At 36.1% G+C, this 72089-nt stretch overlaps 2 pseudogenes; one reads left to right on the forward strand and one right to left on the reverse strand.

Moving 5' to 3' along the window:
- Positions 1 to 17173: 17173 nt before the first annotated feature.
- Positions 17174 to 18746, forward strand: LOC101554209 (integrator complex subunit 4-like; annotated as a pseudogene).
- Positions 18747 to 26367: 7621 nt separating this feature from the next.
- On the reverse strand, positions 26368 to 42789 carry LOC101541602 (zinc finger CCCH domain-containing protein 15-like; annotated as a pseudogene).
- Between the last annotated feature and the right edge of the window lie 29300 nt (positions 42790 to 72089).

Below are 72089 nucleotides of genomic sequence, written 5' to 3' on the forward strand. Positions count from 1 at the left end.
ACAATGGCCACTCAATGCCTCTATTGCAAACCACAACACCCAAAAGGAGAGAGAGAACAAAAGGGAATGCCCTGCCACAGAGGTGGGGTGGGGTAGGGGTGATGGGGTGATTGTGGTGGAGGGATACTGGGATAATTGATGGTGGAAAATGGGCATTGGTGGAGGGATTTGTACTCGATAGTTCTGTGACTGAAACATAAGCATGAAAGTTTATAAGTCTGTAACTGTACCTCATGGTGATTCACTAATTAAAAAAAGCAGTAAATAGGACTTTAATCAGCAGGCTTAACAGTGAGATGACTTATTTCCACTTCATTAGTAAAATGCCTTTTCTAAAAAATATCATTGGCTTTCATCCAGTTTTCCCAGGGATATTAGGCTTCATATCTCAGTTCTGTGAAATCCAACAAATTTCATATAGCACACTTTTTGGCTATTGCAAAATATAAGGCATCCTTGAGTCACCCCGCGGCGGCCCTGACCCCTCCCTCTTCACCAGATTGTTAGGGGCGTATCTACACGTCAGGGGGCGTGGCCTAAAAAGGGGCGTGCCCTCTCTCTGGAGCAGCCTCCGCTTATGCAGCCAGTTATTTTTTCCACTCCATGCATTGTGCTTCGGCCACAATAGATAGAATCTATCCCTCTGAAGAATACCCTGGTCATCTTAGTCACTGTATGTTAATAGGCAACTAGCCTAGCCTAGCCTAATTTCACAAAAACTCTCAGTGAACACATCAAGCTGCACATAGAAGTCCTTTTAAAAAGATCATAGCCCCACGTCTTCTGTTGAGGCCCCTCTCAAGCTAAGGAGATTGCCTGATAGTAAAGCCCATAGCAACATGAAGAAACAGCGAAAATCCCCAGAACCAGGAGAGATGGAAGGGAGGATCTCAGCAAACCCAGCAGCAACTTCCCAGAAATACAACCTCCTCTCAGATAAAGAATTCAGAGAGGAAATCGTGAAGATGGTTGATGAGCTCAAAGCAACTGTGAAACGAACATCCAATAAATTAAGGGAGGATATGGATACAGCATTGCAATGGTGCACCAAGATAATCCAGGAAGAAATGAGAGCAGAAATTTCAAAGCTACGAACAGAAGTCACACAATTAAAAGAATCCGTAGATGAAATAACTCAGTAGGAGCCCTCAACAGTAGAATGACTACAGCTGAAGACAGAATCAGTGAGCTTGAAGACGAGCTGCAGAAAGCACATAGGCAACAACAAATAATGGAAAAAGATCTCAAAATGTCTCTAGAGAGAATTAGAGTCCTAGGGGATGACCTCAAGAGAAACAACATAAGAATCAATGGAGTACCAGAACCACAGGACACCAATCTCAAGGAAAAAGACACAATCAAAGACATCATTGCTAAGAAATTCCCAGAGCTAGAGAATGCGGGCATCCAGATCAAAGAGTCCGAAGGGTGCCAGCTAAAAGGGACCCAAATAAAAAATCCCCAAGACATATTATAGTCAGAATGATGGATGCCATGGATAGAGATACAATACTGCAAGCAGCAAGATCAAAGAAGGAGATCATATACAAAGGAGCACCCCTTAGAACACAGCAGACCTATCATAGGAAACCTTCCAAGCCCGAAGACAATGATGGAATATAGTGAAAAAACTTAATGAAATGAATGCCTCACCAAGAATACTTTACCCGGCTAAACTCTCAGTTAAACTTGAAGGAACCATACACTATTTCACGGAGAAGCAACAGCTCAGGAACTTCATAGACTCAAGACCAAATTTAAAAGAAGGACTCAAAGGGCTACTATAAGACGAGGAAAAAACCTACTAGAACAATAAACCCTACAGAAAAATGGCACAAAATCCCATGACAATAATTTTGCTTAATGTTAATGGTCTAAATGCACCAATCAAGAGGCACAGAGTGGCAAAATGGATTTGGAAACTAAACCCAACTTTCTGCTGCCTACAAGAAACACATCTGAATAGTCAGAACAAACACGGACTCAAAATCAAAGGATGGAAAACAATCCTGCAAGCAAACAGCTCCCTCAAAAAAGAGGGGGTGGCCATACTAGTATCCGACAACATAGATTTCAGGCTGAAGAAGATCAGAAGGGACAACAAAGGTCATTTTCTATTCATCAAGGGATATGTACAACAGGAAGAAATCACACTATTAAACATATACGCACCTAATGAACGACCAGCTAAATACTAAAAGAACTCCTAACAGAATTTAAGGAGGACATAACTAGCACCACGATAGTAGTAGGAGACTTCAACACTGCCTTATCACCTCTGGATAGATTGACAAGAACAACACTCAGCAAGGAAACAATGGCTCTGAAGGAAGAAATGGAAGAGACAGGGCTAATAGACATACAGGGCTATACACTCCAAAGAAGAAAGAATGCCCATTCTTTTCCAGCACTCATGGAACATTTTCAAAATAGACCACGTTCTAGGTCACAAATTATACCTTAATAGAATCGGGAAGATAGAAATTGTATCAACTATCTTCTCAGACCAGGATGCACTGAAGATGGAAGTAAATCACACAGATGCAGAGAACCAAATCAAACACTTGGAAATTAAACAACTCACTATTGAACAATGAGTGGGTCACGAAGGAAATCAAGGAAGAAATAAAAAAATACCTCGAAACAAATGAAAATAAAGACACAAGCTACCAGAACCTATGGGACGCAGCTAAGCTGTGTTAAGGGGAAAATTTATAGCTCTGCAAGCTTTCCTCAGAAAGGAAGAAAGGGCCTATATAGATGGCTTGACTTCGCAGCTCAAGAACTTAGAAGGGGACCAGCAAAAGGAACCCAAACCAGATAGAAAGAAAGAAATAATAAAACTTAGAGCAGAAATTAATGATATGGAAAACTGAAAAAAAATCTGAAAGGTCAATGAAACAAAGAGCTGGTTTTTGAGAAAATAAATAAGATTGATAAACCGCTAGCAAGACTCACAAAGAAAGAGAGAGAGAAAACCCTAATAAACCGAATCAGAAATGAAAAGGGGGACATAACAACAGAAACCAAGGTGATTCAAAAGATTATCAGAGACTATTTGAAAGTCTGTATGCCACAAAACAAGAGAACCTAAAAGAAATGGACAAATTCCTTGATTCCTACAATCTCCCAAGACTGAACCAAGAAGACTTGAAATAACTGAATAGGCCCTTAAATAGCAAGGAAATCGAAACTGTAATCAAAAGTATTTCCAAAAACAAAAGCCCAGGTCCAGACGGATTGACTGGCAAATTCTTCCAAACATTTAAAGAAGACTTGTTGCCAGTTCTCCTCAAGCTTTCCCAGGAAATTGAAAAGACAGGAATCCTCCTGAACAGTTTCTACGAGGCACATATCTCCCTAATACCAGAAGCAAACAAAGGTACTACTAACAAAGAAAACTATAGACCAATATCCCTGATGAACACCGATGCGAAGATCCTCAACAAAATACGGCCAAATAGAATCCAACAACTCATCAAAAAGATCATACACCATGACCACGTGGGGTTCATCCCAGGGATGCAAGTGTGGTTTAACATTCGGAAATCAATCAACATAATCCATCATATCAACAAAAGTAAAGATAACAACCATATGATCATATCAATAGATGCAGAGAAAGCATTTGACAAGATCCAACATCCGTTCATAATAAAAACTCTCACCAAAAATGGGTTTGGGAGGAACTTTCCTCAAAATATTCAAAGCCATCTACCGCAAACCTATGGCAAGCATTATCATCAATGGGGAAAAACTAAGGGCCTTTGCTCTAAGATCAGGGACAAGACAAGGATTCCCGATCTCACCACTTCTCTTTAATATAGTACTGGAAGTACTAGTTATAGCCATTAGGCAAGAAAAAAATATTAAGGGGATTCAGATAGGAAAGGAAGAAATGAAGCTCTCAATATTCGCATATGATATGATACTATATCTAGAGAAGCCTAAAAACTCTAGTAAAAAACTCTTAGAAACAATTGACCTGTACAGTAAAGTCGCAGGCTATAAAATCAATGCCCAAAAATCCATGGCCTTCCTATATGCAAATAATGAGACAGAGGAAAGGGACATGAAAAAAGCAATCCCGTTCACAATTGTGCCCCACAAAATCAAATACCTTGGAATCAGCTTAACTAAAGAAGTAAAGGACCTCTACAAAGAAAACTATAAAACTCTGCTCCATGAAATAAAAGAGGACATGAGGAAATGGAAACATATCCCCTGCTCATGGATAGGGATAATCAATGTTGTCAAAATGGCAATACTCCCCAAAGCATTATACAGATTCAACAAGATCTTTGTAAAAGTACCCATGAAATTCTTCAAAGAAATGGATCAAGAAATCCTGAAATTCATGTGGAAAAAGAAATGCCCACGAATAGCTAAAACAATTCTTGGGAGAAAGATGATAGGAGGCATCACCCTCCCCAACCTTAAACTTTACTACAAAGCAGTAACAGTTAAAACAGCATGATATTGGAACAAATACAGACTTGCAGACCAGTGGATCAGGGTGGAATATCCATACACACAACCTCAAATGTATAATCATCGAATATTTGATAAGGGAACAAGAAATGTGAAGTGGAACAAGGAAAGTCTTTAACAAATGGTGATGGCATAACTGGACAACCACATGCAAAATAATGGACTTAGACCTCGACCTGACACCATACACAAAAGTCAGATCAAAATGGATTAAAGATCTCAACATCAGACCACAATCCATAAGGTACATTGAAAACACGGTTGGCAAAACGCTCCATGATATTGAAGCTACAGATATCTTCAAAGATGACATGCAACTGGCCAACCAAGTTGAAACAGAGATAAACAAATCAGAGTATATTAAACTAAGAAGCTTCTGCACCGCAAAAGATACAGTGAACAAAATACAAAGGCAATCTACAGAATGGGAAAGGATGTTCACCCAATACCCATCTTATAAGGGGTTGATATGAAGGGTATACAAAGCACTGGCTGAACTCTACAAAAAGAAAACATCCAACCCCATCAGAAAATGGGGCAAAGAAATGAACAGAAACTTCCCCAAGGAAGAGATACAAATGGCCAAAAAGGCACATGAAAAAATGCTCTGTATCACTAATCATCAAGGAGATGCAAATCAAAACAACCATGAGATACCACCTCACACCACAGAGAATGGCACACATCCAAAAGAACAAAAGCAAACGCTGTTGGAGAGGATGTGGGGAGAAGGGGACCCTTCTATACTGTTGGTGGGAATGCCGAATGGTCCAGCCCCTTTGGAAAACAATATGGACGCTTCTCAAAAAATTAGAAATTGAGCTTCCATTTGATTCAGCAATACCACTTCTTGGGAATATACCCTGGAGAAACAAAAAAGTATAGTCGAAATGACATCTGCACTTATATGTTCATCGCGGCACTGTTTGCAATAGCCAGAATCTGGAAAAAACCTGAGTGCCTGAAAACAGACGGCTGGTTAAAAAAACTTTGGTATATCTATACAATGGAATACTATGCAGCAGTTAGAATGGATGAAGTCATGAACTTTGCATATAAGTGGATCAACATGGAAAGTATCATGCTAAGTGAAATGAGCCAGAAAGAGAGGGACAGACATAGAAAGATTGCACTCATCTGTGGAATAAAGAACAACAGAGTACGAGACTAATACCTAAGAATGGTAGTATAGAACACCAGGAGGTTGGCTCCATAGCTTCTAAGCTGGCCTCACACGCTGGGGGAAAGTCATCCCAGATAGAGAGGGGAACACCAAGTAATATGTGATTGGAGATCCTGCCCGGGAAGGGAGATGCACTCTGAAAGTAGACTAAAGACTGAACAGGATGACCTCTCAATACCCCTATTTCAAACCACAACACACAAAAGGAAAGAGAGATATCAAATTGGAATGGCCCGCCACAGAGGTGGGGTGGGGTGGGGGGATGGGGATGGGAGGGGTGGGAGGGATACTGGGTTCATTGGTGGTGGAGAATGGACACTGGTGGAGGGATGGGCTCTCAAACATTGTATGAGCGAATAACAAAAACAAAAATGCGTGAATCTGTAACTGTACCCTCACTGTGACTCACTAATTAAAATATAAATGAAAAAAATATAAGGCATCCTTCTCACTTTGGGCCATTTTCTCTTCCCTCTGATTTAAATGTTGTAAAATCTTCCTATCATGAAAAGTGTATTAATGTCTTTGGAATGGAGAAGGGTTATTATGAATAGTAATCATTTATAAAAAATTTAAGAAAAGCAGAACAGCACTCCTGATAAGCAGTTTCTCATGTTGGTTCAATTGTTGTCCAGGTTAGTAGAGAATAGTTTTTTTCTTTATTGGATCATAATAATACAATATGAGAGAGGTCTGACTCAATGAAAAACAATGAACTTACTTGAGGACAAAAACTATCAGATTATCATCTACACTATGAGGGTAAACATATGCAGAATGACTTACCTTAAAGTGGCTAACTTAACTTCCTTAATCTAACTTTCAAGGGGGCACTCAGTGGACAAATCTTTCTAATCTACTCCAGATCAAAAATGGAACTTAATGAGGAAGGAAAAAACAAATCACATGAAAATAAGGTATCAGTCAACTAAATCTAGTCATAACTTAGTGAAAAAAAAAAGAGATTTTCAATTGTATTCCAATTTGTGGGCTGGAGCGATAGCACGTCGGGTAGGGTGTTTGCCTTGCATGCGGCCGACTTGGGTTTGATTACTCTGACCATCTCAGAGAGCCGAGCAAGCTACCGAGAGTATCTTACCCACACGGCAGAGTCTGGCAAGCTACCCCTGTCGTATTCAATATGCCAAAAACAGTAACAACAAGTCTTAGAATGGAGACGTTACTGGTGCCCACTCGAGCAAATCGAAGAGCAACAGGATGACAGTGACAGTGATACTCCAATTTTTACACAAAATTCTAGCATCTGAGATTTTTTATTATATCATAGGAGAAACTTACATACTTTGTATCATTTTATAAAATGGAAGATCTACTTGCCTACTGAGATGAAATTTTCTTTTTAAAGTATGGTTATTAATAAAATATTGTCAAATAATTAGGATCCAAATGAGAAAAAATAACATATTTAGGTATCCTTTAATATTATAAAATCAAATATTAGGCATATGTTTATAAAAAAGGTCTACTAGCAAATATATATCTGTATCACACAAATGTGTTTTGACAAAAATATTTTTAAACGTTTGCTTTACTTGTTAAGAAATTTTTTAAAAGTTACATTTGCATGTATTAAGTTTACTGAATTTAATTATATAAATGCATAAGTCTGAGAAAATATATTCAATTATGTAGATACTATCACTCTCTTGATTTAAATAACATCCACATTCCCGTCATTTCCAAATTTTGTTCTCATTCTTCTCCTTTCATGGTTTCAATCAATGAGTTAGTCATTTGAAGTTTTTTTCTTGTTTTTTTTTTTATAAGAGCCACTTCCAGTGGGACTAAATGGGAACTAGAACCACTTCCCAAGATGCTTGGTTCAGTGTTATAGATAGGTCTGACTGTCTTGGTATTTACCTTGAAATAGTCTCTTACTAAGGACCAACCAGGGCTACACCTGCATCTTATGCAAGCTATTTCCATGCCAACTTTGTCATTTTTAAACAGTCATTCTATATATAACCTTTTGCACCCTGCTACTTTTTGTTTACAAATTTAATGTACTTGTATTTGCAATAGCCCAACAATTACACTTTATAAAATCTATACCAAGGGTCCAAACACTCTATTCAGAAAAGAAAATTTCATTTCTATGTTCTTCACAATTACAATTTGTAAGGGTTACAATTAACCAAAATTGTAAACAACCCAAGTGTCCAAGAAAAGAAAACTGGATAAAGAAATGATGGCTCATATACACAATGAAATGAATACTTTTTGGCTGTAAGAAAAGATTAAATCTTTCATTTTGCTGCTATGTGGATGGAACTGGCATGTATCACATTGAGAGAAGTTAGTCAGAAGGAAAGGGACAGACACAAAATGATCTCTTTCATATGTTGGATATAAATACACATACCAAGGGGATAACATGTCTAAATGCAACAAACTGAGAACTGGTCTTCAGTAGGAAGCTTACCATAGGAGAATACATGAGAAATAGGATGGGGGTAGCACACTAGGATAATAGTGGAGGGAGATGGACACTCTTGTGGAGAGTGTGGTGTTGGAATGTGTTCTGAAACCCCTCCATAAGCAGTATTGTAAAATAGCAAAACAGAGGAGGAAACTGAAGGGATAATACAGCAGGAGGGAGACTGCCTTGCATGTGGCCAACTCAGGTTAAATAGCTAGTACTATATATCTACTGGCAGAACCAGTAGATAGCCCTGAGCACTACCAGGTATGATTTTTAAAAAATTGAGTCAATTTTACTATTATTGTGTATAAGATGAAATTTTTCTTTTGGCTCTGATAATATTTTCTTCTTATCACTAGTATTCACGGAATTAGGCTGGAGCGCTAGCACAGCGGATAGCACGTTTGCCTTGCACGCGGCCTACCTGGGTTCGATTCCTCTGCCCCTCTTGGAGAGCCGGGAAGCTACCACGAGTATCTCGCCCTCACTGCAGAGCCTGGCAAGCTACCCATGGTGTATTTTCTATGCCAAAAACAGTAACAAGTCTCACATTGCAGACATTACTAGTGTCTGCTCGAGTAAATCAATGAGCAATGGGATGACAGTGATATAGTGATTCACCAAATTTATTATAATATTATAAATAATTATATTTACTATAATATGAATGATTTTTCCTTATGTGTCCCTTATTTGTGAGTTGAGTCTCTCAGATTTGTGGATTTACAAAATTGTAGTCAAATTTGAATGTTTTTCAACTATAATTTCTTATAGGACTCAGTTCCATGAATGCTTTAATATTTAATATTGTCTTATTCAATATTACCTAATATTTTTCAGATTTTTTTACCCTTTGAACACCATTTGGAGATTTTTTTATTATCACATCTGATATCTTTTTTTCCTATAATTATGTATCCATTTGGGTATAGATATAGAATTTCATTGATATATAGCTATTTCAGTATTGCTGTGTTTTCCTATTCACAACTTGAAGATCTCCACTATCATCTTGATAATTCCCCTATCTTCTTACAGGAATTGTTTCTTTAACTTATTTATTACAAATTTCACAACTTCTATCACACCTAGGTCACTTTTTTAGAACAAATTTCAATGTTATAAGTTAAACATCCCTAATGCTTTGGATGTTTGACAATTTTTATTACAATTTAATTTTATGTGGTGCTGCAAGATAGACTGGAGTGATAGCACAGTGGGTAGGGCGTTTGCCTTGCACGAGGCCAAACCAGGTTCAATTCCTCCTTTCCTCTCAGAAAGCCCAGCAAGCTACTGAGAGTATCCCACCCACACGACAGAGCCTGGCAAGCTACCCATGGTGTATTCAATATGCCAAAAGCAGTAACAACAAGTCTCATAATGAAGACGTTACTGGTGCCTGCTTTAGCAAATCGATGAACAATAAGACAACAGTGTTGCAGTGTTATTTTGGTGCTGCAAGACATTTGGCATATTTCTCTAAGAAGTTTTTCACATTTTTAACATTTTAAAAAAAAGAATTTTTTAACATTGCTTAGAATTTTAAAATTACTTCACTTGAGTTTTGTAAGATTCAGGGCTGCTTTTTAGTAGATAATGTAACCATAATTGGAAGGCAACATATTTTTTATGCCCTTTGTATACTGGGGTTCATTCTGCTCTGACTTCGGAATACAAAATTCTTCTACTTTTGCATGAGTTTTAGAAATTGATCAGCATGTTGATTTCTGCCAACTCTTTCCTCAGGATGTAGAAATTTCTCTTTGGCTTGTGCAGATAAATAAAGAGACCCCCTGTATCTCTCCAGAGTCTCGCTTTACAGCCCAATCTTTCTTGTACTCAGTCCAACAAATGACATTCATTTTTACTTTTCTAACAAATTCATTTTGTATCACTTCAACTCATTGACTGTGCTAGACTCAAATTGTCTTTTTCCTCTCAATAGTCCGGCCTGAGAATTTCCCTGAACTCTTAAGATGAACCATGATCCTTAACTTAAATCTCATCTAACACTGTTTCACTTGACATAAGGACAAAATATTGCAATTATATTATTTAATGTCAAAAACCATAAAACCAGTGCTCCACAACTTTCAGCCAAGTTTTTCTTTGTATCAGGTTAAACCATAAACCTAATTCTTGAGTTCAATTGAAACATGACTTAATAGAAATTTGTATTCATGCATTCAACTTTTAACCAGCTATTTCTCCATCCAGACACCATTACTATGATTACTCTAAAGAAATCAAGTTCAGGCACTGAATAGTAAGAGTAATGGGAAATTATGAATCAATGGGTTAAATTTGCAATTCAACAACATGAAAACGCTGTAGGGATATATAGCTTTCAACTATATTTCTTGTTGATGAAAGAGACCTCCCCAAGATGTTTAGAACAGTTTTTCCCAGGAAATGGTACGTTGGCAGGTATGTTATTTGGAGCCTATGTCAAGAGAAGTCCTGTTGACTCACATTTTCTTCCTTTTTGTTGAGAACATAACTATAATCATTAGGATGGGAACAAGACAATTTGGTGCTTAGACTTTGTAGTTTTGGGGTCACTGGATCTGTACTTAAACTGTCACCCTAAGAGGTTTTCACCATTAACTATGTATGAGAATAAAATTCTGAACTTAACAGAGAATTGGAATTTTATCAGAAATAATTACTGTATCGGAGACACTAATGAACATTGCAGAAAAAAACACATAATTTTAGAGCAACTTGTCTTTGTCTTTAGTACCCTATTCTTGTCATGTGAGAACTTCTTCTTGTTTCTTGAAGCCTCAGGCCTTTATTACATTTGTTAGACTAGAACATAATTACCTCATTATTCCTCACTTACAATGACATTATTCCTCTTCCTCCACATAGATTCCCATATGTTTGCAATTAAATTTGATATTTTCTCCTACTAATCTGTCTGGTGTTAATTTGATTGCTCAAATAGCTCAATAGCAACAGAGAGGTAGAGGGGAAATTTTCTCTTCTTTCATACAGCAATAACGGATTGTACTCTTAAACTTTGTTAAAAGGGTAGCTGCAATTCACATTTCTTTCCACAACAGAATATTTTAAAAGACCAAATTAAAGAGATCAAGGCAGACCTCTTCTTTCCTTTGAAATATTCCATACACCATTCATTGCATTAAAATGTGAGTTAATTATAGTTCCTCTCTAACACTGTTTGCCCTCATAATAGAATGTCAGGTTCCTAACCTATCATCTGATGCAATATTTTCTGCCATCGTATTTGATATTTTGTAAGTTTTTCTCTCTCTGTACATTGCCACCTTTTACTTTGTGAGTGTGAATCACAATTGCCCCCTTGACAACTTGTGAGACAGACTGTTATTACAAGTTTAACTTTAGCTTATCCCTATGCCCTTTTCTTTTCCCTGACATTTACACTGACAGTTTTGGGAAAAAAAAAACTGTTGTTTTTTTTTCTGAAAAGTTATTCCTATTTAGAATACAAAATGTTCTTAGCTTTTAACTAATTTTTCACAACATATTAAGATAACAATAAGTTTTCAACTGGTGGTTTATTTTAGCAAGTAATAGATGAGAATTTTTTTTTGGACTCTTTATACTTTGTAGCCAGTTGTAATTTGAAAAGATGGCCTCTAAAGTACATTGATGAAAAGTTACAAATTTCTAGGATTATACATGAATATGCATCCCACTATTAAAATCCAAGAGCTACTATCTTATTGATCAACTAAAGAAGGCTAAAGTTTATAGATTTCATTCTTTCATTTATGACTTGATGAGAGTTCAGGCTGATCTTTGCTCGTTTTAAAGACAAGTCCCAATGGTTACTCAAATGTCTGTTATATAATCTCCAACTGTTTGCATTTTTTTTTTGGCTTTCTTTTCATGGTTAATCTCTACCTTTCTAATATTGTGGTCTAAAAATAATTTGTTATTATTTCTATTGTATATATAATATATATTTATTTTTATATAATAAATAATATAAATAATAAAATGACCAATTCTGTCATTTTATTATTTATATTATTCTGATTTATTGTACTTAAATTATGTCCCAACACGTAGTCTGTCCTGATAAATACTCCATGTGCATTGGAGAAGACTGCACATTCATATTTTTTGAGGTAGAGATCCCTGTACATGTTTAATAGGTCTAGCTTTTCCAACTTCTCATTTAAGGCTATTTCCTTATTGATTTTCTGCTGTTACTTCTCCAATAATGAGAGTGCAGCTTCAATTATCCAACTATTGTGGTTTTACTATTAATGTCTCTCCTAAGATCTATGAATTACTGTAAGAATTTTGCTGCCCAGGGTCTTAGAGATAATACAGTTGTAAGATGCTTATCTTGAATAAGGTTTGCACAAGTTCTCTTGTTCGATCCCTGGAACTGCATATTGTCTTCTGAGCAATGCCAAGAATGATCCAGAGCACAGTTAGGTATGCCCCATGTTCCTCACCACTCAAAAATAACAAAAGGACTTTTCTATCCCTTCATTTGACTCATACATGTTGATAAGAGTGAAGTTCTCATGATATATTAATTTAATCAACTTATAATGTCCATCCCTATCTCTCATTATCTTCATAAGTTTAAACTCCATCTGGTCTGATAAAACTACAGCTAATTCTACTTCTCTTTGTTGTTTGTGTTTGTTTTGGGTGTCACACCCAACTTTTCTCAAGGTTTATTCCTGGCTCTACTCACAAAAATCACTCAGGAAGACTCAAGATGCTATAGATCAAACTCATACTGGATGTTTGCAAGTCATGCACCCTACCTGCTGTACTATCTGTCTAGCTCTGTCCCTTCTAAAATGAATTTTATTTCCCTTAGCACTTTTTTCTCAGCCTTTTACTCCGAATGTGTGTTTATCATGAAATCATGAGAGATCACCCTACATTTGTTTCCTGATCTAGCTTCTTTGGGTCTTTTAATTATGTTAATCCAACCTCTTATTATTCACAGAGCTTCCTGATATAAATACAATTATTGCCATTTTCTAAGAATATCAGAGGTGTTTTGCAATTTGTCTTTGTTTTCTTGACTTTCCTTTTTTTTGCTTGTACTTAGGAAAACAAATAACTATCACCACGTTTTTGCATACTGACTGATAAATAAAATTTATCGAAGCAGTAGCAGTAAAGATTTATCCAGGTCTTTTGAGAAATTTGTTAATAGACTTACATACATATTCTACTTACAGTCTTCACTGCAGCTGTGAGACATAAGTAAAATTATTACCTGCACTTATTAACTGTGATCAAATATATTTCCAATATTTTTACACTTTTTAAGTGTAATTATTTAACACAGATATCTTTTTACCAATACCTAATGTATAGTCATTGTCATACCATGTCCATATCAAAATCAGTTTTATTGTAGAATATAAAACATGCCCATATCAGAGTCTAGTTCTTTTCCTTTTGAGAATAATTCAGCTTCCACTAACTACTAACAAAAAGTTAAATACCTATTGATTGATTTGTTATGATCCCAAATACAAACAACAGAGAATTAAAATTAATAGAGATTCTCTCTGTTAAATGGTTTTTAATAAATCTATTGATCCATGTTCAAAGGCATAAATATTGGCTTCAGTGTCATGTCGAGTATTTGTGATTATAGTAGACAGCCATGATCTGTTTCATAAAGAATTGATTCATAATTTATTTTACTTGACTGTAAAGCACAAACAAGACCAGACAGTCATAATAATGAATGCAAGAAGCATCCAGAAATCCTGGGCTCATTTTCTTGCAAATGTCAATTCACATGCATCTAAAACTGAAATATAACAGGCCATAGAATAACCAGATAGGAGAGGGTGCAATAACTCCGTTATTAGTGGGAGACATGATGTTGAATCACAGCTGTAATGGTAGAGGGGATACACACCATCACCTCTGATCATTAACAAACACAATCTGTGGCCTATATATTAAAATTAGAAACATAATGGTGTTTTGTTCTTTGATTTTGGTACTGACTCCCTTTTCCTAACATGTGCTATTTATTATGTTCCAACTTTTGACCTTGTGAAAAATTTAATAACACACACAATTTCTCACATCAAGCCGTAGGCCTGTGTGTTGTCTTTATATTTTTTTTCAAAGATGTTGAAAAGTGATGTAAAAGTTTCATCAGTTACATTCTTAGATTTTTCAAATAAAATGTAGTTTACATAATAATATTAATATACCTTAAGAAACCAATTATTTCTTATGATATAATTTCAGTAGAACACATGCTAAAAATAGATAAAAAGTAACTATAGATCCATAGGAAGAGAATATCTGAGAGAGGTCCATCTTTTCCTCAGTAACAACTTCTACGTGACCCCTATTTTAATAATTCTAGTCACCTTAAAGCTTCAGTATGAAATGCTGAATGACTCTAATTGTTAGAAAGATAATTTCCAAATGTGTTTCCAGAGAACAAATTATTTGTGTGCAATTTATGAGAAACAATCATCTGTAAACCTCTTGCTCAGTGCTTCTTGTTTATAAATTATATGCTTCATTTTATGTTCCTATAAAAGAATATGAGAGAACTTACATGAGAGTCTCAGACTAGATTTTTGAGTCTCTTGGCATTCTTGTATTATATGAATGTCTGTGTCTTCCTATATTTTTCCAAAACATAACAAGACTTTCACAAATGAAATGTAGCCATTCACTAGTGATAATGCTATATTGGGAAGGACCCTCAAGTTCTTGTCTTCAAGCAGTTAATATTGAGAATAAAAGCCAGAGAAAAAGGGGCCAAACTCAGAAAAAGGTTTATTTGAGAGGAAAGGAAGAGAAAGCAAGGTACCTTCTGGATTGTGAGGGGGATTTTTTTAAGCAGGTTTCTGGAGAAGGGCAGAAACATTTTCCATTTAAAACCCTTTTAATGAAGTGGGGGTGAGGTGGATGGAACTTTTCCTTTTGTAAGAGCACATGGGTCGATAAAAGGAGTGGGGGGATGTAAGATGATTATTTTTTGGTCATCCAGTCATCTAAATCATTCATGTTATTAGACACATCTTGGGCCCACCCTCATGACCACTACAGCAATTTGTTAATTTTAGCATCTCTCCTCTTTTAATCTGACTCTGACTCACTCCACCTGTCCCTATGTCATAATGTAATTAAAGCAGCTGAAACTTAAAAAGTTTATGTCATCAAACTCAAATACATATCAGTTGTAAAATCATAAAAATGATTCCAAGCGAGGAAAGAGAGGAAATAGACCATGCTCAAAGTTGGGGGGAAAAACACCATTACTCTTTTTCCTTTCCCCTCCCTTCCCCTCCTTTAACTACCTTTCCCTCTGCTCCCCTCTTCTTTTCTTTGTTTTCTTCTCTATTTTCCTTGCTTCAAATTATCCTTAAAATGCAGATTCCTGGAAAAACTTTTGCCTCTCTTCTCACAGTATTTCATCGGAAATAGTCAGCAAAAAGTATTCAAGTGCTCAAATGCAATGGCAAACATAATAATGATATCTGACAGCTATAACAAAATGAAAGAAGAAGGGGAAAAAGAGAACTTATTGTTTTTCTCTTCATGCACTTCTCGTAATGAGACTCCCTTTTCTGCACATTTTGAGGAGCAGATAACCTTTGCTGGGAGATTCTAGGGGAAGGAAGCAAATATTTTTTATGTCATCCTTTCACTGCTAAATAAGGCACAGATTTCTATTCTCCAAAGGTACATTCTGACATCTCTTTATTTAGAAACCAGGGCACCATTTAACCTAACATTTACTTCCTTGATATTAATGACAACTGCATGAAATTGCTGGTACAAAAATTAAACTTACACTCCCTGCTGCTATTGCTGATATGACAAAACAATATTAATTTAATACCGTGGGCTCTTTCATAACAAAAAATAATATCTAAGAAAAATAAAGTTTTTCTGTGTAATAAAATACCCTGATACCCCAGAGTCTAAGCATGCTCCCCACCATGGAGATGATTAGAGACTTGACATTTTCAGGTTCCCTTTTCCCTGAGAGGGTAATTGGAAAATCTAGATTTTTTTTTATTATTAAAAAGTACATCACATAAAAATTTAATAAATAATTTTAAAACATCAGATATAAAGATCAATTATGAAAGGCATTTCTTTTCATCTGAAAATTTTAATAATAAATATCCAGAGACAAGTAGTACAACTGAGAAACTATATGCTTAAGAATTGTCAATATTCTCTAAAGCAAAAATGTCTTGGAACTAAGAAGAATGCTTCAAAATGACAGATTAGACCAATAATTATTTGAAGGTAGTCTTGTTTTGTGACTTGAGGGGGCAAATAAAAGAAATAAAGAAAAAAAACACATAGTTTTTCTTGTTTGAAAAATCACATTTCTATCTCATTAGGAGTAAAGTTTGTGTTTTAAACTTAGTTTCCTCTTGATTTGAACAAGTTCTGTCAGGTCTTTTCTTTAGTATCTCCTAATCAATTTCCTGCTAAACTTACCTTCTATAAAACTGTTTTATTTCAAGAAGTTATCATTTTTTCCTTGAATTACAATGATAATGTCTCCATTCCATCTACCTCAAATATTTATTTGTGTGTGGTTAATTTTATTTTATATAATACGTTGCTAAGTAAATAAATGGGAATGTGGTGATAATATTAAATGTGAACCAAAAATAGTTTGCAAATAGACTATATTCTGCTGTAGACTTTAGGTTTGGATTGGAGAGGTCTTTCATGAAAGATTACCTGAAACAGAAGTTCCTCAGAATTTAGTGGTAGTTAACAGAGTTATCAACTCTTCTAAGAGTTGTCTGTGTTCACATGACAACGTGATTAGTTAACTCTTTCTCCTATTCCATCATCAACATCCGGCTTCAGTTTATGTTTCCCCGGGCAAAAAAAAAGAGAGAGAATTTCTTCAGAAGTCTTACTCAATTCCTCTCTCAAAGTCAGCTTGAATCTAGGTCAGTTTTTGCCACGTCTCAAGAAAAAGTCTCAGACCTCCTTTATCACTTTTATTTAGATAAGTTACTGAAAGTGTCTCAGCCCTAGCTTTTGCATCTAAAATACTGGTGGAGTCACTGATGATGGCTTCTAAAGCTGCCCTTCATGCCTGGGTAAGCCAGGAGCAAAATGGGAGCCCCACTGAACCCAAACACCCCTTTGTTCATCATCTGCCATATACCGCAAATGACTTTCTCCTGGCACTCAGGGTGTTTTGGCGCCATCCTGATTTTCCACCAAGTGGTATTTATTTAAAGATTCAAATCTTCAATAAAGTACTTGAGGAACATTATATAATGTTATCATGCAATGTCATTTAACAAAAATGAAAATGAAAAAAAGGATTGAAGTAATTCTAATACCCCCATAACTATGTCCCTGGACTCCACACCAGGCTGCTTCACTCGGGGAGCCCCAGAGGAGGGTGGGGGAGAGTCCTCCCTGCCCCAAGGAACCCAGCTCTGGCATCCAAAAACCTTCACCCAACCACCGCCACGCTTAAGGCTGCTCACCATGCACTCAAGCCGATCCTCATGCATGAGTGAAATCCTACAGAACCCAGTTACCAAGGAGAAAACCTGTGTTATCTGCCACCTCGCCCAACCTGGCACCTCACAAGGACCCTTCATTCCAGTTCCTGCAGCAGAGCCTGGTGCGGGTGTACAGCCTGCAGCACTTGGACCCCCAGGGTTCCCAGGAGCTACTAGAGCTCACCATCAGAGATCTACAGAGATTTGGAGAACTTCAGTCTGAATTGGCAGGAGTAGCTGACTTCTCAGCTACTTATCTTTGGTGTCATCTTCTTCTCATCAAGGCCTTGCAGGAGAAGCTCTGGAATGTGACTGCCTCCTTGACTCTGAAACAGAGTGATTTGTTCTCAGCAGCTGCGAAGCAGATCATGGAAGAGACCTACAAGATGGAGTCCATGTACAGTGGTGTGGAGAACAAGCAGGTGGTTATCATATAGCACATAAGGTTGCAGATCAGAGCCTTGCAACTCACAATGACCACTCTGACTACTCGGGGAGTTGACCCTTTATTTGAGATGTGTGAAAGATTTTTTACAGGAAGTGGACTTTTTTTCAGAGGTGCTGTGTTGCTGATCTGTCACAGCTGCAGGACAGCTTTGTGGACAAGCTTCTGGACCTTATGCCTCCACTTGTGACATCCAAGCCTGCAGAAGTGGTCCAGATCCTGCAGGGCAGCTTCCTGCACACAAGGCCTCAGCCACCGTCATTGGGCCTGCATGCAAGTCCAACAACCCTCTGGGATTCACCTCTGGGTTGGTAGTGGCCCTAGATGCTGATGCAACCCTGGAACACGTACAGGACCCTCAGAACACAGTGAAGGTCCAGGTCTTAAATCCTGATGGCCAGACTCAGATAATCCACCCCAAGCCTGCTGATATCCAGAATCCTGGTCCCGGGTGACAACCAGCATCTCACTCAGGTGTATCTCTCCCACATGGCCTGGACAGAGCCGTGCCAGATGGAAGTGAGGCTGCTGCTGGCCTAACGCTCTGATCCACGCACTCCCAAGACCCCTTGGACAGAGCAAAGTGATGTGATGACACAGATGGAAGTCAGCATAGAGGGCACCAAACCCTCCAGCAAGCCAGTGAAGGTTTATATAATGTTCAAACCTGCCAGGCGCTGAGCTCTGTTCCCTGATGTGTGGCATCAAGCACAGGATGCATTATGTTTCTAGAAAATCAAAATCCTCAGGTCCACTCCTTCACCCCCAACCTTCCCTCAATAACACACCATACTGTTCAGCCCAGGCATTTCAAGAAGAAATGAAAAAGAAAAAAATGCACAAAGGTCTTCATGTTAATTACAAAAGGGTGCACAAGTATGAATTTGGGCCTAACCTGGCCCTTCTTTATGAATAAGCCTGCCCTTCTAAATGACTCAAGTAATATTTATCACAGCAATACATGACCTGACTAAAACACATGACCTGAAAATAAATAGTTCCAAAATTTACATGAAAAAGAAAGAGATTGATTCAAGATATTTTCGTTTTAGTTTTAGTATCTTCGATGAAAATTTTAAAATTACAAATACACCCTAAAAAATGAACTATTGGGGCTGGAGTGGTAGTACAGTGGATAGGACAGTCTGTCTTGCATGCATCTGACCTGGATTCAATCATCGGCATCCCCTATGGTCCCTGGAGGACCATCAAGTGTAATTCCTCAGTACAAAACCAGGAGTAACCCCTGAGTATCGCTGGGTGTGACCCCAAAACAAAAACAGAACAAAATAAAACAAAACAAAATGAATAAATTATTCCTGATTATTTCAGAGATTAAAAATTTTTAAATACTGATAGAAACTGAAGTAAAAGTTTTCCTTTAAAAATATCATGCTTTGTTGGGCAACTCCTCGCAGAATGTCTCCAGCCTGAGAACTAAGCCTCGGCCCCGTGCCCGCCCAGGAGGGGAAAAGGTATTTCACTCTCTCTCTCTCTCTCTCTCTCTCTCTCTCTCTCTCTCTCTCTCTCTCTCTCTCTCTCTCTCTCTCTCTCTCTCTCCTCTTTCTCTCCGGGGAGGAAGGGCGCGGTGTCCGCCATATTATGACGACCACAGATTAGGTTTTCAAGCCTGCAATGATCCAATATCTGGAAGAAATCTCCGTGGACTTAGTTTTTAAAGTCGAGAAATTCAAAACTGTGCGGCCGCTACTGCGGCCTCGCGACCTCATTTGTCTTCACAGTAGGTCTGAATCTAGTGGGGTACTCCTAACAATAGTGAGGTTTGTGTTGAAATATTGAGTGTAACCAAAGTAAACAGAAAGTAAAATGAAACTTATCAGTTACAAGGCGGGGGGTGGGGGGCGGGATGGGAGGTAAACTGTTTGGTTTTTTTTTTTTGGTGGTGGTATGTGGGCACTGGTGAAGGGGTGGTTGTTTCAGCATTGTATAACTGAGACCTAAGCCTGAAAGCATTGTTATCTTACACATGGTGATTTAATAAAATAATTTTTTTTTTTTTTTTTTTGCTTTTTTGGGTCACACCTGGCGATGCACAAGGGTCACTCCTGGCTCTGCACTCAGGAATCACCCCTGGCAGTGCTCAGGGGACCATATGGGATGCTGGGAATCGAACCCGGGTCGGCCGCGTGCAAGGCAAATGCCCTACCCGCTGTGCTATCACTCCAGCCCCAATAAAATAAAATTTTTATTAAAAAAATAAAAAAAATAAAAAATATATCATGCTTTGAATACTGATCCTAATAACTTTCACTAATCATAAATCCTAAATATTTTAATTCTACTTTTGAAAAATAAATGTTTTTGTTTTGAATTCAGTTTTGCATTTTTCATGAGTTAATTTTTGTGTAAGATATCAGACTTATATCATGACTATTCTTGACTTTTTTTTTTTTTTTTTTTTGCCCATCATTGTCAGTACCAGCTCTACCGAAATACCGAAAGACTATCAGGCTACGCTTCTTTGTTGAATTGTTTTTTGTTTAGCTTTGTTAAAAATTTATCAGTTGACCATATTTATGTGGGACTATTTTGTGTTTGTTTTCTTCAGTTTATCTATGTGTATATCCTACTATCATAAGTTTATTTGCTACAGTCAAAAAATCATTTTAGAAATAGGCTAACACTTTTCTCATTTTATTGTTTTTATAATTGCTTTAGCTATTCTAAGTCATTCACTGTTTTAAGTAAATTATAATTTAGAATTATATTCCAAGTGACTGTAAGAAACATTACATTCTAAAAACTAGGAATTTTAATGGGAATTCTATTAAACCAATATATAGACTTTGGTAAAACTTAGATTTTCATTATTTGAATCTTAAGTCTATGTAGGCCATTTACCTCTAAATTTAGTTTATTTACTTAGTATTAATTTGTTTTATCTTATTACCATCTTGAATATTTTTGCATAAAAGCTCTATGTATATTTGATTAAATTAAGTATTTCAGTTATTATGTTTGGTATTATATTACTAATCTCAATATTTCTATGTTCATTTCTACTAAGAAATATTCTTGTATGTTAATCCTGAACTTTTTGACCAGGTTAATATCATTTATTAGTTCTAAGCGTTTTGTTGTTAATTGTTTAGTTCTATCTATGTAGACAATATTGTTATCTGTATAAAATTTTGTTTCTTCACAATAAAAGTATTTTTATTCTCTTTGGTTGCAATAAGACATTGAGTACAATGATGGCGAGGAACAACAAGAGGACAGTTTTTTTTTCTTGCTGTCATTTTTAGTTAGAAGGCATCCAGTTTGTCACAATGAAGAATAATGTTACTGTAAATTTTATTGTAGATGCTCTTAACCATATTAAGAATGCAACCCTCTATTTTAGTTCATAAAAATTTTATCATGGATATATGCAGTCTTATGTCAAATGACTTTTCTAGGTTAATTATCATTATCATATTTTTTTTATTTTTCACCTGTTGATATTGTGATTCAGTGATTTATGTTTGCATGTTTAATAAGTCTCAGATACATAGAATCAAGTCCACTTGGTCATAATGTGTAGCTCTTTTAATACATCTTTTGGCTCAAAATATTAGTATTTTGTTGAAGATTTATGTTTAGTGTGGCCTTGAAAGATCCAGACATACAATTGTCTTTTATCAGTTTTCTTTTTCTTTCTGATTTTACTATGAAAGAACCTTGCGCTCACAGAACACATTAAGAATGATTTCTGTTGTTATTTTATAAACATTTGGGGTAGAATTGATAATAAAATCTCCTTCTTAAATGTTTAATGAGACTCACCATTAAATTACCTCATGTTTTCTGTATTGCAGTTATTAATTCCTAAATAAATTTTATTTAATAGATATGCCTATTTAAATTTTTTTTCATTTTGTTTCTGTTTTATCCTGTATTTTTCAAGGAATTGCATGTACTTACTTGATAAAAGTAATGTGCAAGTATTAATGTAGTTTAGAATATTCATTTGTTTTTATGCTTATAAAATTAAGCACTCATAAACAACTTCAACAATGGTAATTTGTGTCTTTTTTTTTCTAGACTGTATAGAGACTAATTACAATTTTTAACTTGTAAAAAATGCTGCAGTCTTTTGAAATCCTGAGGATTTGAATCAGAAATAGAACTGCTGCATTGCAGGTATGAAACTGCACGTACCCCACATATAAAGCACAATACGAGAGGCACTGCCATTTGTGATTCTTGACACCACATGAAAGTGTGACATCCAGTGAAACAACACAAATTAAAATATGTGAGCACTGAAACCAAGTGGAACTCTGCTGATCTCAACAATAAAAGGAAAGGCAGTCAAAACTAAGAAAGTGACTATCAACTGAGTGCAGCTTTGGGGGCTGCAGAGACAGTATCAGAGTAAGGTATTTGCCTTACATGCAGTCAACTCTGGATTGGTCCACAGCACCACATTTGGTTTCCTAAGAACCACCAGGTGTGATTCAAAACATGTGCTCTCTTCCCCCAAATTCACTGATTATAGTTTTCTTATATGCAATTTAATTGATCTATGCTCCTTATTGTAGCTCCTATTTCTTTCTTTAGTAGCATTTTGTATATGTACTGCCAAAGCGAGCACATATTTAGTAGCATTTTGCTTTTATCACCTTTCTCTTCTTTTCCAGGGGGAAACTTGGATTGTTGATATTATATTGTATGTATTTCTAGTATTACTGTTTACTAGAAATACATATGATGTAATATCAAGTCTCACAATGGAAACATTACTGGTGCCCGCTCGAGCAAATGGATGATTTGATGATTTATCAAACGGGATGATAGTGATGCAGTGATATTTCTAGTATAATATTTAACACTAGATTTACTAGAATTCTGCTATCTGTGTAAAATTTTAAATTCCCACTCAAACATGACTGACATTATCCCACATATTTTGGCAAAATGTGTTTTTATTTTCATTCATTTTGTTGAATTTGTTTGGGGGAGGGTGGCTTCAAAGTGCTACTTAAGGTACCCAGACGTCACTCCCAGCCATACTTCGTCAAGTAGTTTGGCAGTTTAATACTAGAAGCCAAGGTTGTGGTGCTGTTCAGCCTCTGCATTGTGAGGCTCAGGACTCCCTCAGTGGTGCTCAGATGCAGGGACACAAGGTTACTCAGAAGGCAATGTGGTTCCATGTCTATTTTTCTGCTCTCTATTCTAGTTTAATTGAGCTGCAATTTGAGAACACTTTTTAAATCATGAGGTGTAGCCATATTTACTAGTATTGCATGTAAGCTTAAAACAAACGCCACAAAGTGTGACTTCCAGACCTACAGCCACCCTCACCCCAAACACATGATCAATTATAATTAAGTGGAATTTATTCTATCAGCTAAAAAGGAGCTTCCAGGTGCTATATAAATGTTTGCACTTCTGTAACTAGAGGAAAGTGGGAAGTGAGAACGTTGAACCAATATTAGATGGGGGGGGGGGGGAAGATGGTTATCACAGAGACTTTTTCCCTTCTGGGAAAGGCAAAAGTCTAAGAGGCAGATTACTATGTAATCTGATGATCAGGTTATTCTTAATTGACCAGTTTAATCTTTTAACCTTTCTTTCTTTCTTTTCTGAGAGAGTTGAAATTGTAATTTAGAACCTGTGTCAAGACAGGATTAGCATAAGTGACTCCATTTGGAACCTGTAGGACTTTTTTTTTAATTTTTAATTTTAAACAATGTGGATTTTCTTGGCTTGACAACTATAATTTCATCTGGGCAATATTAACTAAGAGTTCATATTAGCACAAATTTTTCCTTCACTTTTCTTAGTCTGAGGTTGAGTTAGATTTTAATTCCTTTAAAAAAATAGTATCTGTTGCTGGGAGCTGTTCTCTTCAGGGTTCCTAGTAAGAATAGATATTAATAAATATTACTAGCTAATGGTGCTACGATATGCTAATTAACAGCTATTCTTACATACTTTTAAAACAGAAACTCTACTCAATATGTTATTAGAAAAGCTTCAGGTACTACCTGATTTGAAATGTTACAATGCATTCTTCTTTTATAGTTTTTTTTTAAAATTTAGTCTAAAAATTCTGTATTAACCTGAGTTAGTGAAATGCTGCTGTGCTCTATTGTTCTCCAAGGATGGTAGAACTTATAGGGGTGGCTTAATGGTGCTTAAAGGAAATGTTATATATAAATAATTATCTGCGTGTCACTATTTCTCTATATCAAACCTTGAGTTAGGCATTTACATATCATGGAAAGTTTAACCTTTGCAGCAACTTTATGACTCTAGTTTCATTTTCTCCTCATGTTATAAAGGCTTAAGTTAAGTAAATTCCTGTCACCACACTATAAAGTCACTATACAAGCAAGTATTCCAGTTCTGTTGTGATTTGACTTCTAGAAGCATATTCACCACTCTACTCTGCTGATGTGAATTTTGAATGCAGAGATTTATAAAAGATTAAAAAATGGCATCATTCTTTCCAGGTTCAGGTTCAGGGCACAAAAAAAATATGTCATCTTACGTGACTTTTAGTAAATCTTGGTGGGAGTGAATAATTACCAGTAGGGAGCATGAGGAATTTCATAGAAGCTATGGATGTGTCCATTATCCTGATGTAGAGATGATTTCAACACTGAAACAAATCAAATTATATACTTTAACATGAACAGTTCACTGAGACCAATTAAATTTCATAAATGTTTATGATAAGCTTCAAAATTGGTAAATAACACGTACTATAATATCCTTTATGCAACATTATTATTAATTTATTTATTTACTTATTTTTTTGTTTTGGGAACTCCACCCAGCTGTGGTCAGGACTTTCTCCTGGCTATGCTTTCAGAGTTTACTTCTGGGCTCAGGAGACCTTACGGGGTGTTGAGGATTCAACTAGGGCCAACTGGATGCAAAAAGGTAATCTATCTCCTGCACTCTTCCTCTACAGCACCCATATTAAAATATAAATTTGATGAATGCTTGGTTTTCATAATCTACAACACTACCTGAATTAATGCTCTCAGAAAATCTTTACATTTCTTTGTTATGGGAAATAGTCAACCTCAAGCAGTAAGGCTACTCCTGCATTTTATGATAAAATATCAAATCCACTGCTTCCAGCTGCTCTAACAGTCATGAGTGACATTCCTTTATTCCTGCATCTATAAAATCGCAGTCTCCCCTTCCTCTACTTTGTTCATGCTAATAAACACTCTTTTCTTTATCATAACAACCTTAATGAAGTCACTCAATCTTGTACATGTGGTATTTCTCAGGACCCCAAAACAATCTGATGTACCAGTATTTCTCATATAATACTAAATCTGAAAGTAAGTACTGAATTTGTTTCTGGAGGGAGAAAGTGTTACAGGACTCTGGTCAGTTTTTGATTGTTTATGTGGCCTATTAAGGGTCTATCTATATTTATAAATGATGCGGATATTCATTTTATTTCATAATAAGAGGCTAATAGACTCATTATTATTTTTTCACACTTTTGTAATGATTAGGTAATACATTGAGAGGAGAAATGTGGACAGGTTTATAAATCCCAGTCTAAGGTTTTATGTTTTGCTGGGCTAAAGTAGAGAAGTTAAATAGCAATAATTGTTCAGTTTTTGTGCAGTCGTGTCTATAATTCATTTATTTTAAGTGCCAAGGAGACATAGTAAGATATTTTATTTTTGGGAACTGAAATGGTAAGTTTGATATAGGAACAATAACTTTGTGTTGTAGCTTGTCTATTAAGTTAAATTGAGATCTTGTACAAGAAGCATCTTTTCAACTTAGAATAGTCTTCAGAGTCCTTTTAAGTAAAATAATATAGTTCATCACCTTTTTAAAAGTTACCTCTGCTTCACTCTCTGTATATGGCAAGAGCAAACATTTCATATATGATCTGTCATTGATTTGGCTTCAACTACATACTCATGTAAATGTCCAAAGACATTTTATTTTCTGCTTCGACAGCAATATTACTCTCCTAAAAAATTTACCTCTAGAAATACCAACACAACTTTCTTTTAATAAGGGCTTTACTTACAAAAAAGGGGATCAACAGTAATTATTATATATCTCTTAGATGTAATATCTATTTTAATTTTTCACTGAGTTTGGCCCTAATTTGTAATTAACACATAGCTATGAAAAAATCACACTCAGCAAGGAGAATCGGAAAATAGGAGACTGCTTCCAAGACCAAATTCTTGTAAGGAAACATAGAGGAAAAAACAAATTCATCTTTACAGCAGCACAAAATGAGAAGTGAGAGGTCAGAGACATTGAAATTCATCACTTTAAGTCAATAAACTTTTTTTTTTGGTCTTTATTTACAACTTTATTGACGAAAAAAGAGGGGACAATTTAAAACAATTTAACAACGGGCATTGTAGCTGATCCTATCATTAAAGAAGTTTCATTTTAAATATCCATCTAACTGACCAAAGATGTACAATACTGAATCTTCTCATGTAATTCCTTTTATGAAGTACAGTAATCATATTTTAGGCATCCTTTTAAACATATAAATACAAATCACTCATTAAAAACTGTATTAAACAAAAGGTATCTAATTTCAAATGTATGTTTTTCTTGTAATACATGCCCAATGAAATAAAAAACTGGAGAAGCAGTAACACTCCCTATATGAACATTTACAACAATCATTTTCTGTAATGACCCATTATATTTTCAATTTATCATGAACTACTCTTAACTTACTATGAGCTGTAGCCAATGTTGGAAGACAAGATGTAGGAATATCCTTTCTTTGGAGGAAAGTAAGCCCTCCATATTCAGCATGGGAAATAAACATCCTGTTGAAGAATTCTAGGTGAAAAAAAATTACTGTAGTCAATTTCAACTCATGCTGAGCTGACTTAATTTTCCATCAATTTGTTTTGTGTCATTCTTCTAAGTCAAGTGTGTTTAATTCTTCTTCTAGTTCATCCAAATCTTCTCCAGTAAAAAGGTTTTCATCAACAGGAACAGCATCGATAGCTCCATTTTCCTGTCCCTCCCCTTCGTTGTCCTCTTCTAAGTCACTTCTTTCACCATTTTCAGCCCTGCCACCAGATGCTTCACTTAATTTGTTTTCATCCTTTTCTGAAGTGTATGTGCTAAATCTTTCAAGACTCGCTACAGTAATACCCGTCTCATCCACATCTCTTGGTATATACAGGCTTAAATCTATGTCATTTACGTTCACTGAATCTTCAACCTCATCACCACCCGCTCCCTGGGTGTAACAAGCATCATCTGCTTCCTCATCATCATCATCAACCAGTTCAGGACGAAATTCAAATACTTCACGACCACTGATCACCAGAGCTTTTCCTGCTTTGAAGTCCGCTTTCCTTCTTTCCATATCTTGTTGAAGTTTATCAATCTTTTCTTGTCGTTTTCTTTTCTTCCAGGCAAGAAAAGATTCTAGAGTGATTTTGGTAACATTTGGTCCTAGGGCAGAACGCTCTCTTTCAATTAGATCTTCTAATGAAATTTCATCTTCTTTCTCTTCTTTCTTTTTATCCTTTTTTAATACAAATCCTGGAGGAAGTGCATGACGATACATGCAATTATCACCCCCTCCTGGGCATACCCCAAACCAGCCATATTTGTTATTTTCAATAGCTTCAAGGAAATGCTTGCAAACTATGAGTTTTTGGTTTTTTCTTTTCCGCCTCACCGTGCTTCTTGTTCACTACTTCTTCTAATTTTTTCTCGTCCCAATTATCCATTGTATCTTTTTCAAGTTCTTCATCTCTTGCATCAATATAAACACTTCGCTTTTCACACTTTCTCTCCAGAGTTGAGTCATGAGAGAATTACACTTATCCCTTTAGTACACTGTCCCTGCTTGAAGAATGCACATACTGCAGATTTAGGATCTGCACCTTTACTTATTTTTTGAGCAGCAACTACTGGCTTGAACAGTTCATTTAGTTCTTGTAATTCTTTCTTCTTATCATCTTTCTTCAATGTCTTTTCGGCTTCACTTTGTGCTACCTGACGAAGATTTTGTTGACCAAGTTTAACCTGATGGGTGACAGCCTTGATAAACTTCTGCTGCTTTGCTCCTTTTCATTCTTTAAGCCAAAAGTCTTGTCTTCGATAATCTCCTCCTTCTTCTTCTGCTCCGCCTTTTTGCTGCCCCCAGCCTGAGCCTGTTTCTTGGGGGGCCTGGCGGGGAGCGCAGGCGGCGCGGGCCAGTCTCGGCCGCAGCTGGACACCGTCCGGGGGGCGGCCGGCCCCGCGGCAAGAGGAGGACGAGGATGCGGGCCGCCTGTCGCTGGCTTCCCCACAGGAAGAGCCGCCCTACGTCAATAAACTTTTAAATATAATCTTGGCATAAACAAATGAAAAATACCTAAACATACATGTAAATGTATACCTGGGTATAATACAAACACCACTACTAGTCACTTATGATATAGAATAATAATGAAAAATATTTGTAAATGATATTAGTTTTTTGGCTATGTTCCTTGTGCAATTACATACTGATCAAACTACTGTAATTATACACTGGATTTAAAAATATAAATTACATTTAAATTATACTAAATATTCCTGATGCATATAATATATCTGTATCTCTATAGAACGTACTCTAGAAAAATGAGAAAAATCTAAAAATATGGAGGGTTAAGAGGGTCAAAAAAAGTGCAGGAAATGTGGTATGCCCTCAAAACAAAATCAAAACTGAGTATCAAAGAGAGAGAACCTGTATTTACCTTGTTTTATGACCACAGCAAATTTAAATCCCAATATATAATGATATGCATAGAAACTTCTATAAAACCTGATAAGAAAAGGGAATAAAGGAGAAAAGGAATTTATGAAAACGAACACACTCATTAAAGATAATATTCCCATAAATGTAGCTATAAGCTGCAATTTGGAATAGATTGCAAGGTACAGAACTTTCCCCTGGGAATCAGGAGGTTTGTGTCAGCTACTCAGGGCCCAAATTCTATGGCCCTATAGTTATAATACTGGAGTGGGATGTAATAAAAAGTATTAACAAGACCTTGAATTGCTAATAGGTGCCACCTTAAAAATTTTTTCCTAAACTTTCTTATAACAGTAGTAATAAATACCATACTGGTGCTTAAATTTATTCTTCATAGTCACAGACCCTGAAGGCAAGTTATTGAGAAGAGCTCACCCCAATCAAGTAGTTGAACTAGCTAGAAGGAAGAGACAATAGCCAACAATGCATGGAGGAGAGGTTCAGGGTGTGATACACTGGGTAGGGCTCGTGCCCTGCAACCTGCCAACCCAGGTTTGATCCCAGGCTCCTCATATGGTCCCTGATGTCTGTCAAGAGTAAGCCCTGAGCACAGCTAGGTGTGACCCAAATTTTTTTTTTAAAAAGTCCTTTCTCAACATATATTCTAACAAGACAGACTCCAGATAGAATTATATATGCATTCTTCTGAATGGAAAGTACAATCAAGCAAAATTATTTTATCCAACTAAAAATCTTGAAAATATTAGAAAGAAGATGATCATGACAATTCTATTTTAAAAAAAGTTAATGATGATCACTTTTTACTTTCATCTGTTGTTTAGAGAATTTAAAATCTGAGACATTAAATTTGAAGTTTAAATATTTACATTTGGTTTACAAAAAAATCCAAAAATACAGCCCTGGTGCCAGGCAGATTCTACAGATTATAAGGTGCTTGCCTTGCACATAACTCACCCAGGTTTGAGCTCTGATACCACATATGTTGCCTTAAACACTGTCCAGAGCATAGAGTCAGGAATAAGACCAATGTTCTGTTGGTGTGGCCCTCCAAAATATTTTTAATCAGATCTTATTTCTTTTTAATCATCTCTCATATGAATTATTATTACTATATTTTTCATTGCACCATTTAATGTTGCTATAAATGTTTAAATCATATACATTCTATACTGAGACTCTGAAATACTATTTTATTGCATGGGAAAAGATAAAGTATATAGATATCACCTGATTTTTATTGTCATTTAAGACATTATGATTTTGATATTGGTACAACACTTGTGTGTTCTAATTGGGGATTCTTATAAAAATTATGTAAAACCTTCTGTTACAGTTCTATTATTTAATAACTCATATAGATCTATCTCTGCAGTTTGGGCAACTGCAGCCAGAAAGCCAATTGCCATACCCATTCTTTTTATCAATCTGCTTTCCATTTGCCTCTCATCTCTCACCACTTTTTCCTTCTCTTCGCCACAGAGTTCCTTCTCTTCTTTCAACCTCAGCTCCAGATGCAACCTGCACAATACAGTGATCTGGTTTATATATAATTAGATATCTCCACTTCTTAGTTATTTCTGCTATCCAGTTGATTATAATCTATTAGATCATGCTATTGGATCAACCCATCCTATTTTATATGCAAACCAGTATTTGATGTGACTGTGTGATGTCCATTCATATCCAAAATGTCCTTACAAAGGTTTATAGTATGATCTCGTATGCCGGCCTATTATGAAAGAGATCTGCAGGATTACCTATTCGATCTCATAATCAAATTAGAGTTTGTAAGATGATCCTTTGGCGGTCTGCCTTCTCATGCCATGTTCTGCTCCCTCCCTCCTCATTTTCTCCATAACAATATGATGTGCCTTTTTCATAACAACAACAACAAAAAGAAAACCTTTCAAATGTGCTGTCTTTATTTTGTGGTTAAACTACCATTAAGCTAAAATATATAAATCATTACCTGTAGCAATTACTTTATAATTCTATAATGTATCATTTAAGAGCCATTCAACTTCAAAGACTGAGAAAATTAAAAGGAATATATGCTTCTTCATTTTTTATGCTGATTAGTCACTGATTAATAATATCTCTCCACTAGTACTATAAGTGGGTTTAGTAATATTTTGTGAAGTAAGTTGCTTACTTTGTTCTGGCCTACAAATAAATAAAGCATAAGACAAATAGGCTTGAATCGAAATGTAACTTCATATGTAGACATAAATATATATATATATACATATTTATATTTGTTAAGAAACGCCCACAAATATGCATTCAAGGGACACATTTAAATTTTCTCTTAAAATGGGATTAAGTACTTTTATATCTATTGTACATGCATATGTACTCACATATTTCCAGCCAAAAACATCATCTTCTGCAGAAAAGACGAGGTCATTTGACTGTATAAATAGAAGGCATGGTTGGCAAATATGGATTTCTTAATGTTTTTCTATACATAGTTAGATTGTGGTTTGTGGTGTTTTTTTTTTTCACTTATCTGATAAAACAGTTACCTTTCACACATCTACCCCAAGGTTCCAAATTCGGAATGACTGTTTCCTTTTTCTATAACTTGTCCTTTCCAATTTTCTTTGTTCAGATGTATTTCTTCATAAGCTCCTGAGTTTTGAAAAAGGCAAAATTATACTGTACAGTTCCATGATGCATAAATGGCTAGCTTCTGCTTCACTGTTTATCTAACTTTTCTTTTTATAAGCATGGCTTTCTTTTAATATTTAGACCATTCTATCAATATTAAACTTACCTCTAGTTCCTAGGACTGAAAATGACATATGTGGAAAGTGGAAGTTAGTTTGCAAAATTTGATTATTATTTAAATTTTCAGTTTTTTCCTTTTTTTTGCGTTTTTTGGTCACACCAGGAAATGCACAGGGTTACTCCTGGCTCTGCACTTAGGAATCACTCCTGGCGGTGCTTAGGGGACCATATAGGATGCTGGGAATCAAACCTGGGTCGGCTACGTGAAAGGCAAATGCTCTATCTGCTGTGCTATCACTCCAGCCCCTAAATTTCCATTTTCGATGAAGTTTGTGAATCATTCCTTTGCAATCATTGTTAAAATGGTGGTCTGTAGGATAACATAGCAAATAAACAAAAGACATAGTTTCATATGTTGGTAATATAGGATAACATAGCCTCAGGTAGTTTAAGTTTATTGGGTTACTCCCTTTACAGTGCTCCCATTCCTCTGTGTTTATTTGTAGCTTCTTTCTTAGTGTTCTGTTGACTTGTAAATATTGTTTTTCTCTTCTCCTTGAGTCCTTTGCATAGTTTATAAAGAGCAATGTCCTTTTTGTATGGATAGAGGAAGACTTAGCAAATGCTACCTGGGAGTCATTTGACTCTACATAATATTTTCCTCCTGGGCATCTGTTCTCTCAACCTAAGCCTCAGCTGCCCTTACTTCCTAGCACCCCCAAAAGCAGGGTTCCGACGAGGAACGAGACAGACTCAGGGCAAGCGGTGAGTTGTATGCTACCCTGGCATCGAGATGGGTCGGGCCAAAGTGCCTAATGCTTAACTATAAGTTAAGAGCTTGATCATGGATAAATGTTGTCATGATCCAAACAGTGATAACTAGATTTGGACCCTGCTAGGGTGAGGAATGATTAATCTGGCCTGAGTGCTGTGGTCTGAGTCTGTGGCAAGATGTTGCCAGGAGAGCTGCCTTGCAAGCCTCAATGTATCTCTTGCTATGTCCATACAAAAATAACTAATATTAAGATGTTAATGAGTGTTTGGAATAAGGAGAGGAAAAAAAGACCCTTAAGAGGTATCTTGCCTACTGGCAGTCAGGAAGGAATTTGGAATGCACTGGAGGTTGTGTTCCCTTTGAACCTGGCTGCCCTCAGGAAGGGCTTTCTTATGTTGATTTTGCTACCTGGATGGGTGTAGCCTAGAGGGCAAGGTGGGAGAGACAAGTAGGGAGAGAGACAGAGAGACAGGGGATCCAGAGAAGGGCTGGAATAGATCTGGAAAGAGGACAGAGCTAGAAGTGCGGGAGATGGGAAAGATGGAAGATTGAATAAACAGTAACGAATCAGCAACCAGCGTGGTCCTCGTTCTACCTTTGCCTACCCTTGACCAACTGCCACACACAGCGGTTCCAAAATGTCCTACAGCTTACCATAAGAACAACTCTATTTTTGCTATTCAATTAATTAATTTTTAATTTTTATTTTTATGAATTTGAGGGGTACCTCTCAAGCACCACTCAGTGTATCTGGATGTCACTCTGAACAATTTTCAGACAATCAGGCTGTTCTATAGATCCTTGGATCTGAGGACTCAGTGACACAGTTCCTATACTGTCATGGACCACAATGACCACATTGGCAGCAGTCAAGGGCCTCCAGACTATCCCCACTGATGCTCAGAGGTTTGTAGGGGGAAGAAACCCTGTGAGGTGAATATCTTGCTTACAACACAGATTACTGTAAAATATGGTCCCCAAAGTGTGCTATTTTACATTTACTTTACCAAAAAATTCTCAAGCTGTACTCATCAAATAATTATTCCCAAGCTTAAGAAAATAATTAAACATTTTAATAAGAAACTTAAAATCTAAATATTATGAATGCCAATATACTTAGAATGTTTCTGCTTAAGGAAAAACAGAAAAAGTTAATCCAAACCATTTATTTTGTATATACACTCAATATGAAGGTCTCAGATCTACTGAATCTCTGTCTCTTAAATCTTTGTTTTAACAATTTCTTAATGTAAGTAATATAACATTTTTGAGAATTGGTATTAGAGCACTATTTTCTGTATTCTCTAAAGTATTGTATTTTAGTTGCAATAGAGATTTTTCCCTCAAGGAAGAAAATGTATTTTAATGTAATAATGAGTAGCTAGAATCCTGGGTTAGTTTATTGATAGCAAAACTATTTCAATACTTTTTATTCACACACTTGATACATCCATTAGCTTGTTTTTATCACCAACAATACAAGGTAGTGAAAACAGAAAAGAGAAAAAAATTACAGTATGCTTATATGTATATGCAAAATGTACAGCATTTTAATGTCATCTCAGGTAATGGCATTAAAAAAATAGGTTCCACAAAGCAGAAAATAAGTGGTAGATGATTTCTAAATAGCCATCAATGTAATTTCAAAAATCATTTTCCCAAAATAAAAATGTGTAGGAACAGTTTAATAGTAAAGAATAGCAAACAGAGGAGATAAGTTTTAAGGTTTTATCAAGCTATATCACTTCAGGAATCCTGCAGCAATTGATTAAAATTCAGTGACAGTTGTGAATGATAGCTTTCCTTATTTCTTCCAGTAAAAGAGTATAAATAAGAAAGATGCATTCCCTTATTTGTAAACTAATAAATCGTCAAACCTGAAAATTTCAGGGGTCTCTAACAAGATCCAGAACTCTAGATGGAAGAGACGTGGTGGAGACAAGAAAGATTTTCCTGTAGTTTCGAGTTTACATACTGGCCCTAACAATTTATGTCCTCTTAACTGTTTCCTGTTTCAAAAAAAAAAAGCATTATCTTGTTCAACACTGAAGAAAACATCAAGAATGGGATATCTTTATTTTGCTCCCCCCATAAAGTCAGACAGACTGTTAACAGAGCCTCTTCTGTCTATAATTTTTATGATTTTAATGGAAACTACACTGTTTATGCCAATAGAAAACACTATTCAGACTTAGAACAACACTTGACTGAGGAAAAGTATCTGTGAAATGATCTACCTGAAAAATTAGATGCATGAAATAAATAATATTTCTAATTACTTCACTTACTTTGGTAACTTATCTTAGAAAATAATTTATGAAGCAGAAATAAGACAAATAAAATGTTTATAGTGTAACAATGAAATGATAACCACTGCTAATATCTTGGCTTATTTATTTTCAGTCTTTATGAATTTTATAAATATATGTTTGCTGCTAGAAAACTGGGGCTTTGAGTACTCTTCCAAACTGTGAGTGGGATATATCTTTGTAAAATAACTGTTAGATATGTTAAGCATAATCATCGTCATAATTGCACACACACATACACACACACACACTCAACACATTTACCCTACCAGGTACTGATTTCATATAGTGGACATTTTATTTCATTAAATATTTGCAATAACATTATGCTTTTAGTATTATTGCTAAAATAAATTTTATATATTAATAAAATGATGTTTAAAATCTATCAAGAACCCAAAAACCAGCCATAAGTGAAAAGTGATGTTGGTGGTATAGTTGTGAGCCTAGCTGCTCTCTAACCACGTTAGCAATCTGAAATTCAACTCACATGAAATATGGATAAATGGAAGTACCCAGAGGAAATTTTCTGAGTTATTCTAGCCCCCAAAGAGAAATTAATAAGAGATAACGAAGCCTGAAAGACTTGGCATCTCTTCCCAATTTTCCAAATTAATGCACAACCAAAGCCTGTGTGACTTCGTTCCAGCCTGCATTCTGTTGCCTTGGTGAAGAGAATACTGCTCAACCTATCCAATTTACAGGTTTCCCAAATGTACCACTGCCAGACACCAGAAGAAAAGTATTGTTTTTCCACTTATGACTGAATATTTCAGAAGTGAATTATGGATTTTCCTTGTTTTGCTAACCCAAAGTGTTAGATGAAATCTAGAGGTATCTATGAAGGCTGGAGGTTAGCACTGTGGTAAACCATGTTCTGGGTAGTACAGCAGAAAGGCTCATACCCACTCTTGCCTTTTCAATGGAGAGGCGGTAGAGTATAAATTCCGTTGCCTTTAGCAAAAGTCTCCCAAGGCCCAGTGACTACCAAACACCCCAGGCACAAAGACTACAGCTCTGGGACAGAAGAGCTCATGGGTCCAGAAACCTTTGTAGTGAACACAGGACACAGAAAATGTGCCTGTTGAGCCTGGTGTCCTATGCACAGGAAGTTGAAGAGCTTAACAAATGATAGAGCAGAATCTTCCCTGTCAACCACATATCTTTAAGTTTTTCTACACAAAAATTTACACCGAAGAACTTTGTCAAGTTGATGAGCCTCTCAGAATTAGCTGAATCTCATCAGCTATTATTCACTCCTACCATCTGATGGACACCACTATAAATAATAATAAATAAAATAACAACAGCAACAATAAAAAGCAATCTTAAATAGTAGTTTCAATATAATAAAATGGTCTCTTTCCCATTAATATATTATATTTAGTATCTAAATAAAATAGTGAGAACACTTAGCCTCCAAAGGAAATGATAGTTTAAGTACTCCATTGGAATAAAATTTTAGACTTTAGCATCTTTTCAAAAATGTAAAAAAATTCCAAAGCCAGCTAACCCCAACACTCCCAATTCTTTCCACATTCTCATCCTCAACTCACTATCAAGAATGGGAGGAGCCTGTATATTGAAGTGGAAAAATTGAAGTTTATAATACAAGCATTAGCAGTTTATTTACTGACAGGAATATCTTTTTTTTTAATTGACTAGAATTTAATGGGCTAGATAGACTCCAATTTGTCTATCTAATCCCTGAGAAAGCAGAGACGGAGGAAAGAAGAAAGAAAGGGAGGGAGGGAGGGAAAGGAAAGAAGGGAGGGAAGATTGGTTTTTAATCACTTGTTTCTTGATTGTTTATTCTAGGAGTAGTGCAACCAGTCATTTGGGATTATAATTGCAGTGTTTATTGGCTTTCTTCACTCAGAAGTATACTCAAGAGCACTGTTAATAATATAGCAGTGAATATTTGGAACTCAAAGAAGACACATACTTTATGCAAACACTTACATCAGCAGCATGTTGGAAAGTACTCTAATCTGCTCCTATAGATTCTTTGACTTTGTTAAGGTGTTAAAAAATAATGCAAAATAATCTTTTTACATCAAAGGTTCTATGGTGTGGAGAATTTTCAACAAATCCTCCTAGATACTAAGAAGCTTATATTGAAATTCCCCTTTATAGGCAAATGATGCATTCAAATACTCATTTACTTAATGTTGGTGTGTGAAAATGTGCATGGCAGTGAGGACAATGTTACTAATAAAGTACAAACCCAACCACCTGCAATATCAAAACGTTTTAAAGGAACTAATGGGTGGCATTTCTATGCTTTCAAACAGAACTCTAATGACTTACTGGAAAGAAAGTTTTTCACCTAATCAGGCAAACTTCTCTTATAAAATGTGTGAAATATTTCTTGTCAAAGTTCCAATAGAATAAATTATCAGCTTTATGTAAACTCTAGTGAAAACATTTCTGTGAATTCTAAAATGTGTTCTCTAGTGAAAGTTTTTATTTTCTCAACTATATAGTTATATCCTCAAAGAAGGCCTTGGCATCTGGCACAAACTATTGGGCACATTTTAAACTTTAACACCAAGAAGCGATAAGGACTATAGGTATGGCATAGTTTAATCTCCTAGGAAAAACCTACACAGAATATGTGCTTACTAACATGTCAAATTCTTAAGCAAGAATTTGTCAACAACTCTAAATTTAAAAAATAATGGAATTGCACGAAATTGTTTTCCAATGCATCAAAATTTGCCTTGAAAAAGGGAAAATTACCCCATTATATTTCCCAGAGAATGTTATTTACTTATTTAATATGTGTCAGGAGAAAGTTGATAACTTTTAGCAAGTAAGCCAAATTAGGCATATTATGGAAATTCAGATTTCTTTCAACCCCAATTGTTCAGTGTTGAGAAACTTATTTACAAAATTGAGCTTATATGTAAAATTAGGCAGAGTTTTCACATAATTCTTGTAATTATTAAATGATATAGTGCTTTAGGAATCACGGCCAAGTAGCGTCATAGTATAATGTCTGATAATAGTAAATATTCTATCGAAATTATTTTGGGGGGACTGATAGATAGTACAGTGGGTAGAGCACTTGCCGTGCATGTGACTGACCAGATTGGACCCCTGGCACCACATAAGTTTCCCTGAGTTTCACCAAGAGTTTCCCTGAGTTTCTCTGGGCACAGAACTGGAATTAAGCCTTGGGCACAGACCAAGTTAGACCAAAAAGCAAAACAGAACAACAACAAAAAAAGATCAAAACTACTAGTTTAACATCATTGCAACATAAAATAAAATTTTATCCTTCTTTTGAATAGTGATCTTTGTTAGATATTCACTTGCCCATTTGAAGTTCTACATAAAAATTTAGCTGAATTTTACCAAAAACACTCTTGAATGAATTAGCAATTTGTACTCAAGAGGAATAAGAAACTTATTTTCACTCTAAATCCTTTAGCAACATACAGCTAATACATAATAAATGTTTTATGTACATTAAAAGGTATTACCAAAGCAGAAACAACGATTTGTTAACTATATAGAAAACAGGGATTCTGTTATAATTTATGAGCTTATCTTCATGAAATTGCTTAAAAGAAATTAAAGGGAAAAAAGGAAAATTAAAGAGATTTTTTTTCACATAATCTACTTATTTGACAATACCAATTGAAAAAAAAAAACACCTGGGTTTTAAGCCTTACCCATCTCCTGTACATCAGCACCAACATGTGTAGCTTATTAAATAAAAATAAATAAAATAACAATTTACTCATCTAACTGAAGCTTAGAAATATTTACCAAACACGTTACATTTTTCAGTCCCTTTAACTTTTACTACTGGTCCAATCAACCAAAAAAGACTCAATATTCCTGAAAAATGAGTAGTGAGACAGCATAATCCGTGTATCCTTCTGGTGTACTTAGATTTGAAGTGGTTTTCTAGTCTACTGGTTCTGATAGAAACATTTATGAGTTCAATCTATCTCCACACCCAATCTCTGTGAAACATATAAAAAATTCCCAATATAACACCAAATGGGGATTATGCATGCTTTAACAATACTCTAGAAGAGAAATTAAAATAACAGAATATGATGAATATCACTTATCAAATTTGTAATAAAACTAAAGATATTCTGAATTCATCGTATGGTTGCTTTGCTAAATCACAGTGAGATAGAATGGGGAATGGGAAGTGTTTTTCTAGTAATAGAAATGCTTCCTTGACTAATGCAGCCCATCCTTTCAAAACTTCAATTAATTTTTTTAAGAAAAACTAGTGGCTGGAACTTTGCAGATTATGAAAATTGAACAAGAGACAAGAGGTTTTCTTCTGGGACAGTTCATATTATTCAGTAATGTGGCCAAGAGAATATTTACTTTCTCAACTGCATACTAGTTTTGTTTAAAATTTAAAAATTGAATTAGCAGAACTCATTATTTCATTTCTCTGTACAAGTTCTAAAAATACTTGAAATTCTGACAAGCTTAGTCTCTTAACAGTACTGGTCACATTTTAAAAAATATATTAAGTTTGTTGCATGTACTCTATGTAGCAGAAAAAGCTTTTCTCATTTTTTCCCTTAAATTATTATATTTATTTATTCAACCATTAGTTATCAAAACCCTCTATGTTTCCAAGCATATGGTTGGTGCTAGCGGTGCCTGGTTTTAAGGCACTATAGTCTTCCGGGGGCTTATTAACAAAGAATTACAAGTGCTGCATATGGCCATTGCTTCTAGGGAATTCCAGGTACTCTGGCAGTATAATATCCATTAACTTCAGAAAAGTTTAAAATCCTTCACTCAAATTTGAAATGACACTCGATTTTCCTTTCATATACCATGCTATATATTTTGTTTACTTCCTCCCCCCAACACACACAAATCTACTTTTCGTCTTTCTCTCAAAACGCTCTGTAGTCCAAGAGGCGTCATAAATAAGTAGCAATAATCTTCTTTCCTTTCTTGCTTCCTCTTGGGTTTCGACAGTACAGAGCAGCTAAAATGCATTAATTCAAGGGAGAAGAGTGAAAAAATGGGTTGTCTGCTCCCTTTGCTACCTCATCAGCATGAATATGAGTTTACTGCACCACCCTATGAAAACCATAGCTAGTACGAAGAAGCCTTTTCCAAGATGCACTCTCTCTGCAGGATTCCACAACATCCACACCACTGGCCTGTGGCCAGTCAGGTCTCATCTCTTTTGCCAATCATCTGTTACTTCGCAAACCTTTGTTAATTTCCCTATCATCTACATCTTTGTAGAAATCTATTTTTAAAAGTTTTATTTATAATTTTTTTATTGAATCACCTTGAGATACATAGATAAAAAGCTGTTGAAGATTGGTATTCACTCATACAATGTTCCGACCCATCCCTCCACCAGTGTACATTTCCCATCACCAGTGTCCCCAGTTTTTCGCCCGCCACAAACCTCCCCTCCCCAAACTGCCTCTATGCTCTATGGCAGGCACTTTTCTTTTTTCTCTCTCTCTGTCTCCCCTCTCTCCCTCTCTTTCTCTGTCTCTCTCTCTGTCTCTTTCTGTCACTGTCTCTCTCTCTCCTTGTGGGCATTATGGTTTGCAATACAGATACTAAGATGCCATCATGTTTGGTCCTTTACCCACTTTTCGCACACATCTCCCATCCAGAGTTATCACATCCAAACATCATTATCATAGGGGTCCCTTCTCTATCTCAACTGCCCTCTCCCCCAGCATTTGAAGCAGGCTTCCAAACATGGACAAATTCTCCTGGCCCTTCAGAAAACCATTTTTTTAAACTGATCTGAAATGAATCATTATTTCTTGCCATCCCTTTGAATTATTAGATGACTTTCTTTTCCTTGATATAGATTTTATAGAACTTTTTATCTATAGAAAACATAACATTCAATATGTTTTTTTACCTAATTGACTAGAGAAACCATTTTCTTACACAATTTGTTCTATAAAACACAGCTTGCTACTGATCAAGTTCATGAGACAACTTATATAAATTTAACTTAAATAGACTTAATCAAGGTGTAGAAAAAAAATAAATGTGAGTTTACAATTCATCATATAAATTAGGGCATTTTTGATAAGAAAAAAGATTAGTTAATAAATGTCAATGTAATGAATTTAACTCTGCAAATCAAGATATATTATCACTTTACATGCTAATGATCCCGTTAGTTGAGGTATGAGAAAATTCAATAAATAAATTTATTTCAAAATAAATCATGAAAATTGTTTTTGTTTTAGTTTTAGTTTTTTTTTAGTCTTTGGTTTGGAGACAGAACTGCTAATGTTCAGGGATTACTCATGTCTTTGTGCTTAGGAGTCGCTGTAGGTGGTGCTTGGAAAACCATATGAGTTGCCAGATCATCTGCATACAAGGAAAACATCCTACCCACTGTACTCTCCCACCAGACCTATAATTTAAAATACATATGACTATTAAGATGATGACTATGAAGACATTCCTGTCCTCTAGGAAGTTAGCAAGAACAACAATTTTGACAAATAATTTTGACCAAAGTAACAAGTGTTGCTGTAAGTAATTGTTTCAGTAAGAGGGAAAGCTAAAGAAAAAATGTAGAATCTTTGATTAGCTAGTCATTCACTTTTTTTTTCCAATGGTAAATGAGAATTAAGTCATATTGATATTATATTCCATGATAAAAAATGTTGAAAAGATGTTTGTAAACTGGATGCTAACAGCTTGACAGATAGGAATAGAGATGTAAACTCCCAGGAAAAATCACCAGCAGTGAGACAATAATTGAAAATTACAGCTTTAGCAATACAGTTTGCTTGATGTCACCCTCAGTTACTGTTTAGCTTGACCAAGAATAAGCACATCAAAGGTAAAATCTTAGGCCAGCAGTGCACCTGAGAGTAGTTTCTGCAGTGAAGCAGAAGTATAAATTCAGTTGTTCCAATATCTTCAAATAGTTGTTCAGTTACAAAATAATATAATTTAAAATATGAGTTGATATCTTGTGTACATTAATTAATCATCACTTGAGTATATAAGTAATATTTCCCAAGTTAATAAAAGGAAGTTATAATCACACTTCCTTTTATCATTTTTTTTATTAACTTGGGAAGGGACTCCGTGCCAGGTTGTTTTCACTCAGGGTGCCCCAGAGGGGGGTGGGTGAGAACCCTCCCCGCCCCAAGGGATCTAGCACTGACAACCGACCTCCAATACTCAATTGCTGCCACGCTCCAGGCTGCTTTGACACTTCCTACCCATTTTTCATAATTATCATACCATATTTGATGGAGTTCAGACAGTAAGCAACAGATTTTATATATATATAAATTATATATAACAAATTATATATATGTGTGTACATATATATGTGTAACAAATTTTATACACACATACGCACACACATACATCTCAGAGAGCCCAGCCAGCTACCAAGAGTATACTGCCCGCACAGGCAGACCCTGGCAAGCTACCTGTGGCATATTCAATATGCCAAAAAGAGTAACAATAAGTCTCATTCTCCTGACCCTGAAAGAGCCTCCAATTGTTGGGAAGGAAGAGTAAGGAGAGGCTGCTAAAATCTCAGGGCTGGGAGGTATAGAGATATTTCTGGTGCCCACTCGAGTAAACCAACGAACAACGAGATGACAGTGATACAGTGATACAGTAAATAAAAGAGCTGAAGTAGTAGGAACTTATTAATTCTTTTTAAAATATAATTTAATCTTATTGTATAAAGTTATTCACAATAATTCATTGCATTTAATATTCAAACACCAATCCCACCACCATATACCTTCCTACCACCATAAGAAGAAAGTGTGTGAAGATGGTTCTATTTCATCCTGGAGCAATTAAAGCCCTTGCATAAGAGATTACAAGCACATATGTTAAACCCGAACAAATGCGTGCTACTTTTGGTACATCAGTGGGATAGAGTATGAGAAGTCGCTCTAGGAATTCTGAAATTTAGAATATGATTACAAAGCAGATTCCCTCATGGATAAGGCCTATGTCACTCTCTTCTTGACTGTTTATGGGATTATATGGTGCTGGGGTAGTTTGTGGGTGTAACTGCCAAGCTACTAGAAAACTTGGAAGCTGGTAATAGAAGGCCCAGTGCTGCTCCAAGTGAGCTTGGAGATTTCAGTCAGGGGCCCTCTCATACCTGGGTTTTTCTTCAGGTTTTCTGGGCCTATGGAGAGCAGCCTTGAGCATGACTGTGGTTGAGTTCTGGAGATTTTTGGCTGCAGGGGCTCTGATGGGGTGGGGAGGGAAATTCAATCCTCCCTCCTCAAAGTTGCCCCTGTGAAGACAGCCTGTGTGGGGTCAGGATGTTCTATACTTTTTAATTCTTATCAGAGTTCATACTATTATGTTTCCTTTAGTGGTTAATTTTGAGTTTCTACATAAATAAATGTGGTTAGTAACTGGTTAGAAGTGCAAAACAGACCAATGTTTCATTTGCACAACTAGAAAGCCTCTTCCCAATGCTTTTTATTTCTTATTCATCAGTTTTATGTGAAATGCAGTAGGAATTGTATTAATGGAGATTTGGCAATATTTTAGAAAGATTTTCTATAACCAGGCCTCGTTATAGCTTAAGGCCTATAGTCACAAATTCATATATTTGGACAGAATCTCCTTTAAAAATATGTGGTAGTAGACTGTCAGCCATGTGATGACACTGTAGTAGCTCAGAAGGTAAATTGTTTGTCCTTAACATCAAAATGTCTGGACCTCAACTCTCAGAAAGAAGTAGCTAATATTTTATTTAAATTTATTTTATAATTATTTATTTATGAAAAAGTATATAATTTTGTTTGCATCCTATTTTTTAATTCTGTTTGTTTAGCAAGGTGCTTCAGCAGTCGTCTAGCTAATTAAGAAAGTTTGGTGATAGAGAGGATTTCTAATGAGTAGCTAGACATAAAAAGACTACACTTACTCTGCTCTCAACAGAAACATTCAAAACAGTATGCCTTTTAATGGGATATTCAAAACAGTATATCGCATTTAAAGAATAATGATTCCATAACTATAAAGAGACTGAGATTAAAAGGCATTGAAGGGTTAGATAAAAAACTCTCTGGGTTGAGCACACAGTTTCCAAACATGTGACCTGGTTTAATTCCTGGCACTGTTGGGTTAGAAGTGGACAAAAAAAAAAAAAAAAAACTTCAAAAATATCTTGTTAGAAAGTATTTAAATATCACATAAATATGAAGTATTTTCAGGTATTTAAACAAAAATAATTTAAAGATTTTATATAAAAACAACTAATAGAACAGGCCCTATCTTGTCAAAATTGCTACACTATTTTGGGTTTGACAGGACTAGTTAGGGTCTCACAAATACATTGGTCAGATGAGGACCCCAGAACTTTAGAAGACCATCTGTGATCCACTGAAGCTGTGTAATGGAACTCTCCTCTACCTAAAGTCACTTTTATCTTCATTACTATGCTAAATCGCTTTCCATACTTAAAGTTCTTTGTCAGTTTTATATAAAAACAACTAAGAGAATATCTTCTATCTTTGTCATTACCTATAAATACAATGTAAAATTATATTGGGTCATTAAATTCCCTTTACTGTGCCTTGTGACTGTGCATGTCCATTCTTCCCCTTAATAATATGCATAATTTCTTGAAAATCTCTTTTAACACACACACATACACCACAAACACATATTACAGAGTTCCACCTTTTGTTTTTGTAACTTACTCTACATTGTGGGTCTGGAGCGATAGCACAGCGGTTGGGCTTTCACCTTTCACGAGGCCAACCCAATGCTTGAGTTCGATTCCTCTGCCCCTCTCGGAGAGCCCGGCAAGCTACTGAGAGTATGGAGCCCGCACGGCAGAGCCTGGAAAGTTACCCGTGCGTATTGGATATGCCAAAAACAGTAACAATAAGTCTTTCAATGAGAGATGTTACTGGTGCCCGCTTGAACAAATCGATGAGCAACGGGATGACAGTGATGGAACTCAACATTGTGTGCTGCTAGACATGCATCTCAATTTACACAAGTTGCTTCTTCACAAATAAAGATCCTAAAACAAATTAAAGTTATTTATATGATTTTTGGATAACACCTAAAAAAACTATATCAGAAAATGTTCCTTGAATAATAGACTGAGCAGTAAAATATTGAAATGTTGAAGTGAAATATTCCTTAAAGTGAGTAGGAATACAATACAATAATGAATATGAATCACATTTGAAGCTGGGCCTTTGGTCTATGATTAGGATTCATTTATAACATGCAGCACTCTTGAGTAGGATAGGTGCTTTATAAAACTCCCTTGTCCCTTCTACTCTATGAGAAGGTATGAAACACAACCTCCCATGAATGGGGAATTGGGCTCTCATCTCATACCTGATCTGCACAAACCTGGAACTTTATATTCTAAACCTTGAGAACAATATAGAAAAATCGATTTCTGTTGTGTATAGAAGACATGTAATCTGTGGCATACTGTTAAAAAAGGCCAGAGTAAAATTCTCATAAACAGATGCTATCAAAGGTTAAAGCCATTTTAGAATGTGTTATTAAAGTACTTAATAATTAGTACATTCAATAATTTATTATTATACACCTAAATTCTGATATATAATAGAGAGTCCCATCCAAGTACTAACCAGGCTTGACCCTGCTTAGCTTCTGAGATCAGATGAGATCCGGCACGTTCAGGGTGATATGGCTGTAGGTGGGTAGGGCATTTGCCTTGCGTGCAGCTGACTCAGGTTGGGTTCAATTCCTCCGCCTCTCTCAGAGAGCCTGGCAAGCTACCAAGAGTATCCCGCCCACACGGCAGAGCCTGGCAAGCTACCTGTGGCATATTCAATATGCCAAAAACAGTAACAATGTGTCTCACAATGGAGATGTTACTGGTGCCCACTCAAGCAAATTGATGAGGAACGGGGTGACATTGACAATGACAAATACTAGAGAGTCATTCCACATTCACAGAAATAATTTCCATTGATATTTTCTATAGCCTCAGGAAAACAGAGAACATCGTAAAACCTAGAACACTGTAAAGTTCTTTACATTTTTCTCTTGTAGCTTTATCCAATCCATCCAGAAAACTGGCCATTCTAGTTTAAAAACGTTGACTGCCTCATCTCCCATTATTCCCATCCAAGTGTTCATTAACCTTCACTTAAAACACTTGCAATAATCACTCCTTTCACTCCTTTCCAGACTCTTCATTTCTCAGCAATTTTTAAAAAATACCTGAGATAGGGATAGTTCAATGTGTGTCACGTATGTCCTCTTGCACTAGATTCTAGGCTCTATCTCTGATGCTACATGGCTGTCAGCACTGCTCGGTATAAACCTATCAGTCTGCAAACTATTTGAGCTCCGCAATGAGCTGGAAAAAATCTGCACCATTGGAATGAGCATTATATGTTCCTATAAAGAATTATTAATAATAATTCAAATCATTACCCACAGAAGTCCAAAGAAACGCCTTCCCTGCTGGACTAAAGGCAGGACTTCACCATGGCCAGTTTACAGTAGATACTGTCACTTCCCCTGTGCTAATTGAAATGTCTTCAAAATACTCACATCTGCACAGTGTTCCCACTTTGTTTTCTGTGGCTGAATACTGAAATTCAGAGCCAGAGAATTTCCACACAGACCTCACCATCACGATTCACAACAGTATCTATAGCAGAAACTGAAAATCACGTGCAGAGCCTCTGCTGCAGTAAATAATGCCTGGCTCAGACTTCCAGCCCAATGGACACTAGAGTGGAGTTAAGAAATGAAACCCACAGTGACTAAGTGGGAGTCCGCCACATGCACAGGGAGAGAGCAGCGGTAAGCGTCCCGGGAGTCTGGCACTTACACTGTATTAGACTAATTCAGTGTCTCTTGATCCGTCTGCTTCCCTGCCAGAGTTCATGTAATGACTTCGGTGAAGCAGCTCTACATCCTTGTTATTTGATCTGTCAGACAGAATCTTGGGATGGTTTCCTTTCAAAGCCCTTTGATTTTCTGTTCAAATGGGTTCATTTGGCTGTGTTTGGAGCACTCAGGAAATAGTCACCACTGGTGGGAGATGATGTGTTTTGGAGTGAAGTGATAAGAGAGGAGCAGGTGTGAGGAGAGAACAATAGGCTGTGTAGACAAACATTCCTACTTCAGTCTCTTCATTACATTCAAACTCAGAATTCTAAGCAGACGAGGCACATACTTTTCTAGTTTATGAAATTTGGCTCTTAGGAAACGAAACACAGGGAACAAAATAATTTGTAAATTTTTACATGGCTACAATGCTGAATATAATTCTAATCTTTGTTCTTTCTTTCAGTCCCTCCCTCCTACTCTTCTTTCCTTCCTTCTTTTTGATGTTAAGCTGCTACTTATCTTTCTTCATCTTTTTATTATTTTCTGAAGCTTCTACATCTTTCAGAGGGATTATCCCCCAAATTGAACCCCATTATGAGCCATCAGAAGCCTATTCTATTTCTGGAGAGTAAGATATGTTGTCTTATGGGAATATGAGTAGCAAACAACAACATCAATTACACCTCCAAAATGAGAAAAGGGAGGGGCAAAATGGAGATATGACAATTTGGGAGGAGTTTGTTCTGAGTTTGCTGTGTTTTTTTTTTTTTTATGAGCCCAAATTAAATGTTAAATGTATTAAGATTTGATTTTGTAGCTTTGTGTGATGAACAATATTTATGTTTCTGTTTTAATCCCAGGAGTACTCAGGGATTGCTTTGGGGTCTGTGCTAAGGGATCACTGCTGATGGTGCTTTCGAGAATCATACATGGTGCCAGGAACCAAAATCAGGTTAGTCTTGTGCTATTCAAGCAGCTTACCTGCTTTACTGTCTCTACAGTTTTATTTTGTTTTTTAATTGGCTTTTTGGGTCATACCTGCTGATGCACAGAGGTTACTCCTGTCTTTGTACTCAGGAATTATTCCTGGCGGTGCTCAGGGGACCATATGGGATGCTAGGAATTAAACCCTGGTCGGCCACACGCAAGGCAAATGCCCTACCCGCTGTACTAAATTTCCAGCCCCTCTATAGTTTTCTATACCTATTTTCTAATAAGAAAAAACTGAAGCATAGAAAGAGAGTAACTTGTTCAGGATTGCATGACTACCAAGTAATGCTATCAGAACTTTAATTGAGGAAGTTTTACCCTGAAGCCTGTGATCATAACCTTCATGTGTGTCTTCCACGATTCAATTTGCTGGTCAATGAAAGAAAATTTCCTCAGCATAGTATATAAGACTTTTTAGCATATTTTTCAGGCACTGGATTTGGTGAGAACTGTTACTAAGGCTTCAAGATGTTTGCATCTACAACAATGACTCAATCATGTTTAAATTCCAATTTTTATTTTCAATAATGCACTGTCACACTGTAGCATTGTTGTCTTGTTCATAGATTTGCTTGAGCAGGCACCAGTAACATCTTCATTGTGAGACTTGCTGTTACTGTTTTTGATATATCAAATACACTTCAGGTAGTTTGCCAGGGTCTGCCGTGTGGGCAGAATACTCTCGGTAGCTTGTCAGGCTCTCTGAGAGAGACACAGGAATTGAACCCAGGTCAGCCATGTGCAAGGCAAAAGCCCTACCCTATATGCTATTGCTCAATAATAGGTTACAACAAATTTATTATAATATGGTACTTATGATATTTTGATTTGTGAATGAGGGCATATATAGTTTGCAATTTGAACATATGAATGAGAACTATAGAAAATTGCATATTTTTGCAAATGAAATAAATTACTAAAAATATTGTATTGTATTTAGGGAAACAAGCTCTGAAAGTTGACAATCATATGTCATGACTTATCTTGTACGTAAACTATCACTGTCACTGTATCACTGTCATCCAGTTGTTCATCAATTTGCTCGATCGGGCTCCAGTAACATCTTCATTTGTCCCTGTTGAGTGCTAGTGTAGCCCAATGGCATCTGCTTGCTCCAGGAATACGAAGAGCATGTTGTTGTTACTGTTTTTGGCTATCAAATTCATCACGGGTAGTTTGCCAGGCTCTGCCGTGAAGGTTAACTATCCATCTCTTAAAACCTAAAACCAGAGTTATTTTACAAGACATATAGTATAAGAAAGCAAGTTAAAAGTGTTGAATTGCTATCTTCAAGTAGCACCAGAAAAGAGAGACTCACATATATTAATTATAATCAGTCAACTTCAGCACAAATAGGGGAAGTGTAGGTGGTGTGAGATGAAAGCACAATGGAGTGAAGAAGGGGTACAAAAAACTGGAAAGGACAGATAGAAGTTGATTTTAAGGATAAAGAGGAGTCAGAACATATTCTTTACATGCCAAGTACCAAGTGGAAAAAATAATGATCTGGATAACTTTAAGAGCTAAGCAGTAGTAAAAATACTGAATAATAGATGGCACATAAAGGGCTGAAAGGAAAACAAGGGACAGATTACAAAGAGCAAAATTTCTAAACACATTACCATCCACAATCAATACAACATAAAAAAGATATTTTATAGCAAGTCAACTATCTTATTCCTGCTCTTGAACATCTTTGGACTTTTAAAGTTTTCACTAGATTTAGAGCATATTTCTCCTGAATTTACTCACATTGGATTAGAATATTTGGAACTTCTGGACTAATATTATCAAATTTTCTCATTTTATAAATTATAAAAACAAAGCTCAATGTTATCCGATATGGATTTTAAAATTTCAGGTACAAAATAAATCTTAGTATTCTTCATATTTTAAGATAAAAGTGTTTTCAACATGGAAAGCATCATGCTAAGTGAAATGAGCCCGAAAGAGAGAGACAGACATAGAAGAATTGCACTCATCTGCAGAATACAAAACAACAGAATGGGAGACTAACACCCAAGAATAGCAGAAATAAGTTCTATATTTGCTCCATGGCTTAGAAGCCGCCCTCACATGTTGGGGGAAAAGGCAGCTCAGATAGCAAAGGGAACACCAAGTAAAAATGTGCTGGGAGGACCTGCTCAGGATGGGAGAGGCGTGCTTAAAGTAGACTATAGACCGAGCACGATGGCTACCCAACAACTCCATTTCTAACCACAATACCTAAAAGAAGAGAAGGAACAAAAGGGAATGCCCTGCCACAGAGGCGGGGTGGGAGGGGTGAGGTGGGAGGAGTGGGAGGGGTGGGAGGGATGATGGGGTCATCAGGGGAGAACGGGCACTGGTGGAGGGATGGATACTCAAGCTGTGTATGACTAGCACAAGAATATGTAAATCTGTATCTGTACCCCCCACGGTGATTGATTAATTTAAAAAATAATTAAAAATTAATAAAAAAATAAATAAGATAAAAGTGTTTGCCCCCTCCAAACTTACTCTAAAGAGGGATACTTTATATGTGTGAATGTGTATGTGTGTTTGTGTGTGTGTGTGCGCGCGCGTGCACACACACACACTCACGCGTGCCTGGTGGTACTCAGGGCTTTCTCCTGGATCCTTCACTCAAAGATCACTCATGGCAGAGCTCAGGGAACCACTGGGATGCCAGGAATTAAGCCTGGGTTGACCACTGTATGTGAGGCAAGTGCCCTACTAATTCCTTGGCACCGAGAGAGAACATATGTAAAATATTTGTTCCTGGATTTTTAAACAGTCTATCTGTATTGGGCGCAGCAGAAAGAACAGACGCAGAGCCTGGAGGAGGGAGAAAAGACCTTTATTCTATGGCAGTTACAGTATTTATACCTCCCTGTTGGGAGGAGGTGGTGCCAGGACCCCCAACAGAAATGCAGGGTGTGGCACGGGATTTAGCTAGTAATAAACAAATGCTGATAGGATAAGATCAGTAAGATTAGGAGTGGCAACCTTTGCTAGGTGTGGCATGGGGTTAGCTAGTGATTAAACAAATAGTGACAGGATAAGATCAGTAAGGTAAAATGGCTCCCTACAATTACTTACTCTGGCTTTAGTCTCTTAAGTACCCTCTATTCATTGATGGTACATTGATGGTAAAGTTTCAATGGTACTGAAGGTTATATCTTTGTGAAAAAGTTTCTAGCCTCAAAATCTGTTGTCTTTCTGTTTTCTGTCTTGATTTTCATACAATAAAATTTGACCTGCAATTTTGTTTTATGATCGATTGTTTTACAAACTTAATGAGTCATTTCATACATTATTTTAAAAATAGAATATTTCATTTGTCATATAAATATACCTTTATACAATTCAATAAGAGTGAAGTGTAAGTTGTTAAATTCATTATTTGGCAGTAATTATTATACAAATACAGCTCTAATCTTAGTTTTGACCATATTTTAAAAATTCTTATTCTCATTATACAACAATAAACTTTTAAATAATGAGAGTAAGTACATTACATATGTAGTTTGAGATATAGAAAATAACAATACCTTCTTCAGATACACTACAAACAACAGAAATAATTGGGTTTATTGATACGATTATAGTATTAGAATTTTGATAAAAATAAAACTGCTTAATGAGAAGTGAGAAACTAACTTTAAACCTTATTTTATAATAAATTTGTCCCATTAATGTTGAAATAAACTGGAAATTTGTTATATTAATCAGTACCAGTGATTACTATCAATTAATATGATCTTTTTTCACTTTTTTTTTCTAGGAAAATTATCTTTCCATCTGTATACGCAAGGGGAAGCATAGAACTTGATTATATTTATATTCTTTACAGAATTAAGCATGTTTTAAAATTTTCACAGGGGCTTAAAAACATTCTGTTCATTTGTTTTTAGTAGTCCCTTATGCGGAAACTGGGCAGATTATCGAGATACAAAAAGATTACAGATGTCTAAGAAACTTGGTGTTTCAGGGCTGGAAATAAGTAATTACTGCAACACATTTGCTTTCCTCTAAGGCACATAATATGGATGTATAACTTACTGCAGGGAGCCGTTGTTTCTGAACAATCCATTCTAAACCTTCAATCTTCTTTTTAAAATTTTTTACTGAAGATAATATATCAGAATGTGCCAACATAAGTAAAGGCAATGAAATATGTGTCTTTAATTCCCATTATTATAAAATGTATGCTAACCTAGCTTTACAATTTTAACTGTCATTGTAACAAAATACTTGACTTCTCACCACTAATCAGAACACAACAGTTGTGAGACTGACCATATCCCAAGACATTAGCAAACTTCCCTGTGCATTTGTAACTACAAACTGCAGCTCTATTGCTCACATGAGAACTGAGATTTGCCCTCTAAATCCAGTTTAAATCTTTTTGTGGAGAAGAGCTGGAGATGGAAACTTCCTTAAGCTATTCTGCTTATAACTTTGACTTTGAAGGCTGATAAAGTGATTCATTCAGACCGCTGTACAAACTGAATAACTTCTCAGTGTATGGGGATTAGGATGTCACACAACATCCTGTGTCAGGGATCTCACGAAGAAGGGGAAGAGCACCACCACTTTGATACTGCTGTTAAGAGATTCCGATTTATTATTAAACCCAGCTTAGATGAAAAGACCAAGGGTGACTATATCAAGAAGCCCTGCAAGCATGAGTTACATATGGGCATCAAAGATAGCCAAGATATAATGTCAAAAATTTGAATATGAGGAATTTCTAAGTGCAAGTAAGTAATGTCATTAGCCTGAAAAGATGGACTTATATTTAAGATGACTTTCATACAAGATGATTTTCCTGATTTAATAATTTTTACTCAATAGTGCTATTTGCTGCTTACTGGTCTAAAGGATGATTTGGTTTTTATTCAGATATTCTCAGAAAAATGCTGAAGCAATAGCACTGCAGGTAGGGCGTTTGCCTTGCATGGGGCTGACCCATGTTCAACTCCTCCACCTCTCTTGAGAGCTACCGAAAATATCTCACCAGCACGACAAAGCCTGTCATACTCGATATGGCATAAACAGTAACAGCAAGATAGAAAGATTGCACTCATCTGTGCAATATAAAATAACAGAATGGGAGACTAGCACCCAAGAATAGTAGAGATAAGTACCAGGAGGTTGGCTCCAAGGCTTGGAAGCTGGCCTCACACACAGGAGGAAAATGAAGCTCAGATTGAGAAGGAAAAAACAGTCAAGTGTGGTTTGAGGGACCACTGGGGATGGGAGATGCACGCTGTGCACCAAACACTATGGATCAAACACTATGGCCACTCAATACCTCTATTGTGAACCACAACACCCACACCCGAAAGGACTGAGAACAAAAGAGAAGCGGGGTGGTGTAGGAGGGATGGGGGGAGGGGGGAGGGACACTGGGATCATCAGTGGTGGAGAATGGGCACTGGTGGAGGGATGGATGTTCGAGCACTATATGACTGAAACACAAGCATGAAAAGTTGTAAGTCTGTAACTATACCTAACAGTGATTCACTAATTAAAAATAAACAAACAAATAAATAAATAAAAATAAATAATAATGAAAACTGGGGCATCTCCCAAAAAATCCAAATTTCCTTACAAAACCTTGAAAAGGATGAGGAATCTTGTGAGGTAACTGATTCTGGAATTTAGGTCACATGACTAAACTAACAGGATTTCTCTAAAGCATCTAGAGAGGAGCTAGTCCTCTGAGAATGCTCCATGCAAGAGGTAACATCAAACTGCTGGAAAACCATATTGATACTGATATTTAAATAATGGTAAAGAGGAGGCCCTAGACAAAAAGTAAAAGCGATGTGAATAAGGTTGGAGACAAAAAAAGGGAGGATGATAGGAAATATATTTCAACATAAATAAAATATTAAATTTAGAAAATAGATTTGCTTCTAGGTATAGCATAGGTAGGTAAAATTCCTAAAGATATTTTTTCCTTGGGATACATGGATACATGGCTGTCATGTATTCTGTCATGTCCAACTGCCCACATACCAAATTCCGCAGGATGGGTATGTCTTTCCCAACGTTTTCCCTTCTGAAATCTGACATGCCATTTCGTTGGTAAAGACATGTACAGCACCTGGTCCAGACAAGGCCAGACCCGAACACCTGAAGAATCTGCTGCCAGTACTCATCAATACACTGGCTTGGCTCTTTACACACTACCTGTCTGAATGCAAGGTTCTATCTCAGTGGAAAACCAGTAGGACGGTTCTGTTGTACAAGAAGGGAGACATCCACGACATCAGCAACTATCGCCCAATCCTGCCTGCTGTCTGTCGCCTACAAGTTGTCATCCTGAATAGAATAGGCAGAACACTAGACGAAGAACAACCATGTGAGCAAGCCAATGGGGATTCAGCATGATAGACCATATCCATACAGTGACCAAACTCATTGAATTTTCTCGAGAGTTCAAGACGCCGCTCTAACTTTCATCAATTTAAAGAAGGCCTTCGATTCTGTTGAGACTGAGGCGGTCATCAAAGCCCTGGCTAAACAGGGCATTCAAACTCAGTATATCACAATCCTCTTCGAGCTGTATTGTGGATTCTCACCATTCTACAAGGAAGTGATCATTGATGTAAAGAGAGGGGTGCAGCAGGGTGATACCATTTCACTGAAACTCTTCAGTGCCACTCTCGAGAACATCATGCGATGACAGGAATGGGAAGGAATGGGAGTGAAGATAGACGGTCGGCAATTACACCACCTCCGTTTCACTGATGACATTGTTCTCATAACAACAAACATTAGCCAAGCGACACAAATGCTGGCCGACTTCGACCACGAGTGTGGAAAGGTCAGATTGCAGCTAAATCTCAACAAGACGATGCTCATGAAAAACGAACTGGTCCCTGAAGCTCCGTTTGCTCTCAGTGGAATGAACATCTCTGAATGCAGCAGCTATGTGTACCTGGGTCGAGAAATCAACATGAGGAATGACTTAGTGCAAGAACTGTGCAGGAGGAAGAGAGCAGCATGGAATGCATTCAACAGAGTCAAAGAAGTGGTTATGAGAATGAAGAACCTCCAACTCCAGGCACATCTTTTCGATTCCACCATTCTTCCTGCACTAACATATGCCTCAGAGACCTGGGCCCTACACAAACAGGATGAGAACGCTATTAGGGTATCCCAAAGAGGAATCAAAAGAGCTATGCAAGAAGTATCACATCTCATTCAAGTGAGAGAAGGAATTTGGAGTTCTGACCTCCGTCGACGGTCAAGAAACAGGGACGCTGTCTCTCTTGCCAAGACATCAAAAATTAGATGGGCCGGTAATGAAATGCAATTCAGAGACGACTGCTGGACTAGAGCTGTTACTGATTGGATTCCACGGGACATGAGAAGATCTCCTGGCCGCCCACCAACTAGATGGTCAGATTTCTTCGTCAAATCCCTGAATGAAAGATTTGAGGCCCTTCCTGTTCCTAGAGTGAGCAGATATCACTGGGCTGCACTAGAACGCAACAGGGACAAATGAAGATATTACTGGCACCCGCTCCAGCAAATCGAAGATCAACAGGAGGACAAGTGAAATGATACAAGTGGCATATATGGTTCCTTTATATATAAACGAATATGTGTGGTTAAGGGGCTCTTAAAACACTTACTCATCATAATTCTACTCATCGTTTTAAAAAATTCAAAATCCATTTATTTATGGTGAGGGAAATTGGTTCAGTGGTGAAGCAGATGCCTTGTGTGCAGGTCTATTTCTTGGCACTGCAAAACCATAATTTTAATAAAAGTAAAAATGTAAAACACGACATCCTGGTGACTGTACTATTGTTCTGCCATGCATAACATGTAAATTATATAAAATTTACATATAATGTTATTAAAATAGTCATTTTTTCAGCTTTCATAATAAAACTTGCTCACATACTTGGTTTGTTCAAAATGATTCAATATTCATTCCTTTCCTCTATCTTTCTTCTCCTATTTAACAATTCTGTTCTCCAATCTACTGAAACGAGAATTGAATATATTTTCTTAGTTATATCTTAAGATGAATTAAAACTGTGTTAAAAGAAAAGGTGAGTCTCTAACTAAAATTAGAAACAATTTCATTTTCCTGATGCAAAAGAGAAAAATCAATGTTTTCTTTTCTTTTTTTTTTTCTGTCACACCCAGCAATGCACAGGGGTTACTCCTGGCTCTGCACTCAGGAACCACTCCTGGCTGTGCTCAGGGGACCATATGGAATGCTGGGAATCTAACCTGGGCCAACCACGTGCAAGGCAAATGCCCTACCCGCTGTGCTATTGCTCCAGCCCCCTATGTTTTCTTTAGAAAGTAGCAGTTGCGAGAGGGCAGGGAGTGGGGGCAAGGGGAAAAAATGGTTCTTGAAGGAAAGAAGTATATAAAAGGATATATGAATTATTTCTGACCAAAACATGAATGTAAGAAGGAAGAATTAGAGACTATAACTATCAAATAGGTATCTTATCAATATGAAAGCTGAAAGAGAAGTGTTTTATAAAAAAATTAAAGACTGTTTCCATATACAGAACCACATTTTTATTGGCTTAACGGTTGACATTTATGGCAAACATAATGATGTTTAACTGATTTGTAGAAACATACTTGTTATAAATCCACAAAAAATGATATTGAAATGTTTTTAAAAGGCCATGCAAAGATTTCTTTCTTTTAAAAAGAATTAACATTGTTGCACATATAGATCAATGGACTGAGTTCAATATTTTGCATGCTAGAGGCTCAGGTCCGATACCCAGCAAAACATGCTTGCTAGACTCCCACTGGGAGGCATTCCCAGGCACATAATGATAATAGCTCCTGAACTCTGTCAAGCCTGTGCCCCAACAACAACAAAGTGAATAGGAAAGTATGGATGATTTTTCAATAGCTGTCTTATCCATTCTTATCTTGTTTATCTGTCACCTGTGCATATTATTTTTATTTTCATCCAGAGTATGATTGGCAGATCTTTTAAAACTTTAGATCCTCAATGTTATAAAAGATGCTTCAACTTTTAATTAATTTTGATTTTATTTATAATTACTTAGACATTATTGAAAATTACTTTATCTTATCCTGTTCTCTCTATACATATATGCACACACACACATATATATATACACATGTGGATGTATACATATATGTTTAGTATACATTCATATGGAACTAGCTAGCTATAGATATGAAAATCACATCATATTTATTTGTCTATAAACACTTGGAACTTGAGTCTCTTAAACCTATGAACTACTGTAAATTATACTACCATGAACATGGGTGTGCAAATAAGTCTTAAAATTTTTGTATATCAAAGGCCAGAGAGATAATACAACTGGAAGTTTTTTTTAAGGCTCTTTTACATGCATCTAACCCAGATTCTATGCCGATACTTCATAGAAACCACATATGAACACTGTCAGGAGTGATCTCTGAGTGCAGAGTCTGTTATAAACCCTGAGCAGCATCAGGTGTGGCCTCTAAAGGAGTCACAATAAACATATATTCATATGCCAAAAAAGTATAATTGCTGTATACTGTGGTAATTTTACTTATAGTATTTTGAAAAGCCACTTTATTATGTTACATAGTGGCTTTATCATTTTACATCCTCATCAGTCACACACAAAAGTTTTTATTTTTTTCTCATCTCTCCATATCTTCATCAATAATTATCTGGCAATGCCTATTTTCTGAATTTCAACAGAAATTCAATTACTATTTTTCTTACAACCATAAATTAAATTTAGATCAAGGAGATGACAAACCTCTGATAAATTTCTAATTTATAAGAAACTCTTCTAAGCATTAATGTGAAATTTATTCTCATTAAAATTATTTGTCCCCAAATAAGCTAATTTTCTAAGTTTAAGAGTGCTACCTGTAACAGTTTTCCAAGTTTTGTTATTACTGCTGTTTCTTTGTTTACTTATAAAGCAAATCTAATACTAAATCACATCTGGAAAAAAGGATCATTTAGTTAATCACCATAATATTCTCAGCTAGTCCTCAGCTCTGGGCAAACATAGGCTTTTATTTTAACTTTTTTTCCTTTCATTCTCAGTCTTTGTAATAGAGCAACTTGAGCAGGCAATAATGTAGATAATGTGTTCTTTCTCATTTACCAATCTAGCCACATATGTTTCTCTCCAAATCCTTCAGGAACTTAACTTCTATTGCTCTTTCCATCCCTATTTATCTAATCTTTTGCAGTTTGTTGCAGTATGCAGGAAATGCAACATAAGTTCCAAAAGCAGAAGCAAAGAATATTATACCTAGAAGATAACTTAGGAACCCTGTTAGTCTTCTTAGCCATCTTGTGTAAGAGACTATTAAGATCAGACCAGACAGGCATCATGCTAATTAGTCAATCCTGTCAGTTCATGTCTTTCTCACAGATCTGTTTTGATCATTAGTTCTTGTTAACTCGACAAACTTCTTTAGAAAATCCAAAGATTTGGGTTTTACAATATTTCACAGACAATTTCGCCAATGTCACTTTTATATGGTATACTTGCTACAGAAAAAGAAATGCCACCAGTCAATAACTGAACATCAATGTCAGAAGAATATGATCACTTTTAATATTAGCACTGTCACTGTCACTGTCATCCCGTTGCTTATCGATTTGCTCGAGTGGGCACCAGTAACATGTCCGTTGTGAGACTTGCTATTACTGTTTTTGGCATATCAAATACGCCATGGGGAGCTTGCCAGGCTCTGCTGTGGGGGCGAGATACTCTCGGTAGCTTGTCGGACTGTCCGAGAGGGGCAGAAGAATTGAACCGGGTCGGCAGCATGAAAGGCAAATGCCCTACCGCTGTGCTAATATTAGCAACAAACTTATAAGCACATCATAGAGGAGGAACTGGTTAGCACTATACAGAAATTGAGTGTAATGTTCTCCAAGTTTTTTGATAATTCATTCATGTTTTATATGCACCTTCCATGTAAGTTGTAATATAAAGAGTTTAGAAATAAACAGAAATAAATATCTATTGACATGAAATTTACACTTTGATTGTAGGGATTTGACAGCACATTACCTGGAAACAAATGCAAAAGTTTTTAGATAACATGGTAAGTGCTTGAAAACCATGGATATTACAATTGTGATGAAACTTTTTTATGTAATTAAGTAAAGAATCCATTAGACGAAGAGGGCCTTAATGACCTGTGAGCAGAGTCCTATACATGCTCCCAGTTTGATGCTGTAGAATTGCTTTTTGTTCAGATAAACTAAATCTTTTTATAAACCTTGGTTCATTTTTAACATGATAAATGAGGGCTTCTCTGAGAAGAAAAATTTATGCTAAATATTTTTGTATGAAAAATTCAAACAAGGATCATTTATCAATGAAAAATCTTAAACTGTCATCTGTTAATGTATTTCAACAAAAAAATTCAGAAAGAGAAGTATTTTTGTGCTCATTTTCTTTTCTTTTTTTTTTCTTTTTGGGTCACACCTGCAATGCACAGGGGTTACTCCTGGCTCTGCACTAAGCAATTACTCCTGATGGTGCTCAGGGGACCATATGGGATGCTGGGAATTGAACCCGGGTCAAATGCGTGCAAGGCAAATGCCCTACCCACTGTGCTACCCCTCCAGCCCCACTCATTTTATTTTCTAAATAAATGTGTACTGAAATTTACCAACTAATTGTTAATATGCCTCATAATTTAAGTTACTTTTTCATTTCCAATTTATGTCTAATGTCAAGAAATGACTATAAACACAAACTGTTCAAAGAAATAAATGTATATTCTTTTAGTAAGCTATTCTTTTTTTTTAAATTTTTATTTTATTGAATTACCGTGAAAAAAGTTACAAAGATTTCAGGTTTAAGTCTCAGTCATATAATGATCAAACCCCTATCCCTTCACCAGTGCACCAAGAACCCCAGTATATCCCCTTCCCACACACCCCCTACCTGAGTGGCTAATGATCTTCACTTTATTCTCTTTATACTTTGAATACATTAAATATTTCAACAGAGAACTCACTATTATTGGAATTTTCCCCAAAAAAATCAAACCTGCTGAAAAGGCATCATTTGATAGTTTGTTTTCCATTGCTGAGAATGTAGATTATATGAGCTTGCGTTTGGAGTTCTGATATTTTAGCTCAGTTCACAGACTAGATGCATTTCTATAAGAAGCCGCTGGGTGCCAAAATGGATGAGTCGACCTCCCGGATCATAGTCTTTAAGAAGCAGAGGGGCTGTTTCGTGCGCAGCTGCTCTGGATCTCATCTGGGCGGAGGTCATGCTAGTAGTACCCCCATCCCATGATCTCCTGTGCACCACGCCACTGCAAACGCATACCTCTGGGTTATGAGATCTAGAAGATGGCGGATGCCACGTGGGCATCTCTGCTGCCACTGCCACCCACCACTGCCATCTTTCCCGGTAAGCTATTATAATATAATTTTACTAGAACAATTATACTAAGAGAGGATGTAAATGTTAGCATTTAGACTATATATCTAGTTCTCTTCAACCACAGATCTTTTTTTACATGCCATAAAAAATTTCTCCTGGTCCCATCAAAACCATGAGATACCACCTCACACCACAGAGACTGGGACACATCCAAAAGAACAAAAGCAACCACTGTTGGAGAGGATGTGGGGAGAAAGGCACTGCTGATGGGAATGCCTACTGGTCCAGCCCCTTTGGAAAACAATATGGACGCTTCTCAAAAAATTAGAAATTGAGCTTCCATTTGATCCAGCAATACCACTTCTGGGAATATACCCTGGAGAAACAAAAAAGTATAGTTGAAATGACATCTGCACTTATATGTTCATCGCAGCACTGTTTACAATTGCCAGAACCTGTAAAAAACCCAAGTGCCCAAGAACAGATGACTGGTTAAAGAAACTCTGATATATCTATACAATGGAATACTATGCAGCTGTTAGAAAAGATGAAGTCATGAACTTTGCATATAAGTGGATCAACATGGAAAGTATCATGCTAAGTGAAATGAGTCATAGAGAGAGAGACAGACATAGAAAGATTGCACTCATCTGTGGAATATAAAATAACAGAGTAGGAGACTAATACCCAAGAATAGTAGTATACAATACCAGGAGGTTGACTCCATAGCTTGGAACTTGGCCTCACATGCTGGGGGAAAGTCATACCAAATGGAGAAGGTAACACCAAGTAAATAAGTGGAGATCCCATGTGGTAAGGGAAATGCGTGCTGAAAGTGGACTAGTGTCCGAACATGATGGCCACTCAATACCCCTATTGCAGACCACAACACCCAAAAGGAGAGAGAGAGAACAAATTGGGATGCCCTGCCACAGAGGCAGGGTAGGGTGGGGGGATGGGATTGGGGGGTGGGAGGGATACTGGGTTCATTGGTGGTGGAGAATGGACACTGGTGTAGGGATGGGGGAAACTGCATGAGGGAAAAACAAGCATGAAATGTTTGAATCTGTAACTGTACCCTCACTGTGACTCACTAACTAAAAAATTTTAAAAAATTTAAAAAAACACAACAAAATAAACATAAAAAATTAAAACAAAGGGAATATATTCATGAAAATATTTTACTTTTAGGAGCCTAAATAAAATAAGTTTAGTTCTGTAAGCAATACAGATAAAAGATAAAAAGGATAAAAGATATCGCTTACATTCTAATATTATTAAAGCAGGTAAAAATATGAAAATATATATAAATTTCTGAATAATTCTGTGATAACTTTTTAATAATATTTTAATAACTTCAATTTATTTACACTAAATAAATATTAAATAGTATTATATTAACTAATGCCATTCACAATATGAATGTGTAACTGAATTGAATTATCAGCCAAATAAACTGACAGGATCCTAGACCAAAGCAGAATTCTCTCTTCAAATGATCTTTCATACTTAACAATAGATAAAGCAGCATCTTACAGTAAGTAAATTGCTGTAAATTGGTTTACTTATATAGTATAAAGTTGTTTATACTGATTAGCATACTAATGAATGATATCTTTATTCCTAAATATGTTTCTTTTTTTTCTTTTGTTTTTTTGGGTCACTCCCAGCGATGCTCAGGGGTTCTCCTGGCTATGCACTCAGGAATTACTCCTGGTGATGCTTTGGAGACCATATGGGATGCTGGGAATTGAACCCGGGTCAGCCTCGTACAAGGCAAACTACCCGCTGTGCTATTGCTCTGGCCTCTCCTAAATATTTTTTATGCATGAAATGTTTGCCTTACCTCCTAAGCACTAAACTCTATCAATTGATAAAACTTCATTTACCTATGTTCCTTAATTTTTTACCACAATCAGTTCTTAGAAAAACTGAATAGCAGTAGGCATTTCTTAGGTAAATTCTACTGTGGTAATAAAACAAGGAGGATGAAAGCAATTAGGAAGAGTGCAATTTGGTCATAAAAATGACAATTAAATTTCCATGAAAAGCAGTAAATAAGTACTTTTGGCTCTTATGACAAAATACTGGAACTCAGTTTATTTATTTACATTTAAAAAATCTAAGAAGTTCAGTGAAGCAGAAAGAAGACAACAGATGTTTTGAGTACTAAGTGAGAAATTCCACTGATATTCAGACTATGCCTTTCATCTTGCCTTTCTTGAAATATAAGTTTCCTTCAGTGATGGGCAAGCCATTAAAAACTCAAATGCATGGTATCCATTAAAATGGGATTAGTGTCTATCTGAAAGAAATTTATAGACCTGGAGAGGTAAAAAGGAGACAGAAGTAATCCAATTTTTAAATCTCATCCAAGTATAAAGATAACATCAGAGAAGTTAAAAAATTACTTTCACAGTATATGAATATCATGGGTACTACTAGTGTGCCACAATATCTTTAAGAAATTTTTGATTAGAGTGCTTTAAATTTTAGCTTTTGACTGATAACTGTCTACAAACGCCAGCATGAATTAAACATGTGAGTATCTGATAACTCTGAATGTTACAGAGGGAATATATAAGATTTAGCTCCATACAGATGCAGAAAATAAAATAAATTTGAAAATATTTTAGAGGTAAGTAAAAGTTTTATAAAAGAGTAAATAAGATATGATATAATTATTAGCTAACGAATACACCTTTAATGGCAGACTTTCTAAATGGCTTTTCCTAGACATTAAGCTTATTTGATTATATGTGTCCCTATTTCTCCATGACGATAATTAGCTAAGCTTCATTTTACATATGATTGTGAAAATACTTCACTAGAGGATGTCAACATTTAAATAAAAAGTCACTGAAAAGGAGTTTGCTCACTAATATGTGGGCGGGATTCACCAAATCATTTGAACACATTTCTTAATAGAAAATAATAGTCTTCCCCAATAGAAGTAACCATTTCAGTAGACTTGCTTTGGACAAAATACAATTATTCTTTGGGTCTCCATTCTGTCAATTTACCTTGCAGATTTTGATTTTCATCAGTCCTCCATAATACTCTTAAATCTAATTTCTTTATTATTCTTATCCTCTGCATCTCATTCTTTCTCTCTGTCTCTAAATTCTTCGATTTTGCTTTCTGGAGAAACTTGATTAATATACATTAGTAAAAGAATTTAGTAAAGTAATGCACAAAAAGTGACTAGCATAGACTAACAAATGTGTGACCTATAAAGTTGTGTCATTATTAATTAATTAATTAATTTTTTCTGGTACAAACAGCATAATAAAGTCTGTTAAGTTTATATGTAGGTTGAACTGGGGAATAAAGAAATTCTAGAGTTGACTATATTCTAGAATTTAAAAAATAAAAAATAAACACCATGTTATGTACTAAGTATTATCATTTATATTATGTATTATAGTCATTTCTAAAATCCTATTCTTTCTTTTTTTTAAATTTATTTTATTGAATCACCAAGTGGAAAGTTACAAAGTTCTCAGGCTTATATCTCCGTTATACAATGCTCAAACACCCATCCCTTCACCAGTGCCCATATTCCACCACCAATAAAAACAAAAACAAAACAAAAACAAAAGCAAAAACAAAAAAAAACAGTATACATCCCACTCCTCACCCCCCAACCCCCCACCGTGCGTGAGTGATAATTTCACTTTCTTTTCTCTTTACCTTGATTACATTCCAGATTTCAACACACAACTGTTGTTAGAGTTTCAAAACAGACTCACTATTTTTGTTGGAATTTATCCCCCAAGAATGCAGCTCTATTAACAAGGAAATATTTGATAATAAGTTTTCCACTGATGAGAATGGAGATAAAATGTTGCGCGACCGCGGTAGCGGCCGCGCGGTTTACAATTTCTGTATTATAGTAATTAAGTCCGTGGAGATTTAAGTTGGAAAATGAATCATTTCCCTTCCTGGACTAGCATGTGGCAAAAGCTTAGTTCACAGTCTCCATACATGGGTGCAAGCACTTGCTGGAACCCCAAATCCTAAATTGTCTCTGGTTCCCGCTCGTTCCATATTCACCGGCTGTGCAGAGGCATGGGCGCCCGGGGCGAAACCTGGCCGGAGCTGAGCACCGGCCCTGGCGGGGCCTATTCTTTCTTTATTTTCACAGTGGTGGGGGTTTATACCCTGCATATTCAAGGAATACTTCTGGAACTATGCTCAGAGATCACTTCTGGATGTGCTTGGGGAACCATATGTGGTATCAGCTATCAGACAAGCTTAGTCTCTTGACAGTACTGGTCACACTGAGGAGGGAGAGCAGGGTTTGAACCACACCTAGCCAGGCTCAGAGGCTATTCCTAACTGCTCTCAAGGGTGACCCCTGGCAGTGCTCCGAGAAACATACTGCAGGTAATTCAAATCTGAATTTGCCACACTCAATGCAAGCACCTTACCTCCTGTACAATCTATTTGGCTAATCATTTTCTGTAAATTATGTTTATGCAAACGAGCACAGTCAGTTTCCTGTCTTCTATTTTTTCCAGGAAAATGAAAAAGATTATATGTGAACTTTTTAAGCATAGGGACTGAGCAATAATTTTTAAAAATCAATAAAATCCTTAGATTCTGACTATAGAATTGAGGTTACCAAATGGTTGTCAGCAACAGGTCCAGTGGATCTTTGTAGTAGAGAAATATCGGCACTTTGGTGGTAGGTCTGCTGGGATGTATTATGCCCCTGAAATATAAGCTCTTCACACACAAAGTCTTAATACTCTTATAAACCAATGTTGTTTCTGTCAGAGTAAACTACCCACCCCTCAAAAAAGTACAGTGAGAGAATCAATGCAGTTGACAAGTTTGCATCTGTAAAATAGATGTAACCCAGAGTAATCCAGTTTAGAAGCTATAAGCATAATCACAAGAAAGTTGAAATAGTAAAAATAGACATATCGTTTTAAAACTAGTTTATTCTCAGAAAATTTTGTGTTATAATTTAAATGAAGATCAAAGAAAAAGAAATCTATTGACAATTTGCTATCAACTTTTCTAGTTACCAGTAGAAAGTGATCTTCTCTTTTCCAAAGCACCTATTAACCTGATTACAACAAAGCAAGTAAGATGAACTACTAATGTACTTACAAAGACAATCATAATAAATGGCTGGAGTGATAGCACAGTGGGTATGGTGTTTGCCTTGCACGCAGCCAATCTGCGTTCGATTCCTCTGTCCCTCTTGGGGAGCCTGGCAAGCTACTGAGAGTATCTCACTCGAATGGCAAAACCTGGCAAGCTCCCGGCTCCCAGAGGCATATTCGATACGCCAAAAACAAGTCTCACAGTGAAGATATTACTGGTGCCCGCTCGAGCAAATCGATGAGCAACTAGATGACAGTAATACAGGGTACTTTTACATAGTATAAAAGATTTTTACTTTCATTTGGAATTTAAATTTGAAAAATGATGCATTTCATTAAATTATATTTAAAAAGTTCAAACTTGTCAGAAAAAAATCATATAAAATATGTGCATAAACCTCAACATTAAAGAAAATTAAATAAAGCATTTCAGTTAATGTTTGGAATACTTTTTAGTTAGGAATCTGAGAGTACATTACCAAAGCAAAGGAAAATTCTCAATGGAATTATGTAAACTCCATAATATCGTATTTAATTATAATTTGGTAGTCACTGAAAATTAAAAACAGAAGTGTGTTTTTAATTCCTAATATAATACAATGCATGGCATTTTAAATTTAAAAGTACTTGTATTTATAAAGCATCTCATCCCACACATACTAGTTATTTAACCAATAATTTCTGACCCTGATGTTTTACTGATTACATTCTACTAAAAAGCATAAGCAGAACCTGGTCAAGCTAAAAGGAGCCAGTCTTTTAAACAAATACATTGTTATTCCTACATTATTCAGCTAGCATTCAAGTAATGTTTTCTTCATAGTGGGAATTCTGTATACTTAGATATTCTGAATCTTATTTCTTGTGAGTGTAAAAATATAAAAACATTGACTATAAAGTGTAAAAATGAAATAAAATAAGAACACAGAGCTAAAAGTCTATTTCTGATATAATGATAATATTTTTGCTCCATTGAATATCTTTTTTTATTTTTCCCTGACAAATAATTGTAATCTCCACAAATTCCCACAATATAAATTCTAGCTTGGTATTTTTTTTCATTTTAGTTTTGATTGAATGTAATTTGTAAGTGATAAACTTTCAATCAATGTTAGAAAAATCCTGAGGGTTTCTCTCTCCATACATATATACTATAGAAATGGACCATGGACGACTTGAAGAATGTTTCTTATTTAAACATGTTTATCTTCCATGGTTAAGTCTTTACTTCTGTGTCTTACTATTATTTTTACTGTCCTGAAATGGAACCATGCATTAATAACTATTTAAAGATGATGGTAAACGCTGTAAAGTCAAATAAGGCATTTTTACCAAATGATGTGTTTCTAACATTCATTAAGCAGATGGGCGTCAAAGAATATCAAGTGTCACTAACCACCAAAGTTATTATGGTCACTGTTTTCCTAGAGTATAATTATAGATGACATTCCTAGAGACTTTTATGGGGAATGGCTCTAGTGAATTCCATATATCTTAGTAGAAGAATAGATAGCTAATTCAAAGCTAATTAAATAAAACAGGTTTACTCTAAAACAATTGGAAATCTTCACTCTATCTGAGTTTTTTCAATAGTTGAGTGAGAAATATATGACTGACTATGAAATAACAACATATGTGCTTACAGTTAATTCCTATGTACTTGATTTTCTAAGGTCTGACTGAGAATAGGCCTTTTTTTTAAATATCACTTTCTTCTCTTTTATTATTTATATATAGAAAGGCCATGGGCATTTGGGTATTGATTTTGTAGCCTGCCATTTCACTATACAAATCTTTCATTTCTTGGAGCTTTTTGTGTTTGTTCCAACTGCTCAAACCTTTGTCCTTCTTTTAAAGTTAGTTTTTGAGTCTATGAAGTTCTTGAGCTGTTGTTTATCCATGAAGTTTTGTATCATTTCCTTCAAATTAAATGAGAGTCTAGGCCAGTCTTGGTGAGGCATTAATTAAATTGAGTTTTTTTTCTTTTTATTTTTTTCAATATATCCCACCACTGTCTTTGGGCCCAGAGTGTTTTATCTGATAAGTCTGCTATAAATCTAAGGCATGCTCCTTTGTATGTGATTTTCTTCTTTGATCTTGCTGTTTTCAGTATTGTGTCATTCTGATTATGATATGTCTTGGAGTCTTTTAATTAGGTTCTCTTTTATCTGGTACATTTTGGGCTTCTTGGATCTGGATGCCTGCATTCTTCAGTCTGGGAAAATTTCAGCAATGATATCTTTAACTCCTAATACCTCATTTTGGTTGACCCTCTGTTCCTCTGATACTCATATGATTTTTATGCTGTCCTTTTGAATTCATCCCATACGCTTTTTCCCCAACCCTGAGCTATTTTGAGGTCTTTTTCTATTATCTGTTGTTGCCCAGATGCTTTCTATAGCTCATCTTCAATCTCACTAATTCTGTTTTCGGCTGTTGTCATTCTAATATTGAGGAAACCCTTGAGTTTTTATTTCATTTACTGAACTTTTTTTAGTGATACTTGTTTGTAGTTTTCTTATTTCTTCTATCATTTCTTCCTGTATTTTATTGCCTGTCTGTTCCACTGTTTCTTTCATATCCTCCTGTGTTTCATTTGATATCCATTCCACTGTTTCTTTAAGCTCATTAAATATCCTCACCGTTTCATCTGTTAATTCTTTATCAGAGAGATTGTGAATATGAGTATTCCGTGTTGAGGGTCCAGGGCTCTTCTCTTCATCCACTCATCATGGTGGGGAATCTTCAGTGTTTCCCCCATGATGCTTTGTTAATATGGAGGTGAATCATTCCAGTTCGTTATAAGTGTCCCCCCATCTCACTGCCAGGGAGGTCTGTGGGTGAGCTGAGTTGATAATGGTCTACTCTTTCTCCTTCAAGGATATACTGTTTTCCTATTTGGTGAACGTGTGTGACTTGTGTGGAGCCTTTAGTATTGATTCAGGGGATGTATTCTTTTAGAAAGGGGTTGTGCAGATTCTTATGTTCACCATTATTTTGGTGAGCTTTGGTGGTATTTTGATTGGAGTAGGTTAGTGGACTATTGGCCTAATGTGGTTGGGGTAGCCAGGCCCCAAAACTAGAAAAAAAATGTTTTAGAGGGTATAGATTTCAGTTCTGAATAAAAATCAAACTCAAGCAGCATTATCTAGGGAAAAGGCAACAACATCAGAGTTGCCATTTGACTTTGCACATACTGAGTTAGAAAGCCAACAATAGTACTTCATTGTCTATCTATCATCAAGTTTCATCAGTTTGGTTTGGCAGCAAATATGCATTACCTACTATAGACGTGAAAGAGCTATTCTAGGAGTATCATGTCTCACTCAAGTGAGAGAAGGAATCCGGTGTTCCCACCTCCATCGATGGTCAAGAATCAGGGATGCTGTCTCCTTTGCCAAGACATCAAAAATCAGATGAGCCAGACATGTAATGCGATTCAGAGATGACTGCTGGACTAGAGCTGCTACCGACTGGATTCCATGGGATGTCAAAGACCGCGTGGCCGCCCTCCAACGAGATGGTCAGACTTCTTCATCAAAACCCTGAATGAACAGTTTAAAGCACTTCCTGTTCCTGGAGCGAGCAGATATCATTGGGCTACAATAGCACCGTGACAGGGACAAATGGAGACGATACTGGAGCCCGTTCGAGCAAATAGAAGATCAACGGGAAGACAAGTGATACAAGTGATAGACATAGAAATGTGCCAGGCACTAAAGATACAAAATTAATTAGCAATTTCTTATTTTTAGACTGCTCTGGCTCACCCTCACTATAACTGCAATTTCTTAACCACCAAGTTCACATAAACTGGTAAAACAAACTACAAAGTAGACAGAGTAAACCAAATACTCTTCACAAATCCCTAATAGTTTATAAATGAGCATAACCTACCAAATATTTCATATAAATTACTTTGTGGAAGATCAATTCAAATATTTAATATGTATGAGTTCTTTTATCATCAATATTTTGTGGGACAATATATTCCTCAGCTGACAGAAACAAGATGGAGATGAGAGATGGTCTGTCTCAAGTTGTTCAGAGGTTATTGTGTTGCCTCTCACAAGTTTATGGCCTTACCAAAAAGCTTCACTTATTCTTAGGCCAAAAGAAACTATGTCAACTGTTTAAGATCTTATATTCAATTTTAACAAAAAGGACATCTGATATTACTAAATTGCTTGAGCAAGGACTCATCTATCTGCTCAGAAGACATACTTGCTCAATTAAAGATGAATTTGTTTGTAACACTACTAATATAACATTCATTTCTATTTTCTACGTTCTTGGGGCTAGCTCTTTCAACACCCATAATCTGATTTCTTGTTTGTTTGTTTTTTTCACCCTATTTGTTGTGTCTCTTTACCTTGCAAGTTGACACTTGTTATTTTCCCCAATGTACCACAGTATGGAATTTTTATGAAATTATGGTAGCACTGTGGTCCTATTGTTCATTGATTTGCTCAAGCAGGCATCAGTAATGTCTCCATTGTGAGTCTTGTTGTTACTGTCTTTGGCATATGAAATACACCATGGGTGGCTAGCCAGGTTCTGCTGTGCAGACGGGATATTCTTGGTACCTTGCTTGTATCTCTGAGAGGAACTGAGAAATCAAACACGGGTCGGCCATGTGCAGGCAAACGCCCTACTGCCTGTGCTATCACTCCAGTCTCATAGGATTATTATATGGGAAAAAAATCAATAACAACTATTCCAAAATGATTGTTAAAGAATATTCAAACTCCTCTTATATGTCAGATTCCTTTATTCAAATTCCGTTTACACTACAGGTAGAAAGAGAAAGATAGTTTTATTGTAAGTATTAAAAGTTTCTCAGGTACTTATTTTCTGTTTAAAGAAAATCATATTTTTCTTTAATAGAACCAAGTAAAAGCAGTGATGGAAAAAATAAGCATGACTTCTAAAAGCAATCAGACAAATCTTAATACTCTCCTTCTCCATGAAAGTTTTCAGAATATTTCCCTGGGGTAATAATGAGAGAAAAAGAAGGAAAAATTTTATATAAGGAACAATGGTACCAAACCAAAGAACATCTTTTTATGAATCTTCTCACGGTTTTCTTTTGAGACACAAAGAGACCTACAAGTGGTGCATCCGGGGTCTGGAGGTCTCCCCCTCTAATTCTTGGCCAACAAGGTCTGCAGTCAATATGAGGATCTGAGGATTATTTTGGGTACCCTTTCAGTGCTTCAGAGCCTTGAGAACTACAAATGTGCTACAGTGGGGGAGGGTAGTAGTGCTGGGGATCTAATCGATGCAAAGGATGCTCCTTAATCCTTGTGCTCTCTCTCCTGCCCCCACTTTCTATGTTTTAAAAGAACAACTATTTATTAACAATTTGGTATATAAAATCTACTACCAAACCTGATTTTTCCAAATTGAAACTGATGCTAGTACACATAGTTGTTAGTTGTTCTTGTAGCTACAGAAAACAAAAGATTCTATAAAAAGTTATATATACATATATATATACATATATATACATGCTATAAATTTGTGGAGGAAAGGTTGTTTTTAAGAACAAAATGCATTTAAGCATTATGGAGGTAATATTTTATGAAGTATTTTATGGATATTGATCTTGAAAAAGGAAACATTAAATTCTCATTACATCTTCTAATCACTCTCTCACACACAGATTCTCTCTCTCTCTCTCTCTCTCTCTCTCTCTCTCTCTCTCTTTCTCTTTCTCTCTGGTTTTTGGGCCATATTGGGCAGTGCTCAGGAATAAATCCTGACTCTGTACTCAGGGATCATACCTAGTGGGCTCAGAGGACCATATGGGATTGAACCTGAGTTGGCTGCATGCAAGGCATGTTTTCTACTTCTGTAATATCCCTCTGGCACTCTTATATTCTCTTTAATAGAAAATTAAGACATATACAGACTATCAAAACAGTTTCTGAAATCATATAAATAAGTTCTCTTCCTTCCCTATATAATTGAATTATTTCTTCCCTTATATCACCCTCATGGGGAATACAGAATTTCTTTTTCCTTCAAAATCTTCTGGAATGGCTGAACAAACAAATTAACATCACACAAATTAATATGGAGAAAAGAACAAATCTGATTGTATGTATAGAGAAGTTACATGACTGTAATTATAGAGTAAATGAGGAAGACTGAAGATTTATTTTTTCTTCTTGAGCTAATAAGTAGGAGATAGAGGTCCCAGAAAGGAAGTGAACTCACATGATAGGAAAAAGTAAAATATGAGAAAATCAGTTGCTAGACAGTTGTTACTTCTCATAGAATGTCTGTGGTCAAAAAAAAATGTACCCTAGTAACATAGGTTTCTGTGATTTTAAAAAAATGTACCCTAGACCTGGGTAACCTTTATTCTTTAAGGTAAAGGTAATAGTTTCTTTGGAACCCATAAAACCTCTATTGACCTTAACTCTCCATGACAATGTGACATTGCTTACTCTGGTGACATTGCTAAACTTTTACAACAGTAAAAGTTTATCTGAATATTTTTGAGAGATCTATTCTTCATTCCTAACCAGAATAAGATGAAATGATCCATATCTACTTGCTCTGCAATAGGTAGAGATTAACATAGCTCTGTTTTAAAACTCTCTGGTTTGATGGTTGAAGAGATACTACAATTACTCTCAGGACACTTGTGCTGCATGATTCAGACCTACCACTCCCTTTGATTTTAGTAAAATCCTTGGGTGAGGCTTTAAAACTAAAAATAAATTTAAAGGTTAGTAGCACAATTCAGGTTTTATTTCTTAGGATGCCCGTTTACCCACAAGTTACATGATAGCACTGTTTTTAGTTTTCATATTGATTTCCAACCATTAATCTACATATGTGTGTTAAAATTAGAGCAATGCACAGGGTGCTTTCCTTGCACATGGCCAATCCAGGTTTGATCCCTGGCATCCTATATTGTCCCCTGAGAACTAACAGGAGTGATTCGTGAGTGCTGAACAGTGCCAGATGTGGCCAGCAAACGACAATAAGAACATAAAATCACCACCAAAAGTAATATTAGTAGCACATGAAAGAAATTTATAACACCGAAACCATCTGCTTCAAATTTTCCTTTTAATCTGAATCTAATTTGAAATATATCTAGTTATTATCTGTTTTAGTGAAATAAAAGGCTGGAGTGATAGCACAGTGG

The sequence above is a fragment of the Sorex araneus genome, chromosome 11, assembly GCF_027595985.1.
Source record: "Sorex araneus isolate mSorAra2 chromosome 11, mSorAra2.pri, whole genome shotgun sequence".
NCBI classification, from domain to species: domain Eukaryota; kingdom Metazoa; phylum Chordata; class Mammalia; order Eulipotyphla; family Soricidae; genus Sorex; species Sorex araneus.